At 46.0% G+C, this 72,089-nt stretch overlaps 1 protein-coding gene across 1 annotated transcript; it reads left to right on the top strand.

The window, feature by feature from the left end:
• The first annotated feature begins 16,101 nt into the window (after window positions 1-16,101).
• LOC144130121 (uncharacterized) lies at window positions 16,102-43,102 on the top strand. The gene is made up of 9 exons (XM_077664134.1): window positions 16,102-16,454; window positions 20,803-21,258; window positions 34,100-34,210; window positions 35,343-35,549; window positions 36,052-36,543; window positions 37,153-37,446; window positions 37,785-38,111; window positions 39,790-40,106; window positions 40,902-43,102. The coding sequence occupies exons 2-8, from the start codon at window positions 20,805-20,807 to the stop codon at window positions 39,846-39,848; spliced, it is 1,944 nt and encodes a 647-aa protein (XP_077520260.1). The 5' UTR covers window positions 16,102-16,454; window positions 20,803-20,804; the 3' UTR covers window positions 39,849-40,106; window positions 40,902-43,102.
• Window positions 43,103-72,089: the final 28,987 nt, after the last annotated feature.

The following is a 72,089-nucleotide window of genomic DNA, read 5'->3' as shown; positions in this document are numbered from 1 at the left end:
GGACTCGAAATATTCGTTGAAAAGGCATGCCATTTCACTACTATCACTAACTGTGCAAGTAGCATTTTTTAAGAACGGAATGGGGGATTTCTGTTTTGACAGGTACCGCCAGAATTTTTACGGAGATGTTTTAATGAACGTAGTCAATGATTCATTAATAAACCGCTGTTTTGCTCTCGCAATCTCTGCTTTAAATGCCTGGGAAAGGTTTTTAACCCTTTCATCTGTTGCATTTGAGGTTGTATTTGCGCATCTTGTTCTCATACGTTCTCATAAAAACAATAAAGCAAAAAAAATCGCCGTACCTTTGTTTACAACCAGCCGTCATGAAATGAATTGTAGCTGAAAGGAGACAGCTTGACATTCAGAGAGGACTGTCTAAAATAGAAACTTAGAAAAAAAATTGAAGTCGACCTGCCTCAATATACTAGTGTGTTGTAATGGGGCTCAGGATAATTTTGCTATAAACGGTGCTCGTATAAGCTGAAAACGTAAAAAATACAGATATCTCCATCACGGGTTATTGTCGCAAGAACATTGCAATAGCGTAAGAAATTTTATTCACGCGTATCTTCAAGGACTAGGCTGCACCAAAAATCATTCCCTACACTGCTCATCGGGTACTTTTCGGTCTGGTGTCACAAGTCTGAACAAGTGGTAGGGAAAAAAATGCTTCATTGTTAATTCCAATCCCTGAGCAATAAAAGATTCTATAGTTCCCAAACTAACATTAACATAGACATTAAGATCCATAGAATCGAATTTTAGCAAAAAGGAATTCGTATGGCATAGTTCTCAGTGACGCTTGAACGTTAAATAGAAGGTGATGCAGCAATAGAGACACCGAAACAAATGACATCAACATAAGGAACACGCTTCGCTTGTGTGAAAAGGAATATTATTAACCTTAGCAACTAAATACCTACAAAATATTTGCTTCATTTGCCCACTTTTGACAAAAAAAAAACGAAAGCCGTCTCCTTGTCTTTTTCAATCTAATAGATATGTTCAAAAACCCCAGCAGACAAATATTGCTGGATTCAACCAACCACAACCCTTCCGGCTTCTTTGAACAGCAGCTTGAGGATGAAGGAACCAAAAAGGTGTAAAGCAGGCAAAGGCGCCGTTGAAAGTGTGCCCATGAATTCATTAAGCCGTGTAGTATGACATGTTTACCTTAATAATTTGCGTTAAGCATAGCTACATTGATCAGTCGTTGAGAGAACAGGCAACTGGCAGGACGAATAGCCAGGAAAATATTCTCCTGCGCCCAATCAAGCTTCGATCTCAAAACTCTAAACAGCCCACAGACCCAAGCAATAGAAGCGCTTACAAGCTTATAAATTTCACGCGGTCTCAATTGCATTCTTCTCTTAAGCACGCCCACTGTGGTCCATAACGTTTTTGATGAAAAGCTTAAGAGCACGAGAAGCAGGGTCTAAGTTAGAAGCATTTTTTTCGAAAGCAATTTTGGTGCCATTATCCAGAATTTGAATTCGCTAGCTAATCCATGCAGATAGCTAAGCTGCACAATTTACAGAAAAAAAAACGCTTCCAGAACAGGAATGAGATGGAAATGCGTTATATTAACAGGACCCGCCTCGACTACGGAAGGTGGTGGGTTCGACTCCCGCTGCCGCCGGTTACCCACCGGTCATCCCAAAATGGGTACAAGCCATTCCCCGGCCTGGAGCTCGGCTTCTCGGGGTGCATGGCTAAGAGAAGGAGCCCGCGCCTTCAAATCCCGACACTGTGTGAGCCGGGAACAGGTACTTCTGCGGCCCTTACAAATATTTAGGTATTTTATTTGAATCAGAGATGCACTGGAAAACGCACATTAAGCACCTATGTTGGAAGCTCGCAGATGCTTGCTACGTTCTACTTAAAGCTCATGAATATTTCTCATATCCCATTATACGCATTCTTTACTTTTTCTTCTTTCATAGCCATCGCTCTTACTGCATTGAGACTTGGGGTGCCACTTTCACAACTTATCTCTAAACTGTAATCCGTCTGCAAAAACGTGCCTTACCAATTATTACATTTTCAAGTCGCAGTCAATCCAGTAGACCCTTGTAAAATTCTGTCAATGTGCTGCCGTTCAATGCATTTTAGGAATTAAAAATTGCACAAACTATACATAGAATCTCGAGAGAGTAATGATCCTCTTCCCAAAGCTTTGTTTAAGCTCCCATTACGAAATACATGAGCTGCAGCGAATCATAATTTTAACCTGCTTCCATCTCATGATGTGTACGGTAAAAGGCCTATATAATTCAACGAAGCCTTTATCTAAAAATTGTTGCCAGTACGCGTCAAGCAAACCTATAACTTTATTACTGCTCTAAATAAATACCTTCTTGAAAACTATTGTGATGTTTAAATAAAACTGTCACTCAATATTATTGCATTGCCTATGATGTGTGCGTCAAGATTCATTTTCGTATGTGTTAATTACTTTCCTCCTCTGCTGTGTCAGAATTTGTATCATATGCCATCACTGGACCCTTTACTAGACAATGGCTATGGGTTCAGAAAATGTTTTGCATTTTGAAACATAAAACAAAAACATTGAAAAGAAAAACCTTGACATCATGCCTGATGGTCTGAGTAAAATATTGGCATTGCTAAGTGCTCCCTCTGCTTGGTTAGCGATCGGTGACTCATATCGGTAGGTCATATCAGTATAAGGCTCCGTGATCGTCAACTTGAAGTGAAAGCCACTGTGCTTTAACCATAAAGTACTATGTAATAAAAGCTATAAATGGAGCGCTAAGCATAAACACCTATGGTTTACACACTCCGACATTACTTCGCTAAGAAATCACGAGCAGCGAACACAATCAGAATTTTGACGTTTCACTCATTGGAACAACTCAGAGGTGTCAGAATTTTATTGCTTATAATTTACTCTCCTGGGCAGCTTTTTTAAGGCAAGGAGGAAAGCTTTTAGGTAAGTAGTATATCCCTCTTCAGAAATATCTGTGTTTTTCGGTCATGAATATGCACGGCAACTCGCAACATCTCAAATCGCGTCTCACAATACATTGCTCGCATATTGTTAGTAAAACCGGCTTATGGCAGCCATGCATGCATTTTACTCATTTTGTTTTTATATGGTTCGAGTTACTCTTTGAATATAAAGCATCTTCTGCGTGATTAGAAAACCGTAATGAATTGGCATTGACGCTTCAATTAGCGCCCAGCCGTTGGTCATATACGTGAAAACGCACGCAGTAATAAATGCGGAGATCTGGGCGAGTGGGTATTCATTCATGCAAAAGAGCCCGCTTGTGTTGCTTGTTTTTTTTTTTCTCGTGTGTTCTTCCCGCATTACTTTAACCATGAATGTATGCAGAGTGCCAAGCGCTCACCGTGCTAGGTAGGCTTCAAATTGTGTGGTGCTCATGTAGATGCCCTCCTCCTCTTCCTCTTCGTCTTCCTCTTCCTCCTTTCCCTCACCTCCTTCTTCCTTCGCTTCCTCTGCCTCCTTCTTGCCTTTCTTCGGCTTCTCCTCCTCCTCGCTGCCTTCGTCCTCCGCACTGTCCTTCTTCTTGGTGGTCTCTGTCTCGGTTCCGGACACGGGGGAGCCCGATTCGGAGGACGACGCCGAAGGTGGCTACGGGGACGCCTTGGAGGCCGACGCCGGAGACGAATCCGACTTGGCCCCCACCGCCGGAGCAGCCTTCTTAGCCGGCGCATTCTGCGGTGCCTTTCAAGCCGGTTTTGGAGCTGGTTTCGGGGCCGTTTTAGACGCCGGTTTCGGTGGAACTTTCGAGACCGCCTTAGACAAGGTTTTCCCGTTCAATCCATCTTCAGGACCAGCTTTCTTCACGCCACCCTTTGCACCTGAAAGACCGGAATGAGAGCATACAATAAGTGTATGTAACTTCGTCTTGCCTAAGGCTTTAAAAAACACTGAATTTTTAATCTGGTCTTTTCCTTCATTAACCAGGTGTCCAGTTGGCCACTATTTTGATGAGAGACCTGGATGCGTTTTTTTTTTCTTCACTATGTCAAAGCAGCTTCAGCTTATGTTGTGTTTCGTGCAAAAATGATGTTGTCAGGATTTGCACGTTCCTTTTGATCAACTGACATTGCGTAAAACGCCCTCTTTTCAACCATCGTTTTGAATGGAAATTATTATCGGGCGGCTAGAAGATGGCGCTCTGTCTATGAATTCAAAATGTGTATGAACATGTCTTTCCCGTTTATTCTTAAACACTTCTGTCAGGAACTTATACCAAGAAACTGATTCAGATTATGAGATGTCTCGAACGCCGAAGCCCACAATACTAGACATACCATTGAGATCGTGCATGTCCTCAACATAGCGTGTTGCGTTATCACGCTTTGCTAGAATTCGTTCAAAAATACAATGTGCAACGAATGGCGAAGCGCTTTACAACCAGCTAATGAACCCACACTGCGCAGGTTCGATACCGTAATTACTCAGTTTTGCAGTTTTCTCTTTTCTTCAAGGAAACATTCATTACCATTTCCTGCCTTTGATTGTCCATTCCGAAGCCAAACACCCTCGGCAAATTCCAACGTGTTATGTACCTTTAGGTCCGCGCAACATAGCCGAGTAGGAGACAGATCTGATGGAGAAGACGTGTTGCCGAGGAAGGTGCCGGGGGCAAAACGAACTTATTAATGCGAAAGCATTATATGCCTCATGCGAAGGAAAACCCGTCATCGGAAGTTGTCCGGAGTAGTCCGCAAAGTGAGTCCGCGCGAAATGTACCTCTAACGTAACCTCCTTTCAAAAAAGAAAGTCTTCGGTATTCAGGTTCGAACCAGGCCATCTGCGTGCCAGGTGGCGCGCAGTGCATATGCTACGAAGGGTCGTTGGTTCAAGCATGCTAGAGGAGCACGAAGTGGACTCGTTGTAATGTCTATGATAATAAAGTGTGTTGGAATGTATACCCAAGTTAGAAAACGGCGACTTGCAAACAATGTTGCTGACGTCATCCAAGCGTCACGTGACAACGACGACTTGCAAAAAAAAGTTTCACGTTTCGCATTTCTCAAATGCAGCAGACTGCAGTGCTCTCAGAGTTTTTTTTCTTCCCGCTTACTTTTGGCATTGATTGTGCAGACAATTCCAGAGGAATTCAGCAGCCTCCTGCGTTGTGCGTTGAAAGCTATGCCATCGCCTCCAACCCGATGATGCAAGGCCGAACCTCAGAAAGCGAAAATTGCGAAGAACAGCATTGAAGAATCTGACTTGTCTGGAGCATTTCGCCTGGAGGATTGTCGAAGCCCGTTTCGAATGGCCAACACAAGGTCCATGCACTACAAACACGGAAGAAACATCGTAGGGGCAGGTGTTATTGTTTCGCAAGCAAGATATTCTAGCCCTAGCAGTGAAAGGCCGAAAATGTTAAAGCTGGAGAAGATGGTATGGTTACTATGATGCTATGACTCCTGGAGACGATTACCTAAAAAGATGATGCGAGTACTGGATACAAGTCGGATTCTTCAACGCTTGGCTTCGAAATTTCGTTTTCAACGGTTTTGTTTTGTGTCATTGGGATGGAGGCGATGGCGTGGCTTTCAGTGCACAATGCAGCATGCGTCTGAATTCCTCTGGAATTGCCTGCGCAATGCACTCCAAGAGAAAGGTAGAAGTTGGCGTTGTCCTGGTGGCCTTCCCTGGCAAGTTGTGAGCCCCATAGTGAATTTTACTTCTCTGTGTTGTCGCGTACCTTCGTTTTGTGTCTTTAGTGCTTTTTCTTCGTTTTACTGTGTTATCAACTGGCCTACGACTACACACCCCTAAAATAGGCGAGGGCGTGTTGAAATCATTAACAGTAAAAACCTCCCTCATCCAACGGTTTCCAAATTTGCTCCCTCAATATGGCTTTCCGCTGCTAAGCGCGATGTCACCCTATCGAATCTTAGTAGTGGCGGTTGCTTCATCATGAACTAATCACGCGCGCAACCTGTGCATAATTATTATTGTGTAACTAGTTTTTGTGCATATTACCTCTCCCCCTATCCTCTCTTCCTGTCCCCTAACCGCTTTCTTTTCATTTCTCCAATCTGGCTGTTATCCTTTATTTCCTTTATTTCCGCTGCCCCAGCTCAAGTGCTTCAGTTTCGATGGCATATGCCGGGGCTAGCATCTTTTCCTTCCTTTTTATTATTATTTTAATAAACCACGTACTACTACTACTACTACTAGTGGCGGCAGCATTTTTAAGCAAGCAAAATGCGTGACTCCACCCGCGCGCAGCGATAGCTGTGCCCGTCAAAGCCCTAGGCGTTCCATATTTAATGCGAAGCCATCCTCTTCTCCGCCCCCTTTCACTGGTTGCTCTATCTCTTCTCCAAGGGCGCTGTTATTGCGGCTATTTTATGACTGTCACTTATTAGAACAAGTTATAAGACATTTTTATCACTATCCCTACTTCGCAAGGCGCGATACCTACCGGCCGGCTTCGAAGACGCAGTCGACTTGGTCGAGGACGACTTGTTGGTGGCGGTTGGTTTGGCGGATTTCTTGGCACCTGATTTGCCGAAGCCTTCCTTACTGCCGGCTTTAGAGGCCGCCCTGGAAAGAGCCCTGGACGCAGCAGCCTTGGCGGCCCCGGCTGTTGCCTTGGGCCAGAGCATGCGGCCGGCTTCCCCTTTCTGTGTGGTCCTGCACGTATTGGCCGAATGCGCGCACAAGCGATTATGAGATTTTCCGTCGCACCGTTTGCAAAACCGTCCATTTGTCTATTGGTCATAATCGCTGTTAAACGCCGCAGTGGTTGAGTGGTTATGGCGCTGGGCTGCTCACCCGTAAGATGCCGGTGCGATCCAGTTCGATCCCGGCCATTGCGGCAGCATTTTGATGAAGACAAAATGCCAGAGGCTCGTGTACTGCATGAAGTCAGTGGACGTCAAAGATTCCCAAGTGGATTTTTGATCTATTGACAATTTTAATTTCACCAGAAAAGGCGTTCCTCCCTGCCTCGGCACGCAGACCTGGGAGACGGGGAGTTGGGCGTCTGCGGTCAGAGGAGGAGGAGGAGGAAAAACATTTATTCAGAGCACAAAAACTGGGTGGGTTCAGTACGAGAACCCATTGGTCGCCATCATAATCCGGCCCCTCTCAACCAGCAATTTCTGGTCGAGTGGGCTGTGGCTATGAAGGGTTGCCTCCCAGCGCTCATGAGTCGGATCGGGATTGCTGTCCAAGTCTGGGTTTTCTTGACATTCCCAAACCGCGTGAAAGAGTGTGCCAACTGCTCCACAGAAGGGGCAGGACGAATTGTAGGTTTCTGGGTACCATTTACTCATTAGGTAAGGATTGGGCAGAGTATTAGCTTGTAGTCGCCTGATTATGTGCTCTTCATATTTACTTAGGGTTTTGTGAGGAAGAGGATATTCCCTTCTTGTGATCTTATAGTACTCCGTAATTTCTGCGTAGCTTAGTAAGGGTGAGGGGTTGTCAACTATGTCAGAGAGAGGCTGCGTGCCAGATGCTCGGAGGAGGAGAGCTCGAGCAGCTGTGTTGGCCGCCTCATTGCCCGTCGTTGAGAGGTGCCCTGGCGTCCAGAAGATCTGGATGTTGGAAGGATTAGACCTTTCCAAAATTTCCCAACACGGAGCGCCAACGCGGCCTCTGAGGTAATTGCGTACCGCTGCTTGTGAGTCGGACATAACCGTTGCCTCGCTGTTCTTTGATATCGCTAGTGCGAAAGCTGCTTCTTCAGCCGATGTGGTATCCACCGCTTGGATAAGGCTGCTTGCAATGATATCTCCCCGGGGTGAAACTGCTGCAATTGCCGCGACTCCGTTAGCGGGTCCAGCCGCATCGACATAGATCGTGTCCTTGTTTCCATCCCAGCGCTTAGAGAAATGTCTAGCTCTGGCTAGTCTCCGTCCTCTGTTATATTCCTCATCCATGCGTTTTGGTATGGGGTGAGTCGTAATGTGTGATCTCATCTGCACGGGCATGTCGATCTTGTCAGCGACTTCCCGGGGTGGACTGATTCTCAGCTTCTGTAATATTTTCCTGCCAGGCTTAGATGTTGAGAGCCTGACAATTTGATTTACACGGTGGGCCTCTATTAGTTCGTCGATGGTGTTATGGATCCCCAGCTTGAGTAAGCGCTTAGTGGATGTGCATAAAGGGAGTCCCAGCGCCGTCTTAACTGCCTTTCGAATAATAACATCTAGTTGGTCTTTTTCCTTTTTGCTAAGCCGTAAGTACGGGGTGGCGTATGTTAGTTTACAGAGAATGAAAGCCTGAACTAATCCTAGGGCCTCCTTCTCTCTTAGCCCATTTCTTGTCTTGGTTACCCGGCGTAGCATTCTAGAGACTTGTTCGGAATAGGCTTGGAGCTGTCTGATTGTAGTGGTGTTAGTGTTGCCGCTGGGTATGATGGCTCCCAGGATCTTGATCTCTTTCTTGATCGGAATGCTCATACCTTGGACCGTAATGGCGACAGAGGGAGTGGACGGCAAAAGCCCCGTATTCTGCCTCTTGCCACGGTCGATCAGGAGTAACTCTGATTTCTCGGGAGAGCACGTTAACCCATACCTCGCCGCATGCTGGCACACGACATTCGCTGCTTCATGAAGCCGGCCTTGAATTTCCCCTTCATTACCGCTGCAACACCAGATCGTAAAGTCGTCGGCGTATATAGCGTGCTCAATGCCTTGGATGCGGTCTAGCTTCTCTGGTAGCCCACGCATGGCCAGGTTGAAGAGAAGCGGAGACAAGACCGCTCCCTGCGGAGTGCCCTTGGAACCTAGATTGAACGGAGAGGAGGTCCGATCACCAATACTTATTGACGCTTTTCTATTGGAGAGAAAGTCCCTCAGAGGCTGGCTGGCAGTCCTTGACTGATAGCGGCCTCTTCCGCAAGATGGATGGTGTTGCACGGGAGCTCAGGGGCAGAAATCGGTGGAGCCCATGAAAGGCACGTACGGTCCTTCCGACGCGTGATTTTATTCCCCCAGGTGGCTGAAATTACTCCGCAGCCCTCCACTGCGGCACCTTATTCTTTCTTCTTTCACTCCCACTTCTCCCTTCCCTTACGGCGCGGTTTGGGTGTCCATCGAGTTGTGTGACAATTACTGCGCCATTTCCTTTCCTCAAAGACCAATTTTAGTTTTTTTGAACGAAACCTATATTTACAGCTTGCACTTCAGATCCCACCTGAAATATTCTAGAGGACAGTAGGCGACCATTCATGAAGTCGTTTGTTAGGAATGAAGTGAATTGTAAAGCTAGTTGGATGCAGACATTACTCACCGCGTGCAATAATTTATCGTTAAAAATAGATTCGATAGTGCCGTTTCCGCTCTTCTGTACAAAAAATGCAAATATGATACGAAGGTAGTGTTGTCTTACCGCTGTGTCATTTTGCTGCGTGCTTTGATTGGCATCTTGCTGGGGGCCTTGCTGGGAGCCTTGCTGGGAGCCTTGCTGGCAGCCTTGCTCGAACTCCTCATCGGAGCACTGCTTGAAGCCTTGGTTGGAGCCTTACTCGAAGCTTTGCTAGGAGCCTTGCTCGGGGCCTTGCTCGCGATCTTACTTGGGGCTTTGCTCGGGGCTTTACCCTGAGCTTTGCTCGTACTCTTGATCGGAGCATTGCTCGAAGCCTTGACTATGGCCTTGCTCGAAGCTTTGCTGGCGGTCTTACTTGGATCCTTGGGAGAAGCCTTGCTCGAAGCTTTGCTCCCAGTCTTACTTGGGGTCTTGGGGGAAGCCTTGCTCGAAGCCTTGCCAGAGTCTTGGCTGCCACCCTTGCCCGCATTTTTCTTATCTTTTGCCATTTCAGATTGCACCGTTCGAACTGCTCAGGTGCCTCCGCAATCCTCTTCTTCTTTTTCTGTCTCGTGAGTATCGGGGACGAGATCCAGTGCAAAGCTGATGGCTTCGTCTTCTACAACGCAACACAAAACAAAATCCACGTGCACTGCCAGAAAAATTTGATTTATTGCGGCGGCAAGCATGCCTTGAAAACTCCCCCTCCACCCTACAGCGCCCCGAGGTAAGAGCAGTTTGCAACGAATATTTTTACCTATTCCTTATTACCTGTCGTACCTTTTCTCTAAAAGCAACTCAGTGGAGCCGTGAAAATACAATGCCTAGTGTCTATGGTACTGCATGCTGAAGCAGGTGTTAGAGTCAGCTAAAGAAGGAAGTCAGTCACTATTGACTTACACTATAAAACCAGATAAACAATGAATAAAAAAAAGACGTGAGAGGACACTTATGTCTGCTTTATTCGTTGACTTCACTTGTTTAAATTTTAATTCACCCTAAGTTTTGTTTTTTCCAGATTTAAAGTTTTCACCCGAGGAAGTTGAATAAATATCGAAGCAATAAATGAAGGAGAGATGAATAAAATGCCTTTTTACTGGTTTGCCAATGAACTGCCGCACAGCAGTAACAATAGGCTGCACACTACGCATGCTGCACCGGGAAGAGATAGGAAATTCCCTCATTGCAGCACAAAGCCCCTTTAAACCGGATCATCACCAAAACATATTTAATTATTTGAGCAGTTAAAGGATCCTTGTTATGAAATATTTTGAATTGATGTTCAAGTTTTCCTGTATTTATGGTAGTTTAGGCTACAATAACGACCATTTGTCGCTTTATGTGTCGGATTGAGCTTCAAGGGAGGCTCATGTGAGTTAACATTAAAAAAGCGCCATCGCGAGAGCCCACGTACCTGTCTAAGCCTCATCTCTAGCCCCTACCCTCTTTGTTAAACGACAAAGAAAAATTTGTTCCTCCTCCTCTAAGATTTTTTTGGCTTGTTTCTTAGAGAAAGGGATAACGACACTTGTACTGCACCACACAGCTCGAAACCATGAGTTAGCCCTTCTTCGGGTCCAAGGTCCAAATAAAGACACTACAGACGGGATGCACAAGAACGCATGTATACTTTACCCACATATCCTCCATGGCTGCGACTCGCTTTGGTAAAACTCTCTTCGATCACGGGATCAAGCTTCCTAGTCGCCGTCAGTCGTAAGCATCAACATGCACCAGCACCGTGGCCATGCCCTTTTCTTGCCAATATGGATGCTGTGAGCATTCCAAAGGCGTCCGAAGGGTAACGCTATACACCAGCTGTACCCGACTGCTGTACTGTCGGGACTTCGAGTAAACTGCATCCTTGACCCCTTCAGCGGCACCTGGCGTTATACAGCCTTTGGGGGTACCGCTTTCTTCTGCAGTCATGCCAGTCTTCTAGTGTCGATAAATCGTGGTCCTGCTTATTGAAAACGCAGAAACCTTGATGCTGGGATGCAGTGAATTCAAAGCCACCGACAATACAGCGTTTATGGCGGAAGGCAGAAGGTGCACGAAGAGAATTTGCTCGACCCGCAACTGCCATATCGGGCCAGGTGTCTCTGTGGGCCTAGTGCACCAGTAGAAAATGCTGGAATGAGCACATCTGCAATGAAGAAAAAAAAAGGTGACAGACACGCAAGCATATCACAGTTGCACATACTCACCGTGGGAACAAAGTGTGCGCGGTGAAGCCTATACCGCGGGGCTAAAAAAAGTAGGAACAGCGAACTACCGACATTGGCTGCAGCGGGAACACGATGTGCCGCAGACCGTATGCAGCGTCTGTTGTTGGGGTTGCCGGACGAGGCTGGCTCTCGAGAACTCCGAGCGCCGTTACAACACAAATCACATGTCGCTCAAGAGCATATCCGCCCCTGTGCGTTCGGCGGGACGGCATGGCGGCTTGGTCGCAGCGTCGTTCGGTACGGGTTTTTGTTCTGCGACGCAGGCGGCAGCGGGCTCGCATATCTTAACCCCCTTGAGGCAGCGAGCAAAGCAGGGCATGTATGCTGTTTCCTCGCTGGCTCAATAGCTACAGCAAAACTGCGTATAGTAAACTAAGCCTGAAGCTCTGTACATCGCGAATCCCGTCTCACCGCATTTCCATCACGGAGCAGAAACCCGATGATGATGGCCCGTGAAATATCTCGTCTACACGCTGCGTGCTGCTTTCTAATAATTACTGAATTCTCATGGAAGCAGCGCGAGTGAACTTGAAATACGCTTGAACATCGCAAAGCAGGATTCATTGACATGTCACCATCCCCGCGAGGCTCAGCCTCGCACTCACCTTCGATGCTGACGGCCTGGCTCGGAGGTGTATTCCTCAACAGTCGTCGGTCGGTCGTGAGTGCAACGACTCCTACTAGTCTTCCCTGGACGGTGAAGACGACAGCAACCCAGTGGCAACGGGCACAAAGTCATGTCTTCAAGCTCTGCGAAAATAAGTTCTATGGTTAGCAGCCACAAAGAAAGAACGGCGCACTGACGGTCGCATTACGGTCGCATTTTAACACCTGCGAGTCAGCTGCTTGCACATGGGCGTTACTGTTGGCTACAGGACTTCTTAGTGATGGTCTGCGCTGCGACACTTATCAGAGATAGAAAATACCCCCACCTGTGTGCAGACGCCGGAAACGGTGACATTGCACTTCGTCACGCGGCTGCTTTCATGGGCATACGGCGCGTCGTAGCTTTTTCTGCGGCCAGACTTTTTTCCTTTTGTTGTTGTTGTCTGCTTCGGGTTCGTCTAAATAAAGCGAACTCAGTACTGCTATAGAAGCGCAAGTTTCGCCATTCATGTGCATGCCACAGCTAGGGCGATGTATTTAATGTTCCGCTTATCTCCTGCACTTTTATCAAGCGGACTGAAGGGAAAAGAATATTTTTTGCATTCCTTCGTTTTAACTCAAACACCTATTGGGCTATAACTTCCGCAGAGTAAACGAAGCACTTTCATTGACGAAAGGAGACAGTTGTGCAGAACACTTCTATACGGCGAGGCAATGTATATGCTCAATTTTTGTGATTTCTTCTTCACCGGCTCTATAGACTGGCTCTGCTGTTAGATCTTCGTGCGATTCTCTCATTTTCTCGCTTGATTGCTTCTGCTAGCATCAATGTGACGGGTTCCCCATTTTCAATGAGAGTGGGTCATCATAAACGACGACCTACCAGAACACTGCTTGCTGTAGAGTGCGTTATATATATATATATATTAGAAGGCTTTCTATATGAGAGGATGATCTTTAGAAAATGAGTATTTTCGACCCTTTCGACGAATACAGTTAATCAAAGTGTTACGTCGGAGCATGGCACCTGTTATTTCGTTCTGGATACAGAATGGCTCGAGAACATCGACCCACCTCCGGCACTGACGAGGTCGCAGAAATAGCTCAGGTAAAAAGCGCCCTAATTAGGCAGCATACGGAGGCCAGAGTGCGGCCTAATAAGACGCAACGAGCCACCGTTCGTACCTTTTTCACGAAGGGATTGGAACACTAGCTAGCTTTGAGTGGAGAGTTCGGCTTGCTTGGCCAAGGATGAATACCGGAATGCAATATTCAGGTGGCTTGGGGTTGCCTCGGGTCGCTTTGCACTGCCTCTATTTATCGGCGTTGCTTAGAGCGCGTATTCAAGAAGTTTATGCATGAATTCGTCTTTCAGTACGTCTCAAAACATTTCTCTCTAACATCCACAGTAGCGCGACGGACGTCTGGTATCAGCGTGGAATGTCGAAGCATGGTGCAAGGTAGGCAGGGGCGCCTATTCCGGAGCACCGCAATGCATTTGGCACAAACCAATCACACAATGTGGACAGGACACATTCAGCGATACCTTATAACTCCGTCTACGCCACCCCTCGCTCGCCCACGAACCTTTTTGGATGGTTTTCCTCTTTCATCACTCTTTTCGCACAAACCGTTTGTTTGGTGTGCTACCTTCCAACATGGTTACAAAACGAAAGGCAGAAGCGAGCGTTTGTGTGGAGCTAATTACCAAACGCAATATTGTCGCGCTGAATTTTGCGGAATATTTGCTCAATTTCAGGGCATAAAAACCTAAAAAGCCAATGCGAGGGAATAGGTTCTAAAGATTGCTGCACGATGTTTGGTTTCTACAATTATGAACGGAGCTGTTCTCTACATCAGAATTTGCTAGTTTCTGCAACCAGTCAATTCGGTGACCATTGGCCCGGTTTAAGGACATAAAAGAAGAACTGACTAAACAATCCTGTTCAAAATGACATAATTTCTTGCCTGCTCAATAACAAATTTCGGTTGATAGAACACTATAGGCAGACCACTGGGCTCGCATACTGACAGCTGTCCAAAAATCTTTGCGCATCGCAAAAAGAAGCAATAAATGAACGTGGAAGAGCCTTTATTTATGTTACATTTTGTGTCTTAGAAGGTTTAAGCTTGCTCAATTGCTCGGTAACTGAGGAACGCACTGCCCAAACAGTTTTGACTTACACTACAAATTGCTTCTTTATTAAACTGAAGCTAAACCTCATACGGGGAATTTATGGCTCGAGTCTATTAAGACAACCGCCACCACAGTGTGCACAGCTGTGTGTATATTTGATTTAAGGGTGTTTATTTTTTATAATAAGAAAGTATCACTCATGGGTATCATCCCAAGTGCCACCATACGGTGCTGCAAAGAAAAGCTATAAAGATTTCTTAGAACTTTCATAGTTACAGAAAACTTCGTCCTGGTCTGAGGTTCACACCTCTGACCACCGCTTCTCCGGAGCAGTCGCTCTACCAACTGAGCTAACCTAGACTGCAAGCATTATGGCAGCGCGAGAGCGAATTGATTCACAACTGGAAGTGGGAACAGTGTTAGTAAAATGTTTTAGGAGAATCCCCAAGGTGGAGCAGATTGGTAATAAGGGAGTATTACTCATTTCCAACAACACAAGCGCAGCCATACGCGAACACTATCATCACTAAGTCCATTTGTTTATAAAAAATGGTGCGTGAGATTAGAAGCGCAATTTTCTAATCGAACATCCAGATAAATGGCCATGTCGAGCTACATAATATTGCAGCGTTTCTAACTTTCAGAATGCGCATCTCCAGAAATCCTATTCCACCCTTTAAGAGGATTAATTTTCCGTTTTTTCTTTCAAGCCATGCCGCCGACAGTCCTTTACTTCTGTGACATCGCTGTCACGCTCCTTAAGGCACGCTACATCAAGAGTGCCTTTCCCTGCAACAAACTGCAGTGCCCATAAGCAGCAATAGAAAGTCTAAAGCAAAATTGAGAAATAATCAGGTTTGTGGTTGGACTTCAAGAATCTCGTCTTCCCATTCTGCTATTCATCACTGTCCTCTTCCTCCTTTTTATTGCGTGGTTGTTAAAAAGCATCATGTAACTGAAAAAAGAATTTCAGCGCGTTGATAAACGACTTGCTTGCGCGTGGTTGTGCTTGTTCTCGAAAGAAAAATTGTTTTTGAGCAAACGAAAGGGCGCTGCAACAGTTTCACTTCCCGATGGGCACCTCAACCGAACAGCTAGGGAAGCAATGAAGGATCAAGTGAAAGAAAACAGAGAAGAGTGTGCCATAGCGGAGAGTGCCGGAATAATTTCAACCACCGTGCTCTGACATTGCAAGGGCGCCTTTTCAATTTTTCCGGTATTGAAATGCGACAGGGATCAGACCCGGGTTCTACGATGAAGTCTGAATTCTGGAACGTTGATAAAATCCCGCCCACTCCTTTCCTTTGTTTCGGTGTTGAGAGTTCTCTATCAGGTGTCCGACGTTTTCGGCCGTAATGTTTTTCGTTCCGCACCTTTCCATATCTTACAGGTATTGGAACTGCTTCAAAAGCCAAAACCACGACCTATGCTATTTCTCAATAGACGCTGTAACTGCAAATAAATAAGTGCGCTGGGATGCGTGTAGTATAGCTGGAACGAGTGGAGTGTCGCAGTCTTACTCTCCTTTTTTTTATGTTACACCACTAGTCTCTCACATATATAATGCATGGAGGTTTAACAACTGCCCTATATAATATCCGTTTTCTATCTCTAACTACTAGTTATTCCTGCCCAACTTAACATCTTCAGCACCCGCGCCTGGGAGACGCCAGACTATCGATTGGCCACAGTTCTGTGCATTGGTGTCACGGTGCGGCGGGGCGCGAACGGTTAGCCGTCTCTGGGTGCTGTTCCGCGCATTCGCTAGAGAGGGCGCTGACATGGCGTATTTGCTTCTCCCCTTCACCCGTTCGGTCGCTCCCCATTTCCCTTCGCTTTGCGCAGTGGATCCCTACGGCGTTCTCGGTTCCTCACTCGCGTTTCGGACGCACGTACTGCACGGGTACTTCACGGCGGGGCGCGTGCGAGCGAACTCAGCGCGAGCCTCCGCTCTTTCATTTTCCTTTGGAGCTCATGAAAACGCTTGCGAGTTTGTTTTTACGCAAGCGGTTGCTAGAGGTTTTGGCCGGGGGAGACTGCTGTGCGTGACTTTTCAATTTGCCTCAGCGCCGAATGCCATTAGGATTACAAAGTGATGAAGTCGAAAGCTCGTCTGCTGGAGCTACCTTTAATGCGATGTTTGGTGGTTGTCAGGGTGTTTCTGCTGGGCAAGACAAGCGGGAGTACTGGCGACGAGGTGGACCAACATGAAGTTACTGGACTGAAATTGTTGTTTATTCGTTGGATGTTTAATGAGCACTAGTTTAATTCTCTTTTTAAATCCCAGAATTTACAAATATTTCTGGAAAGCGGTGATAGCAACAGCTGTCGCGTTTTGGTCTTGTTCGTTGTCAGGAAAAAGAGGTACAATAGAGTATGCGAGAGATGGAAGACAAAAGTGCGCACAAGCAAACCGCATTAATTTCACAAAACATAGTTCCTTAGTGTTTACGGTTAGAATTAGGCGATTGTGCTGGATACCCAGGACTTCATTTGTAAAATTTTACGAGATAGACGCATGAGAAATGGACAAGTGTGTGCGTAAAAAAACCTGTTCAGAAAAACAAATGTTTACTACTCAAGATCTGTTGGAAAAGTTAACGTCAGCGTAATTTGCTGCCTTGGAGAGAAGAATGTCGAAACAAGGACAGATTAAAAATTTTTTTCTGATCAGAAATGCGTCTTCTGTAAAGTCCCTCTCTATTAGCGGTGCATATATTCTCTGAAATATATATATATATATATATATATATATATATATATATATATATATATCAGTGCTGTAGTCATCTGAAAAAGTTTTTTCTATGCTCTAGAAATAATATAGCGGCTGTTTCAGTAGCGGATTCTCGTCTGACCTGAACTTAACGTAGTCTATTTTTTCATTAAAGAAAGTAGCCCCACTTCCAATAAATGAATTCTCTAATTGAAAGACCGCTTAGAGTGATGATGTTGGCTTCGCGGTAAGCTCCGAGTTCCTTCAGTGGGTGAAACAGACACAATGCACTGGCGGTTTAATTTTAGCTAAATTGGCAAAGCAGCGTATTATCTTTAAACTCTCACTGGTATTTCTCTTTCTGCAGTGTTCTTCAAAAAGCATTTTCAATCACAGTAGAAAAGATCACTTGAAGTAGGTGAAGTAGTGTCTCCTGCTACCGCAGGTAGCGAAAATACTTTATCCATAACAAAATATCAAAGTAACTTGCACAAAATTGACATGATAATAGCGACAGCGCTGATCTACTAGAGCAGACGTCTGGTGAAAGTATTGCAAAGATCGGTAAATTTCGCAGACAGAAATTTTTCATTCCTTTCAATAACACTTGCAGTACTGAAATACTAGTCTCTATTGAAGTGTTGATGTACAACTCTTTCCGCGGCGCTGTTACCTCTCCTTTTTTTCGATAGCATCTCACGAAAGCCCAATCGACTTTTCTTCGCTTCTTGATCATACTGTTTAGGACATCTACAACGAAGAGACATATTATGCTGACTGCATCTTTATAATCCCAGTTCCCCTGAATATACTCAGGTGACTGTCATTTAAGAATTGATTTCCCATCGAAAACTCTCTCAAGTTCTACGCTGGCTTCATCCCTGTGTTGGCAACAGCGCCAACGCAGAGTACGAGTAGCAAATGTTACGGCAGCCACAGCGGTGGCTGAGTGGTTATGGCGCTCGGCTGCTGGGCCGAAAGACGCAGGCTCGATCCTGGCCGCGGCAGTCTAATTTCGATGGAGGCGAAATTCTAGAAGCCCGTGTGCTGTGCGATGTCATGTACGTTAAAGAACTCCAGGTGGTCGAAATTTCTGGACTCCTTTACTACGGCGTCTCTCACAGCCGTAGTTGCTTTGGGGCGTTGAGCCCCATAGCCCAAACTAAACCAAACAAAATGTTACTGCACGTCAAACTGCTTACCGTCACTAAAATCTATTGAATTGTGGGTGCCGGTTAAGTAGCGAGGCGGCGAAGCGCTGCAAAAGTATAGCAGTAGCGATTAATGAACAGGAGTATAAAAGATGACTCTCAAAGGTGCTAGGAACTCAGGCGCTTGAATTTGCTCTGTTTTTAAAGTGCTTTGGGGTGATAGCTTCTCTCTTGCGACCCGGTAAAGCGATAACGCCGGTGTTGTGCGGCAGTTTACAACACATACACAACATCCCAAGCCTGAATATCTTTACTGTGCGCACAGGCAGGGTCTGGCACGTGTAGGCACTTCTGAGCAGGGATGTTTTCACCTTGTTGATACTGTGAAAAATATAGTAGCAAAAAAAGATATTGGAGTGAATACAATACTTTCATTAGTAGAGATAAACCGCGTTTGCATGAATGCGACAGCAGCGCATCGTATTCATGTAAACAGTGATAATGCGCTAGCAAAGCGCGCCGCATCAATGCGGCAGACGGCGGTACATCGAGAATGGCAAATCGACTTCAGCTGTGAATTGAAACAGGTTTGTAAGTGTCCCTCCTCCTCCCTGTCGTGGCTATACAACTCCCCGCCCCCTATCCTATTCGGACAACAAAGCGGCTTCGCTCAAGATGGGGATGACTGGACCCCTCTGCCATGAGCATTGGTCGGAGGGTCAGTGTCTCGCCAGACTTGATGCGGCACGTTTAAACAGTAGCGCTCTACGGAATGCGATGCGCTACTGCCGCATTCACGTAAACGTGGCTATAGGCATGCAGTTCCAGGTCGAAGGGTACTAAAAAGATACCGTAAAGAAAAAAAATTAAAGCGAAAGAAAACATCACACTCAATCGTTTAGCGGCATTTAAACTGAAACCGACGCAGACAATGCTACATGGTCTTCCGATGCCAGTGAGATATGATATCGCAGAATGAAATACATCGGTCTTGGGCACTCGAAATTTTGTTTTATTCTATGAGCGTCCGAACTACGATGTTTTTAATGAAAAATGCAGCACTCAACAACAACGCTTTGTGAACGCTATGCTTAGTTTAAATCCTAAAAGTTGTAATTACTTCCTCCGCAGGAAATTACGTAAGCTCTGCACCATGTTTAATAAATGATAACGGCTTGCCTGGGAATGTCTCACTGAATGGGGTTTCGCCGAGGAACAGGAACGCAGGGCTTCCTATTTTCGCTTGAACGGTGCAGCTTAAGTGTCTGACGGTGCAATTTGCAATGAACGCTGTGGGGATAAATACGCGGAAGTGGCACGGTGCAGCGCATCCGCCTCATTAAAACAATCCGAGAATCTATTACTGCGATTTCTTGATACAGAATGGCTAAACGCTACGCCCCTATAATGCCGTCAAGTTGCCGCTACGATGAACTAGGTGTTTCAGCATCCGCCTCATATGTCGGAGGAGGTGGGCTTGATCTGCGTTGTCTCTGGGCACCGCCAAGTTCACAGCGGGAAGAAGGTTCCCGCTGTCCTGTTTCCCGCTTTGTGCGGTTATAAATGCATGGGGAAAAGTGTCCCTAAGCTATCCTTGTGTAGACAAAACAAATTCGTCAAGGCAATCTCAGGCCAGACCGTTCTTGAGTCGTTCAAAATAAAAGAATCTCTACCTTCATCGCTAATTATTCTCAGTACTAGCTCTAGTTTAAGTCTAAAAACTTTAACAACTTCATCAAAGAAAAAAAAAACCTTCATGACGGTATGATACGGGGCAGACCGAAACAGTGAAGGTGACGTCTCACTGCGTGCCCCACTAGAGCAATCGCATTGCGACACTTGGGTCACACAGCCTGTGTCAAAAAACTGTAAATTTCAAGACTGTAACATCTGAACCAAGCTCCCTTAATTCTCCCCAAGAACAGTAAAGATCAATTGTGCCCACAGGTCTACAGGTAATCGTTACAATCCAGCGGGTGGGCAGGAATGTTTTTTTCCTACGACATATTAAAAGGTGTATCTTGATTATCACGTTTTAGATGCTAATATAATTCACTATTACTAGTTCATGTCATCATGTGTTTGGTGCATTATGGCGCGAGTTTCTCCTACTTTGTTCACCCAAAGATACGATCCCACGAAATAAAGGACTAAGTTAGCCTTCCTTAAGAACATACCCAGCAATTCTGGATAAAAGCATTTTTTAGCGGGAAACCATTTATGAACGCAATTTTTTCGTATAATATAAGATTTTACAGTAACAAGTGACATATCCACAGGTCACCCGACGGCAGTCTTTTTTTTTCATGCACGTTTTTGCAATCGTCAAAAGCGTTCCCTATTGGTTTTCTAAGGCAGTCTTAACTATTCGTCGCGTTCGATGGAAACACTTTAAAAGAACGATTTGGTATATATTAGAGTAATGGGACATTTTTTTCAATATTTCCACAACAGTGTGTTACAATTTTCTAATTTTCAAATATTTTGCTCGAGAAAGCTGGACATGGCCCGGAATATCAAAACTGCGTCCGGTTGCGACATTGCAGCTCTGCAGCCAGCGTCATGACACTTCTGCTGAGGAAGCGGTAATAATTTTACCTTCGCTTTGATTGCCGTGCAATATGCGTTATTATCCAGCTCGCCCTAGACACGATGTTTAGTGAGATTTAATTGTTTGGTGTTTCATTTTGCAGGCATGTCTTCCTCTGGGCGGCTGCGACTCGATGTCCTGGAGGGCGAACAGACGTCTCTGCCCTGCCGCGTCGACGTTGCCTCACGACGAGCTGTCTCAGCTGTTTGGTATCAGTTTGCAGCCACGGATGAGAATAACCGCAGCGATTACTCGTCTGTCAACTCAAATATTCACCGGCAAGCGAAGCAAGTCTACTCACTCGAGGCACCAGCTATGCCCGCCACCCCGGTGCTAGCCGGAAGTGCAGGACTAGTAGACGGCACCCACTGGAAGCAGCCGCAGTGGTCAGGCCGGGCGTTCTTTTCGCTGCTCAGCGACCCACCAGCGCTGCTTCTGAACCGGCTGGATCGCAGTGACACCGGAAGTTACGTCTGCAACGTCACCTACCGCGATGACGACAACAATGCAACTTCTGGAGTAACCCTCACCAAAGTTTGCGTGGAGCTTTTCGTCACAGGTGAGTGGCCTTTGCTCAATCATAGGAACCAACGCAGCCAGCTATAAGTAGATCTACTAAACGTGGTTTAATGATTTTAAGGAAATACTTTACGTTCTAGTTGACTTCTCCTTGTTTTAAAAGCGCCGGCCTAACCAGTCAATACAAAACTTAATACGATGACATCCGTCGTCCTGCTTAGCCGGAAGAAGGGTTGCGCTCTTCTAGAGGTCGTGTACCAAAAAATATACAGGTGACCACCAATTAAAAATAATCCTGGGTACAGATATCTGCCTTGAATATCATGGTACTGGCGCTATATAGCTTAAGCTTTGTCTTTATAAGCTTTTAGGCTCTGTGGCTTAGAAGATATGGTGTTCACCTGCGGAGCCTAAGTGCGCGGGATTGAATCCTGAGCGTGGTGACTCTTCATTTTGATATACGTGAAGTAGAACTAGTAGTGCTTTATTAAAATAATAATAAAAAGGAAGGAAAAGGTCTTTGATAGCCCCGGCATTTGGAATTGATACTGAATCACCTGAGCTCGGGCAGCGGAATTGAAGGATAGCAGGCAGGATGGAGAAATGAAATGAAAGAGGTGAGGGGACAGGAAAAGATAAGGGGAAGAGGTAATGTACTCAAAAATATTTACTCAATAAGAAAAATGTACAGGTTGCGCGGGTTATTAGTTTATGATGAAGCAGGAGATGAACTGCAAAAATGCCCGTTTGCTGTGCGCTGTCAGTGATGACGTACCGCAGGCGGTCTAAATTAATGCAAATGCCTACACTACGGCGTCTCTCATATCAGATATATTGTTATGCAGCTTTCGGATGTTTTTAATCCCTAGATACGTACCATACCGAGTTATCATCAGAAATCTAAACACGAATGTCGTGTAAGGCAGCAAGTTACGTGGTTGCCATAGGGCTGGTAGCGTCATGTGACAATGGTAAACTCGCAACTTCTGGGCTACGATTCCGTTGCTCAAAAGAGGTCCCTGCCATTCTAAGCAGCTCGAAGAACTCACAACCGTCTGGATCGGGTCAATCTACCCACCCGCGCATGATCTATAAATCAAATGACAGAGTTGCCTTCTGGTAGTTCAACAATAACAGATACAACGGCGCCCTTAATTCCTCTTTCCCGTCTAGTAGTTTTGTGGAAAAAAAAAGTTGATTTCATTACATAAGAACAACAGAATCGATTAGCAGATAGCCTTGAAACCTCCCCTTGACTTCACTGTGAATTTCTTGTTTGGTGCGGAAGAAACATACAAGGCTCTTTACCTCTACAAAAAGCGCGTACTTTTTCTTAAGAAAATGTGTGTACACTGGCACACCGGCTCAGAAGAATACAAAAGCTCTTGTTCAACAGGAGGTTTCACAAATAGACGACATTTTCCTGGCAAAAGTCTCCCTTCTTTTCTGAGACCTTCTTTTCGATGTCAGTTTTTGAAAGCTCGCATAGTTAAAAGAAAAAAAAACAAACATGTTCCGAACAAGAAGATTGTCGTCTCCTCTCATCGGAGCAATAAAGGTGGACTTAGCGTGTTGGGAACCTGTCAGCGAGATTAGTTCTTTCCGGCTAAGTCTATCATCGCTTTTCTTTATTCATGGCGCCTTTCTTTTTCTTGGACTTTCTTCTGAGCGCGACTTGTACAGGTTGCTACGCTGTGCACGATTTTTAATATAACTATGCTGCACTAGCCGACGCTGGACTCAAGCCGAAGTGTTAATGAGCAAAAATTCTCACAGTTGCTCGCGAATAAAGTGCTTCCTCGCTGAATGAGTTCCTGGGATTGGCTTGAATTTCGAACAGCGCTAAAATTAGTTATTCTCTGACTTACAATCATTCTGTCACCCGCTGCTTCACTTTAGCACGCGCCTATTTTTACAACAGAAATAAATGGACGGCAAGAAAACAAGCCTGTTATGTCAATTTTATATCCATAAATACAATAATTTTTTTAATCAGCACAGCGTTTTGATTAGAGCATTTCTACAGATTCAATAAATTTAAAATAAGCAAGTATTTCACTTTTTTCACTTTGTTTTTAGTCTGTTCGTATTGTGACAGAGTTGCATTGCTGTTTAGCTTGATGATATATTGGCCAATAGAAATTTTCTCGGTGTTATATTCCCTTCAAATTTATTCTCTTTGGGAAGTGGTAAAATTTTCTTAGTGGCTTTAGGTCCGGCTTCGACACGCAGAGAGATTGTATAACTCACATCTCATGTTAAGTGCCAAGTTCGCTGCGCGGAACTTCAGTTGCCAAGGCCGCTTAGGGCCAATCCACAGGGTCGACACATTTGCGAAAATGAACCTTCACCCGGAATTATTTCAGGAACGCTTTTCCGTCGCAGGTGTGGTGAGCTTAGCGTTCCAAAAAAGACAGCGCGCCTAGGTGGCGTCACATGAAGGTCTCACGGGCAGAGACTTTCCTGGGATTAAAGGAGCACGATGAGTCCGTGCCGTTTCTGTCGCGAGCCCTGTCTCATACAATCCACTTAACCTTGTTTTTCCATTGATGATGTACAGCTGGCCTCGGTTTTGTGAGCTTACCTTGCCGCGAATTACATGTCATTCACTGGCGGTGTACAGTGAAGTTGTCTTATAAATTAACGAATAAGAAACACGCTTTTGTCACTAAATCTGCTTATATTTATTCTTTGATGTTACGCTGTATTGCCTGTCACGTACCTTTACTTTATATGCAGGGAAAAAAAGGTGTGCAGCCTCTTCCACCTAGCTTCCGCTCCCTACCCTGAAAAGTAATTTAGAATATGGAGGCGAAACGCAAAGGCGCCCATGTGCGGTGCGATGTCACTGCACGCTAAGGATCCTCAGGTGGTCGAAATTATTCCGGAGTCCTGCACTACGGCATCTCTTTCTTCCCGTCCTCTTTCATTCCCTCCTTTATCCCGTACCTTACGGCGTGGTTCAGGTGTCCACCGATATGTGAGGTAGGTACTGCGCCATTTCTTTTCCCCCAAAACAAAAAAGACTTCTGCCTGCCAAACCCTTTATTTGCTCAAGTTAAAACAAATAACTGATACATCGAAAAAAAACGTAACAGACGATCTGAATATCCGTCTCCATATCCACCTAGCGTCACAGCTCGGGTAAAATCCCCGCAGCAATTATATATCTTTGACGCCGGGTCGCATTAGCGACCTTATTCTTGAAGTGAACTTATGCGCGACGCATCCCGACTTCTTTCAGCACCGCAGCTTAAAAGCCGGTCTAATTGACATTTTGACAAGGCCCCAGTACAGGCATGGTAGCTGGCTTTGGGGACAGCCGACGTCTACCTAAATTTCAAAGCGTAACGAAAAAAGCTGTTCGCGAAATTTCGCGGTCATCGTGACTCGAGCCGAGTTTAGATCTTTCTGGTAACTGCTTGAGGGATCAGCGGCAGCACTTAGCTTGTTTCACTGCAAGAGAATTGTGCCCCCTCTATCTTGATATACCCTGCTGTATGATGGAATTATCGTTTTACTTTGTTTATTCTTTAGATGTACATTTAGGTGGTACTCTTTTCTTGTACTGAACAATACAGTGTTCGCAAAGCTGTTTTACACTTTACTTTCGTCCTCTTTCTATTGTTTTTTTAGATTTAAACACTTCTTACCTGTTCATAATTTTTCTATATATGTCCTGGTTATAATTTTGACATCAATGACCTTTGATTTCAGCAACATCGATCTTTGAAAACAGGAACACTGGAGTTGTAGGTTTTAATTTTTCGCGGTTTCCACTGGCAGCTGTGGTTTAAGAACAGTTTACTCATACAAAAACTACCGTCTTCAGAAAAGGTGTATGCAAGAGTTACAATTGCTAACTGAAATTTTGGCCGCATCTGGCTGAAATGAAAGAAGTTGAACCGGTGAATACGGCATATTTGAATATTTCGGCGAATCATAAATGTTCAAAGCTATTCTGGTTATTTTTAAGTAAAGTAAGCGATCCTGGCTTGATCTCAAATTTGTGAGCTCAGCCATCATAACCACCCAGCTCAAGCCCACAATGAGACAGTGATCTTCCTGACTGCAGTTATCGCACTAACTCGTACCTGCTCCAGACGCATCAATCCTGTAGAGCTATTTTTTCATTCGGACCGGTCAATCCGCGATTCGCTGCCTTGCGTGGTTTTTGTTGCTTTGGAATCCTCTTTTTTAACTTAAACAGCGGATCCGATCTCTTGTGCGGATATTACGTTCCACCCATGGTCGTTCTTGCCATTTGATTTCTGTGAGCACAGTAGTAACTCTAGCTTCGCCTCTGCTCTATGCTTATTTTAAGACAAAAAGCTTTTATAAGTAACTCACCCGCGATGGACATCACGCCATCCGTCACAGCACAGCTACAACGCAGTACTAGCATTGATCACGGCTCGTGGCTGCTTCTATTTTGTGGCTTAGGGATGAGATGGCGGAGGTTTGGGATGTTAATGGATCATAACCGGTTAAGCGTCGGTTCGGGGGGGGGGGGGGGGGGGCGCTGCAGCAACACCACGTGACAAGGTCTCGCATTTTTTAGGCGTCCGTGGCCACTTCGTTGTTTTGCTGCTCAGAGCGTTGGTCGCGTGCGGCATGCAGCTCTTTTTGCCAAGGCAGTGCGCATCGACTGGACCAGCCGCAGTAAGCAGCCGAGATGCGGTGTGCTTATGAGCGAGGGAAGACACATCGACAGCGGCAAAACCCATGCTTACGTGAGGTGGAACTCAAAGCCTCTAAGCTACGCGGTTCAAACCGAACATAATCGCCAGACGAATAAACAATACGTTGGAGAGTATCCCAGGAGGGAATCATCTGGCTTTGCCGTCCTTTTGACCATGCTAGGACTAACTACGGAGCCGCAGCCTGGAGAACCTTTGCTAACGATTGAAGGCAAAGCTTTTCTCTTTGGTAGTGGTCAGCAGCACCTTAACGACATAATTGTTTTCTATCCCTTGATTATTTTTGGCACACCTTCCACAGTCTCATATTAACCGTTTGCTTTGATCTCCAAATGTGGGCTGCACAAGTTAATATGCACGAGACAAGTTGGCTCAGTATTTGCACTTCGAGCTCCTCTAACTGAGGTTTATTGCGTGAGTTTAAACAAAAAATATAGCGGAGCTGAATCCTGCACTCTCTGAGTGTCTTCCCTGAAATCAACGACTGGCGCTTGAAACCTTTGATAAAATCAGGCTCATTATTATCACGCCTGCAGTAAACTAAGATTGGTCCGTACGAAACTTCTACAAAATAAAACGCTTTGCGTTCGAATTTGTTGCAGGGGAATTAATTTTAAACTGTGTGTTTGGCAGCGCATGACTCAAAGGGAGAGGCACTGTCAAGGGCCCTGTAAGCAGACAGCAAAAGCCTTAAGCTGCATGACGGTAGCGTTAAACGTACGTTAATGCGCATCGAAGGCAGGCGGCTGAGCATGTCAACTTGTTTATGTCGGCGCACAGAGTGAAATGATAACATACCGAAACACTCTCGAAATATGTAAGAGGACCAAGTTATTAAGAAACAGGCTCCGTAGTATAGTAAACATTGTTGTTTCGTCCGCCGTCTTATGGCGTGACTCAAAGGAAATGAAGAAAAAAATAGCAACCACGATTATTTTCGCTGGTTGAAAGGCAAGAGCCTATAATTTCCTTCATAAAATTACAGCCTTTCAAGCAGACTAAAGTTCAGAATTCTCTCGATTTTTCTTAAGTTCGTGCGCACCTGTACCTGGAACTACGTGTTGCGCCGTGTAGTTTGAATCATCCTATTTATGTTACGGTCTCAAGAACTCAAGCAATGCTCAGGAGCATAATAATTTAGCGCCAGTTGACGCTAGATAGAAAAAAAACGTTAAGTAAAGAAAGTACTCCTTATAAACCTTTAACGGTCTGGTAACCACTGGGAAATGCTAATGCTGTGAATTCTCCGCCTGTGCGTCTCCGTCGAAATAATGAGTGATATCCTAAAGTTTGGACAGGCGCGGCGGCACGGCACATAACTGCATGCACCATTTTGCCCTTCTTCCACGCAGCTTCCACACTTCGGCAGTTTTTTCTTCTTTATCTTCTTCATGTTCATCTTCTTCATCTTCTTCATCTTCTTCACCTTCACCTTCTTCTTCTTCTTCTTCTCCTCAAGTAATATGGCACATACCCACGTGGGGGGGATTGGCCAAGGTATAGGGTAGAATGCCAATGAAGCATTTGCGCGGGGAAGGAAACGTCAGAAGACTGAATCAAGATAAAAAAAATTGGGAAAAATAAAATGAATTCAAGAGGTATGAGTCATCCGGAATAGAATCAATCTAGCCTTTTTTGGACATGCCAAAGAATTTTGTGTATAGCTAACAAGATAATCGATTAGTTGCACTTATGTAATCGTGAAGGTAGCCGCATACACTGCTTAACGGGAATCCCTTGGCACTCGCACCGAACGATAGAAGAACTGTAAGAGACAGAGGCAGTCCTAGTCTCGAAAGAGGAACCTCCAGATATTGCTTTCTCTGAACCGCGAACCGCCGGCAAGAGAGGAGAAAATGATCGATTGATTCAACTTGCCCACATGATACACAAAGGTTTGTCGCAGCGAACCCGCACCTGCATAAGTACAAGTTTAAGTCAGGGATTCTACATCGCAGGAGCGTCATGGACACTTCACAAAGCCTTGACTTACACCACCGGATATTCCATGTGTACTTTAGGTGTTGAAAGTCCACGGTACTCAGCAACGGATCACTCAAAGTGGCTGAAATATGTTGGAACCGCTGGAAACGTGAAGCTGCTAACAGAATGAGGTAAGGGACGGGATATATTACAGGTGCGCTGAGAGCTGACCTTGCCAATAAATCAGCCACCTCGTTAAAATAGACGCCTGAATGCCCAGGTACCCAGACCAAACGGATCTCGCGCACTGTGCTCGGAACAAAAAAACCTAAGTGAACGAGCCAAGAAAGATTTTTCCGAATTTTGGAGAGAGACAATAACTGAAAGGCAGTCTGTGAGAATAAGAACCCGTGCGACATGTCTGGGAATTTTGAGAAGAGCCAAACCAATGGCCAAAAACTCTGCGAAGAATATAGGAGTATAATCAGGGATACGAACGGAGTAGCTCCAATCTAGATCCTGCGAATATATGCCAATCGCCGCCTTCTCACAGCTGCCGGAGGCATCAGTGGAGAGAACAGTATGATGTGGAAAATTCTGTAGGTGTTCAGAAAGAAGAGCATTTAGGGTATGTGCGGGCATATGCTTCTCATGGGACGGGAAAATAAAGTCGTAATAGAAGACGGGATCAGCCTGCGTGTCAGCAACTCGTTGCAAGGAGATCAGATCAACCTGAAGCGGAGCTAACAGATTCTGCGTGAACCTAACTTGCGGAAACTGATAACGTGGCCAGTGATTAGTCAAAAAAAGGTGTGGTTGGGACACAAAAATTGGAATACTAACACCTTGTTCTCATTCTTCTTCTTCATCTTCACCTTCACCATCTTCTTCTTCATCTTCACCTTCATTTTCTTCTTCATCTTCTTCACCTTAGTAATCGTGGCATGCTTGTTCTTCCATACATACAAGAGGGAAGGGCTTCTGCAGGGGCATAGCTAGAGTGATGGTTATCATCAGCGGAAATTTTGTTTCACTACGGCGCCATTGTTCGTGTTCATTTTCCGTTTCCTTCCTCTTCATACTGCTGCAACCACTGCTGTTACGTGCTTGACCCCTGCGCAAGAAAAACTCTGCGGGTGATCTTTTTTTATTACATGTTCAGTGCTAAAACCAAAGCAAAAAATACTGTTCTCATATAAACTACTGAGCAGCAAGCAACAGGAATTTCAGCTGGGGCAGAGCATTGTACTGTCGGCAGTGTATCAAGAGGATTCGACTGGTGTGTCGTCCCGAATGCTGCCTCCAGTCCGGCATTTGTGGCCTTGTTCGCCGCTTGTTGTCACGTCGTATTTGTACGCCTCACAACTTTATCTATGGGCCCGAAGCCTTCCCAGCTTATTTGTATCCAATGTGCGCCGCTCACTGTTAGGCACTACTGGATTTTCTCACTCTGTTTTGTTGCCCCCGTTTCATACTGGTTTCAGGCTGAGGCTGGCGTTCTCAAACGTGAGAAGAGTAGGGCTTGACCCGTGTAATTTTTTATCTGTGTATTGTAAGAATCAGCCTTAAATGTAGGAGTGTAAAAAATAACTGCAGCAAATGGCGGCGCTATCAGCGTGTAAGAAGGTAATGGCATGAATTAACACCAGATATTTAATAAGCAATGATATTCCGTGAAGCTCTCTAGCATCAATATATTTCTTGGGAAGAAAAAAACTAAGTTTCATACTTTAGAGTTTCGTTAAGAAATTGGGCCACAAGCTAATTGTGATAACAGATAAGAAAAACGCTGGCTTTCCCCAACCTCTCGTAATAGCCTACATTACCATTTCTAAATTTTGCCTCTCAGGTCCACGATATTGACCAATATAGCAATAAAAATAAACAATTTGACAAAAGAAAGCAAAAAATAAAGATTTTGTGTCAAGTGACCATACAGTTAGACACCAAGCGAAGATAATATCAAAGATTAGCTCGTCTTTTAGCGGTCTTCTGGCTCTGCAGTTCCTGCCTGAGCACGGAAGGGACGCCGTACAGTCGAGAGCAAAAGCTTTTAGCTCGAACGCAAAAGGCGTTGCGCCACCCGTGCGGCTGACAGCAATTTACCGGCGACCTACGTCCACTGAATTTCTTGCCGCACTGTAGAATAGCGTCGCTTTTGAAAACGTTATCTTTTACAAACTTGGGAAGAAAAGAATGAAAGCAGAAATTACACACTGTGCTGCGCAGCCGCGCCGACGAGCGAAACGGAGGCAAGGTTATATATCTTTCGCGTCTTTTGCCTCTGGAACTCTTTTTCTTCCCAGTGTAAAATCGCCTAAGGATCTACGTGCTTCTTCGTCGAGCGAAGAACACGAACTAAACGCTTCGATCACTTGGCAGCTTCCAAGAAAGCGATCCGTGTTTGATACAACATCAAATATTACAGCGAGTACTTATACTAGTTGAGTTGCGAAGCAATACAGGTGAGTAATATATGACTGGAGTGGCGTCGCGGTGTTGCAGGAGAAGTGCACGTAGTGCATATTAGAACACATCTTCGTATTCTGAAAGGCGTTCGGATTAATACAGAAAAAGTACGCAGACTTCACCAATATCGTCGTACTCTCCATACCAGAGCGTTACTGCAGTAAAACAATTTCTAAATCTTCTGGACCTCAACATACGACGCAAATTCTTTCACTTATCATGGTTCCACTCCCTCTACTACAACCAGTCATATTTTGCACGCAAGCGCATTGCAGCAGCACATCATATATCATCTCGTACCGACCATGCGCATAAAATTCAAACAGTTTTCGCTTGCACAAAGAAATATCAGCATTCCCCGTTAGTCTTGGCCATGAGGGAGTGGAATGCTTTACCTGCTAGCATTGTGGCTATTAACAAATCATCGTCTTTCCGTTCATTGTTACTAACATTTCTTGAATCAGGCTCAGCATTGTCGTCTGTTGGAACTTGACGCCTTGTACCTTTGCTTTACCTTGCACGTATACATGATATTTTTGTTTATTGTACGCTGCACTATGCCCACGATGAATAAGACCGACCCAATTTCATATTTACACTTTCTTCTTTCATTCATTTTTTCTCTGTATTATGTATGAAGTGAACATTTGAATATTCTTGTTATTTGCTGTTCCCCCCAAGCCCCTTTGTAATGCCCAGACGGGCTCTTAGGGTACTTAAAATAAATAAAATTTATATAACTAAGAAGGAAGATCTGCCACAACGTCCGCGAAAAAATATGCGGCTATGGCAGATTTGGCTGTTGAACGTTTCCCTGGAAGATTATTCTCGCTCTATAATGTTTATAATGGCTGGATCGCAAAACCTTTACAATCAAGATATAGAAGATTATTATTGAGTGCCCGACCAAGAAAATTTCATTAAAACTTGTCTTGTCTAAGAGAAGACTTAAACACTTCAAACAGTACCGATATGGAGTTGTGATAAATTGGCTACCGTCTCTCTCTCTCTGCTCTCAGGATATTACAAGCACTGCAACGTAAAATTAATTTGACCGCATTTTCTTGGTATTGCACTTTACAGTGGCTGGGGACAGCGAGAAATAAAAAGCAGTCACACCAGTATCTCGCGGCACTAACCAGTCCACCCTGATGATGGTGTGCAAGATCATAAATATTTTAGGTTACAGAAATTGCGGCATGTATTCGGAGCACACAAGCCAGATAGCATTCGTGTGAATATATCAGTGACTGCAATAACTTAATTGTTCGTAAATGTCAGTGTACACATACCTGATCTGCACAGCCAAGGCAAGCTATTTGTATGTCGTTCTTGTTGCGAGCACTAGTCCCCAGTGTCGCTTCCAATCGCTGCGGCCGCACGAATGTGGTAGTGGACCGCCAAAGTGGCTATGTACTGCACTTCCGGGGCTCATTAAGGAATCTAGTTGATATAAGATTCATCCAGAGCCCTCCATTACCATGTTACGTATGTCCGCCTGCAAGGAAAGACTATCGCGAGTACAAAAAAGCCTGTTAACTAGTTGCTCTTGAGTAATTGCTCCTGGGTAAGTGAGGTTCGGGGTACTGTTACGCTGTTCTAGCTAGTCACTGTGGCATGTCTACCACTGCGTTGAAATTAGCATGCATTTGCCTTAAACGAGACGCGTTCTCTGTTAAGTTGACTCAGATGTTTTCCCAGGAAAGGCAACAGGTGAACAAAAGCGGACGGAATTTAAGTACATGGCAAATATACATCGCCAGGCTTTTCTGAGCACTTAAATTGAAATTCGAAAGCAAGATGTGCAGGGGTACACTTTGTAGCTATTCCTCTCCAGAATTGTTCTTTATCATGCACGGCCACGAGCTCCACCTCATGCGCACTAGATATCGGTGTCACCAGTGTAGAACGTGCCGCTGTCGGGGTAATGGTATTACTCTCGTCCATTCTTGTACAGAAGAGGGTACAAAGGTTCGCGCTCAACAAAGACGTCCGTTCATTTCTCTCCTGCTTCATCCGCGCTGCTTCGTGGACGTTTTTTACACCCTAGCGGCTGTTTTTGGCATCGAGGCTGAGATGAGCAAGTAGCACCTTTTGCTGGCTTAGTACCACGCGCAGGGTTAACCAGTACGAAGAACTCACAACAATCTAGAATGCTGCATAAAAAGTGCAATGTCCGAGTCTTCTCGGAATAGAATAAATTCCGTACCTTTGCTGGCGGTCGTGGGCAGCATGCAAACTCTACTGTGGTGCAGGCTGAGAGCTTGTGGTCATTTCACATAATCATACGCTACCAGCACAGTCATCCTTGATTGATCGTGCGCAATAAACTGCTTTGGTAACAGAAGCTGACACACTACGTCATTTTCCTTCCGGCGCTGATATTTTCTCATGACCGCTTCTCTAATGGAATCCAAACACCCGCCGCGTGATGGAGGCTTATTAAATGGTTCAACCCAGCAACCCCGCATTGATGAATTGTGCGCTGTTCTTTCTATTCGCATATAATAACACGCCCATGATTGATTGGTAACAGACCAAACAATCGCGTGATTGATCTCTAATGTTTATAAAAGCCATAATGCTTCAATAGCAGTAGCCCGCTTTTTTTGCAGATTTCACACCAGGGAGATTTCAGAATCGCGCTGATCTTTGTTTTTAAAAAGCAACAATTTTTGTTATCGTGGCTAGGAGAAAATGTGCGCCGTGGTTCTCTTACTGCATGACCACCACGAAGGAGAAGACGGATGCAGTGCAGGTAGGCATAAATGGTAAAGACTTCGCTAAACTTTACGACACTGTGCACATGGAAGACTTTCACTAGATAAGGACGCTGTCGACGACGTTCTAAGTCATACCACTATCCCACCCCCTCCCCTCCTGCTTTTTCTGTTTTTTTTCCTCAGCGGCTTCAATGAGATGTGGGCGCAGGGCTGCATCCTTCATACTCATGGGTTTGTGGCGTGTTACAGATACCGCAAGATAACATTGGCTTCGAGTTAGAAGAATATTGGAGCCGAATTTACGAGCTTAATCTAAATGCTATTTATGAGCGATAGGACGTTTGGTATTCTTCATCTTTGTTAACCTATCTTCATCTTTTCATAAGCTTGTAACTTTGTGTTGCACTGAAATGTTCCTCGAGTCATACCTTGCTTTTCCTCTCGAGAAAAAGTCCCTAAGCGGCTTGTAGCGATTCGAGTCGCTGTTCTCTCTTTTCGACGATCTCTGAAGCCACTTGTACGTTACTCTCGCCTTCACGTTTCGCCAATGATTTCATAATTCACCTCTTCTTTCTCGGTCTTCTTCGCGCTGCTCGCTATTTATCTGCTTCTCCACCCTGTTTAGTTAGGTTATACTGTCTTCGTCACTGTACTTTGGCTTGCCTTCTTGCTATATCCGCTGACTTGGATGACTCACGTTGGCTCTCTCTTTTTTTGGGTTGCTGTGCAGCTCAGCGTTCACGTCGTTCGGTTCGGTTTATGTCGAACGACCGGATTCTTCCGTGATTTAGAGTTACCTACAGTGTGCATACCTCCGGCTAATTCATCCTTCGCGTCTTCACTCTTGAATCTGCATGTGCACGCAACCGCGCTTCTCGTTCTTCATCTTCACACCCTCTCTCCATTCGGCTACAGCTGACGCAACGCTGCTGTGAACTTAGCTGAGCTCACCCGAGGAACTGCGAGGCTTCATCCGCACGTCCCGTCTTTTTTCTCCTGTGACCCATCTAGTGCTGACGCCCTTAAATGATATTTGGCGTTTAAGTTTGATTTTTCTCAATTGCAGTTCCATTGCCTCCTCCAGTCATCATGGACCAAGAAGGTGTTGTATTAAATCAAACGGCAGGGTCTTGCGCTGAAGGCGACGCCTTGAAACTGAAATGTGCTGCACGTTCAGGTGAGAGGGACATTTATGAGTGCTTTTGTCAATTATGAACACCTCCTCGCTTCACAGTGCGTTATGAAACTATATTCAGAATACAATAGCTCTAATTTACTTCAGATCGATTGTGCAAGCTTGATAAACCTTGTTCATCAAATAATAACCGATATATTCGATGTAGTTAGATATTGAGTTGTCTTATGACTTATTCAAAGGAAAGTCCGCAGCTTGTGCCCGCGAAGAACATGTAATGAGTAAAGCCTGTACAGTAGTCGATATACTTAAGGACAAAGCATTTGGCACCCCGAACACGCCTTAGCATTGTAGGTCTATAACAATAATTGCATTTTGCGTATACTTACCGACATTTTACATACCTGACCTTGGTGTGACTCAGTCGAGTGGGCCGAAAAATGGGGCTAGGTTTATGTTATAAGCAGTACAGGTAATTAGACCAGTATTGGAAAAGGACGGTTTCACACTGGTCCGTTGTAGGATCAGCCTTTGGCAATACATTTTCATTATTGGGCCGATATCCTGTGCTGCTTGGAGTACTTTTGCATGCGTTGAGCTTTAACAGTACCTTCGCTGTTTCAAAAGGAAAAGCATAGAACATAACGAAACAAGAAACATCTTGTAGACATCTTTAAAACCCATCAGTTGATAGAGAAAATTTGACAATCTCTTTGGACAATGCCCTTATTGCTATTAACGCTGATTTCGGTTAGAGCATAATACCTTCCGAATTATATTTCCTAAGCTCCCACACACACACAGAGCGGCTAAGGGAAGGAGTCTACTCTCACATCGCAGTGTTCTTAGCCGGTCGCATGTTTGGGCAGCCGCGCTATGCCACTGTTATCAGACTACATAACGCCACTGATCTCGAGCTACATAAACTATATTTATTCTAGGCAATGCAGTCAGCTATTTAGGAATTGCGACCATTCCAAAATTGTTTTTATCACCAGTTTTCGAGGTCCCCCACTCAGTGTAAGACCTAGTATGTAGCGAAGATTTAGTCGACGGTATCCACAGAAACACAAAGTCACAAATTCAGTTCATTAGGGAAAAGTATTTCATGTTAGCCGCACCTCATATTTGTAAAAGAAAACCTGTGCGACCTGCTCTACGTTTGCCCCTACAGCCCATCACAAGGTGGCATTACAATGGCGGCTCAATGGCAAGACACTGAACCGGCCACCAGCTACCGTCGCGTCGTTTGGTGGCAGCCTCGAAATCTTCCTCGAGATTGGCCCGCTACAGAGGGAGCACTTGTTCGTTAACATCAGCTGCGTCGCTACCAGCGAAGCCTCCCGGCCCGTCGAGAGTTCGGTACTGCTCGACATGTTCCGTAAGTACGTGCAACTGGCGTCCCCATTTCAACATCCTCGACCAATGAAGACTGCACACGACTCTATAGGAATGACGCAGGCGTCGGATGTATTGAACAGTATCGGAATATTATGCTTGAAGATAGCCCGAGTTCAAGTATGTTAAAGTCTGTCATTTCAGTGCGCTTCTCTCTCAGAACCTAGGTAAGCCTAGCGCTGAAATCATTTGCTCATAAATTTGTGCATGCTCATGAAATACCGCAGCTTCGTGTCTCTTCAGCTTGCCAAGCAGTTGCATTGCGTGAGCTTTACTACCCCTGTGCATTCATTTACTGATACCATTTAGCTTGGTCTATCATATACAAAAGATACCCTTGTTGGAGCGCTAGCTTATCTAATGACGCATCATTTTCGCGCGCTTAGGTTATTACCATAAACTAAAAGGCAACAAAAGGCTCGATGGTTCAGATCAAGCGATTCAGCGTCAACATCTTCTCATTCTTTTTGACACGCCCTTCCCAGTAGCGCCCAAGGACGTTGTGGTCTGGAGCTGGCTACCCGTCAGAAACGACGCTCCCGGTTGGGTGATGTTGGCTGCTTCTGCAACGGCCGGTTTCCCGAATGGGGTTGCGGCTCCGACAAGGTCTTCGATGCTAGTACCCGAACAGACAGCGGATGCTTCAGGAACAGCCTCATCGCACGACCTTTCTGCGGCTTCCCGACCATCTAACAAAGATTCTAAAGACGACTGGGATGCGGGTTTTCCCGCTCCCAGCCGCTTCAAATGCCAGGCCATTGGAAGTCGGCCGCAAGCCAACGTCACGTGGTTCTTAAATGGACGGTTATTGGACGAAAGCCTGAGTCATACTCGCACCGAGGGAAACGTTACCACTAGCGTGCTTCTCCTGCTGTCTTTAGAACACTCGGGAAAACTGCTCGAGTGTCGTGCAACCAATGAATACCTGCCTGAAAATAGGGGTGTGATCCGTCGCTACCTCACTGTGAATATCTCAAGTAAGTTTTCAGCCTCTGGTCTCGACGTTTATAAACGTTGGTGTTGACTGTGAGGAACAATGAGGCCCGTGGAGTAATATAAGGTTATGGTGAAAGGAAAGTTGTGGTAACCACCTCACTTTTGGTCGCTGAACTTCGCTATGAGGGATGGATGAAGCGGTGAAAAGAGGGAAGAGGAAAAGAGCTTCATGTGATTGTAGAAATCGCACACCGACTCCCTCACCACGAAACCAAGAAACCTTTTTCCTCACTGCCGCCACGAAAGAAACTGAGTTATAAATCAGGTTAGAAATACCATATTTAGTAGCTCTTCGAAGTAGACTGCACGCAATAAATTCGCTTTTCCTGCAGAAGAGCTTGCTTTGGGGCTAGTTGGTTCATGATTGAAGTTCTGAAATGCGCAAAAGACACACACAGGAAAAAAGGGGGATGACACAAAGAGCGCCTTTGTGGCGCTCTTTGTGTCATCCACCTTTTTTCTGTGTGTGTGTCTTTTGCGCCTTTCAGAACTTCAGTCGCTTTTCCTCCTAGGCTCGTGTGATCGAGAGCGATATTTAATATATTGGTCCTGTTAACGCTTTGCTTTCCACATATTTCTTCATTACGCAGATAAGCCTGAAGTGAATATCAAACTAGGTACCGGTCTGAACGCCAATCACATCACCGAGGGAGCCGATGTGTACATGGAGTGCTCAGTCGTCACGGCTTCGGGAGTCAGCGATGTCACTTGGAGTCAAGACGGCCGCGAGCTCGGTACAGCACCAGCCGAAGACACGGTGGTGACGTCACGCTACCTCGTGATCCGCCGAGTGGATCCGAGGCACAGCGGAAATTACACGTGCACCGTAACCAGAAATGGCGGAGAGAAGGTCGATAGCAAGCTACTCCACATCCGCGTGCGATGTATGTATTGTGAGAAGAGCTGTATGCATAAAGAATGCGTAGTGTCTTTAAATGTTTCTATTTAGGTCTGCTTTGCCTTTGTCCAGCATTGTGACCATTTTGAAATTTATGCGTGTAATCTACTAATGTATTTATTGCCCTCATGTTTATGTTTATTTCCTTGTAGTTTATTATCCTCACGTCATTCTGACGCGCAGTCGAGACCTTCTGTAAGACTGAACTCAAGACGTGAAAACGTTTTGTAAAATGGTTTGCTTTACATTTCGAGAACTTGTCTAGCTGTGAGAAGACAACCTGCCATGCCATTCAACACTCAACGTTTATTACAAAACGCGCAGATTCACCTCGATGTGAAGGGGCAGAGGAGGCCACGATAACTGTGGAGGAAGGCAAGCCCGTCAACATGGCCTGCAACGTCCGAGCCGACCCCAGCGATGGCCTGCGCTACTACTGGCTGCCAGATAACGACTCCGAGACTTCCACGGCGTCGAGCAACAAAGGCCAGCTGTTGCGGGGAAACCAGTTTCGCAGGCCACTTGTAACAGATACTGACCGCTTGGAGATCACCTTCAATGCCTCTTTCTTCAACACCACCCTCGCATGCTGGGCTGAGAACGCTGTGGGAATGCAGACGAAGCGCTGCCGTTTCAAGTTCGCTCACAAGAGTAAGTTTCCTTTCCTTGTGCATCGCCCTTCACCGCATGCTTCACGTCTTATCAAGGAAAGCGTTCAATGGTACAACAGATAATAGTTTCACAAAAAACAAATAAAAAAATAGGACGCAGGTATTATTGGTTACATATTCAAATGCTTTTTTCGCCTTTGTTGGACGGGGTTGTATGAATGAATCTCACAGGAAGCGTTGAAATCACATCAGCAGCCGTTGTGCACGCCAACACATTCTTTTCTCAAACAAACGCCATTGATCCTAGAGTACATGGGTGCCGAAAAACCGTACATTGGTAACTACAAGTGAAATATTATCAGGATTTGCTTGCGAGGAAAGACGGCAGGGAGGCCGTATTTAGCAACGAGTCGTTTCCCGATTCATTCTTTTGCCAGGCACAGATGTGAATTAAGGCGGCCAACTCTAAAGTCTCACTTCCAGCCAATGACGATCGGCGGCTCTTGTGTCAAACGTGCTCCGCCAGTGAAAGGAGCCTAGATATAATGTAGAAAAAATATTTGGAAATTATATATCACAGGCATTTTACCGAGCATATTATTACAAAGTATGTAAAAAAGAAGCAGCATATTGTATTAGCCGCAAACTGCTTTCATTCATCCGGAGCTTCCCCGGACCAGTGCTGGCGTGTTATTAGTGCAGACAGGAGCCCAAGGCAATTGAGTGAAATCGTCAACAACGGGTGCCGCTTACCCTTTTTGGTGCATAGTTGGCCATAGCGATGCGGGTGGCAATGTTGGTCGGTCATAAAATGTCGGTATAGGTGCACTTTATAAGTTTATATTCCAAAGAAGACAACGCCATTTTGAGACAGAGATAAAACCGTTTGCTTAGCTTTTCGCACAGACTCCATGTCGCCATCACCGATAACTCGTAAACGAGCTGTTATTGGCCCCCTTCTATCTCATATTATCCTGCTCTTGCTCACTGATTTCCCCCTTGGTTCCCAACAAACAAATTGCAACTGAGTGCCATGGCGCTCTTTGGGCATAGATGCCCTTGCGCCATAAAAGTCCACAATAATAATAATAATAATAATAATAATAATAATAATAATATTAATAATAATAATAATAATAATAATAATAATAATAATAATAATAATAATAATAATAATCAACATCATCATCATCAAACAAATCCAGCTACATCATATCTATGAGCTTAGAGAAGAAAATTCAAATTTAAGTACTTGGATTATCCTCCTTTATTGGAAGGCGACTGCGAGGCAGGAAATGAAGCTGTATTGAGGGCAATACTCATGAAACTGAATCCCAAAAATAAAAGGCTAGTGCAGCGCTATGCGAAGATTGTAATGGTTTGGTTTACGGGGCTTAACGTCCCAAAGCTACTCAGGCTATGAGAGACACCGTAATGAAAGTTTCCGAAAATTTCAACCACCTGGACTTTTTTAACGTGCACTAACATCGCACAGTACACGGCCCATAAAATTTCGCCTCCAAGTAGCTATTAATTCAAGCTTTTGCTTCAACAAGAGAGCTATGCCACAAGAAAGACGATGTGTTTGCATTCGGTGCAAAGGAAGATTTCAGACGAATATTTCGATTGCACGCTTTAGTGAAGCTGTGACCGTTACGTCATCGATTACTCGCTAGTAGCACAGAAGAAAAGGGTGACGCATGGTGGCTCTCTTGCAGGCGATGGCTTCTCAAGCCTGACATGCAACGTAACTACACGGACACGTCCTTCTCCCTGACCTGCTGGACACCTGTTGTAAACGACACGAAGACGGCCACTTTCCGGGATCAACTGCGGCTACGAGTCGAAGTGTTCGACGCAGGGACAGGCAACCGCTCTGTGCGAAGCTTCTGGAGCCGAGGCATGGGTCCCCTGTTTGTCACTAGGCTTCGCCCTTCAGCCGAATACCTGGTTGTGGTTCGGATGCCTCCAGATGCGAGCTACCGCACATACGTCAGAACACTGAGTTCGGCACAGACCCTCACGGAAAGAGGAGGTGAGCCTTTGGCTAAGCGTTCGTTTTAATTTGTTTTGTTTTGCATAACGCTTGACTAATACTAAAAGCCCAGACGCTGGCTATTGTGACTCAGTTAATGCCACATAGGCTGCAGCAATAAATGCTACAGCTACCTGGCTATTGACAGGTCTCCTACGCGGTCTACCTTCTATCGTAAGGGCACAACAGGGTCTTGAACGATAGCACACATTTCAGCAACAAAAAAAAAACAGGAAATTGCTTAAGAATGTATCTTGCCTACAAAATCGTAGTTCAGCTGCTTCTACATGCTTAAACAATGGCTCTTTAAATTCAGTGAGCCCTCAGCACTCCTGAAACAGGCATTATCGTGAGGTTGGAACACTGCATCAAATAAACTAAAAGATAGGCACCATTACACCACGCTACCCGCTCAGCTTTTATGTAACAACCTCTTATTCGCCAGAAATTACATTGTCTTCGTAGTTTCTTTGGATTTATCTGACACTGCCTCTTCTTGCCTAAAGGCCGCCATTCATGTTGACTGTATGTCTAATAGAAAGGCATTGCATCGATCTGATGTTGCACGAAGGACATAATGCGTTAAATATGCTTGCAAAATGCTTAATAGCGACTTTATTTTATTAACGTTCTCGAACCTCTGTGAGATGTTTCTTTGCACTAGGCATGACCATTCTCTTTTTTCCACGTTCTGTAGATGCAAAGTTCCACAAAATATGAGACGCGAGTTTTGAAGAAACCTTCAGAACCATCTGGGGTTGTATTTCTTATGCGCGTGGCTCCATTTGTTCGCAGATCTCAAGAAAACCACACAGCGCGGACGCTGGACACTGACCATGACTGTGCTCGTCTTGGGTTGCTGCCTCGGGGCCACGCTGGTGACTCTCGTGAGCGTGTACTGCGCATGCGCCCACAGGAGACGGCGCAGAAAACCGCGGCGGCCGCCTGACAATATCGATGGCACTGTTACCGCGTGCAAAGACGAGAAGACGGAGCCAGTGCGAGACCATAAGCTTTGCCTCTCTTCGGTTGGAAAGAGCTGAATGCGGAGAGGATGCGTAGACTCTACCAGGACCGATAAATATGCGGCTGATATAAAAAGGGTTTATCCACCATCCTCCTCTGGACTCTTACCGTTGTCAGGGACCACCAAGTGGCCGAGGCTGCTCTCCGTACTGTCTTCTTCCTCTCTGTCGTGTTTTGTGTTCACTCTCTGAAGAACAGACCAAGCGTAGTGGATTCTCGAAGATGCCGACCATCTCGCCTCCACAGACCACTGCGGCATCGGCATTAAACAATCTTAGTGACGGCATCTTGGCCGATGCTAAAGTCGGCTCAGTCGAGGAAGCAATAAACAAACGACAGTAAGTGTGTGTAGACCTATTGTTAAAACATGTATTTATTGAAGCGAGCAAGGCCCCTCTTCGCCTGGGCGAACTGTAATATGGGGCCAAAGACTGGCGATGTGTGCCAACTCCTATATGTACAATACAAATCCCATCTCTCGAACTATGAAACAAAGTCTCAGAGACAATTCCGTGGCATTTCTGCCGACAGCCTTCGTTTAGCTTGAGCCCTTGGGGCCCAAAGTGGAATGAAAAGCCTCGGTATAGTAAGGTGGTGGTGGCGAAAATGTGGTATTGACACGTTAGGAGGGGGTATTGACGCCTCCCGACACCCTAGTTCGGGAGTCCTTTGATTGATGCGGTTGACCTTGGTCGGCCGAGGAGCGGCACTTGATTCGCTAGCTGCGAGCTTGTCATAACCACTTCCCACCACTCTGATTCACAAATGCCCATTTATTTAGGATTGACCTGACAGGCCCTGAGAATATGATATAGATTGGATATCTCGCCACACAAGCGGTATTCTTGTTAAAAGAAGTCCCTTAGTCTGTGGCATGTAATTTGAATAAATGTGAGAATTTCTGTGTTTGAAGGTGTCGGAAGTATACCTCCTTAGTTTTGTCTTGGGTCCTTAGCGGGAAAAGAATAGTTAAGACGTGCTAGGCACTGAACATGTTTGAGTGGGAGTGTTTATCAGGGGCCATGGAGGGTCCCGGAGGAAAACGCTTAGGCCACTGTGTTTGCCCACTCGATTGCGACCACCCTGCGATGGCCACGTACCCACACCAGGTTTTGGATTCTATGTGCTGGATGTATGTTCCTGAGGATGCGGGCTGCAAGTGTGCTGCAAGTGTGTAATTTCTATAATCTGCCTCCTAGTCTATAAGAATAAGGGTTGAAAAAAATATGAAGGTACGGGAGACACCTTCATTGAACTAGGGTTCTGCATTGCACTGGCAGTCCGGACGAAGTTGTTGACGCAGTGTTCACTCGAAGATGAGTGAAAGAAAGCTGATCATGAGTCCTACGGTGAGTGTCTGATGAATTGGATTTAGTTAAGGGCATTGAAACAAAATTTGCACACATACGCATCCATCATCGCACGTGCAAACCAGCATGGTGTACCTCTGGTGTTTTCTGTGTCGAGCAAGCTTCAAACGCTGTGATCCCGCATGTGCGGTGATGGGAGGCATGGCTGTCAAATCAGGCACAGGTCGCCTTTCCTCCAACGCACCATCGGAGTAGTGCATGCCTTCCCTCTTTCATGTGAAAAGACTTACATCGGGCAGACAGGGCGATGTATTAGTGAGCAACTAGAGGAGCATGCGCTAAATGTAAAGAGTAAAGTAGACAGAGGTGCACATCTTGTGTCGCGCATCAATGATTGCAGCAATTGTACACTGCGATTCCAAGAGACGTTGATTCTTGGCAGAAGCAGGAAATGAACACGCGCGGTTGTCCCTAGCAGCTTATCACATTAAGAAAAAAGCAGAAGACTTCATTATCGATACTTCCCTGTCCCTGTACACGCCGATGTTAATTTCTCTCATATGACTTGCTATTTTTTTATTTTATCGTGGAAGGGTGGCGAAAGGTATACATATGCGTGGTTTCAAGAAGAATAAGGCGGTAGTTAGTGTTGCACCTGTCCTTGTGTTTCTGTGTTCGTGGATTGTCTAGTGTTTGTACTCATCGTTTACCTTAAGAATATCATCCACCAACTAGCCCCGGTGGAAGTTTTATTGTAGTAGGATTTACCCTCGATGATTACTTTGATCATTTGCTCTGAGCAGTGGCTTCACACAGGTGATAGAATATTTCTGGGTGGTGAAGGATGGCAGGAGGTCAGTGGCGCTTCTGGGGGATGGAGATGGTTCAAGGGTGGCTTTGAATAGGTGGGCAGCCACCTTATCTAGGCGGTAGGGTTAGGAGGTGGCTGGTGGGTGATGCTTTTGGAGGGCAGCTGTCATTTCCACAGAGTCCTCGAATTAGATTTCTTGGTCGCTTCTTTTTTGTTCCTCTGCTTCAGGGGCTTTTCAAGAGTGAAGTCAGGATGGCTGTTAGTGGTAACGCATCTTGAGTAGGGTGAGTGGTAGATGGCGCTTCTCGAAAGTAAAGGGAGCGCAGGAGTGGTAGGTAGGCGGATAGAAGGTGGTAATTGGTGGGTGAACAGCCCAGTAGCTTGGAGTGTACGCTGTGCGATGGACTGCTCTTTCTGGAGGACCGAGGAGCGATTCCCCAAGACTACAGACAGACGCCGTCATTTAGAATTATGACACTAATGCAGAGTACGCAGTAAAAACTTGTGCAATATCGAGGCCTTTATGTCGCGCCTGCAGCGTACGATAACTAAGCTTCGAAAGCACAGCTTCCTGCGAGTCTTCCATATGACAAACGGTAGCCACCGATAACCGGCATCAGGGTCGTGTACAGATGGGCGGGCACGTGAAGCTTGGTGCCATTCCTTCCAGCGCTACGTGTCGCTTTTCAAGTCATATGTTTTCGACGCCCGCATCAAGTAAATATTTGGTCGCATTCCTTACTATCAGCAAAAACGAAACGCGAGCAAGTAAACTGAAATGCTAACATAAAAACAAGAGCATATTAGAACCAGGAAGAAAAAAATTTGCGGGGACACTTAAGCCCTACCTTAAGCGATAGACGCAATAGCGAAAGAATTAATGCGCCATATATGCAGAATTGTTAATTCTTCAATGAACATTCATGGATCTCTAGGAGTTTCGTACCACTCCTGACGCAGTGGTGCCGCCGTTAAGCGACGCACCGCTGCCCTGTGATGGCAGGTGCTGCCATCGGTTGGCACTTGTACGATCCATGTTGCTGTTCCAGAGCAACCTGTCGTGACCATGTGTTAATTTAACTGCCACCTGCCGCGGCGCGCAGTTCGCTCACAATCCGATGGGCAGGTTGTGATGACGCCCAAAGGTCACGTGATCTGACTGGCCCACCTACGTCCTGGGTTGCTTCTATGGGGATTTTCCACTCGCGGTCAGGTACGCTGATGCCGATGTCTTGTTTTTCTCGATACGGCCATCCTAATGCTGTCGCGTTAAAATACAAGCAGACAAGCAAAATTCATTAACATTGCAGGAGAGTCTTCGCTCCTTTGAAGTGCAATTTACCAGCGCTCATACTTTGCTTCCGACGGTTAATATTTGGTAATTTTGCTGTTCGCGCTTAATTTGCTACTAATTGTACTTCGCAATTTTATTTTGGTTTTTTGGAATACCCCTTTCTTTCCGTAGGATGGGTGGTTGGGGGCAAGGTCGTTAGTAAGGCTTAGAGACCGATCATGCATGAAGCGGGGTTTTCGATTGCAGGAACGAGTTGGCAGGGCCTGCTCATTCGCTCGAACCGAGTTGTGGGGCCATAGTTTTTCGTTGTACCTGAGACTCAATTAAATTGCCCTAGTGCATACTTTGACTGTAGCACGAGCGTGATTCGTAATCAGCGACCGTTCGTTATAACCGCGGCCGCAATAAGCGGGCTGAACTGCTGCTTGGGCTTCAAGAACGATCGCAACAAGCTCATGGTCACATGTCGAGCGGTAGTATCGTAAGGCGGAGGAGAGGAGGGGCAGTCATGTGATCATCCATGATCTCATCAAGGTCACGATATAGCCATTGACCTCATCACGGTCACGCCACCTGCAGTTCGTGACAATCAACAACCGGCAAAGTGCCGGCACACTGTCTACGGTGAAGCACTGTTTACATAAGTTTCTTTTAAACAGTGTTCGAGGTAAATATCGCAATTTACGAAAAAACTTCCAACATTAAATTTTGCTTTATTTCTTTTCTCGCCTTTAGTTTGATGTGCTTGAGCAACTCGTTTGTAAATCCCCTTCTATTTGGCTTTGTTCTTGCATTCTCCTATGTACGTCGCCCCTCTCCCCCCTTATGTAATACCCTGTGAACGGTCCTTAGGGGATCGGTAAATGATGATAATGGTGATCATGATGATGATGATGAACTTCACGAAGCAAGGTACAAGACTTTTTGACACCGTGTGGGAGGACGCAGTGCGATCGATGAGATAAATAATTGCTTCTGCACCTCGACAAGTGCAGCGTGTTTTCCTTCAGGGGAACGCGACAATGTCTGTAGCTCAGGAATGAAATACGTTTCCTTACCAACGTCACCTTCGAAGCGTTGGGCCGCTCTTTCATCTTCTGCCCGCGGAAATGTTGCCGTAGCACGCCACTGGTTTTTACGTCTTTGTGGTGCAGGCAGGAATCGATCAGTGCCGGAAAGCGTCGATTACTCCAAGCCCCAAAATGGGTTCCGACGGGAAGCTTCCTGGGTGATGGCGTATATACTGGCTCTTCTGTTTACGTTTGTGCTTGCATGTGTGCGTGTTTTCGCGTCCGAATATGTCAGGAAGGTCGCAACATAAAAACTAACTCTGTTCACGCATGAAAAACTAATGTCTTTGCTTGCAGTTCAAGTTTCCACCCAGACTATTTCAAAAAGATGTTCCTTTTTATCTTATCTCCAGATACTTCGTCACGCCTACTGTGGAAATTTTCTTTGTTTTTCGCCAAAACAACCAGCGATTGTTGAGCAACTTGTGATTTTTTCTTATTTTTGCACATTTTACTTATCGCACCAGATATATGCACCCCACCTTCTCACGTATCCTAGATACTGCAACCACTCCTTTTCTTTCAGTGCACGGGAAAAGGTTGAGCGTAAGAAAGCTTCCCAACTGATTTTTTAAAATAATTATTCACCTTAGCACTCTGATATAAAAAGTAACATGGCTGGCCACATGAACGCATGCATTTGACTAGGTTTAAAAAATTGCATTTACAGTAACTAAGAAAAGTATAGTTCTAGGCCAGTTGGTGAGGCTTAACGACTAAGCTTGTGTGCAGAGGGTGGCTAACAAGGCACCGACTGCAGAGAGCATCCTGCCCTCTGGAAAGTGTGGACAGTCTGCGAAGGAATTTCACTTAGAATTCCGGTAACTCCAAAGTTTCGCGTACCGCCCTGTGTTGTCGCCTGCCTCCGTATTGTGTCTGTTGCAGTTTTAGTCGTTACGTCCTATTTATAGTAATGTTTGCACCTTTAGTGCAGTCTTTTTGTAGTTCCAGTGATTATTTCTTGTGTAAAGAATAACTGTTACTTCCGCAGCTTAAGTAAATAACCTCTAATGAATGGCTGAACGGCATTCTTGAATGTCATTGCAAGAAGAAAACGCAGTGCAATATTCTCCTGTTAAAACAAAGTAAGCACTTAAAGACCCGCAGTAGAGTGCACTGCTGATGAAAGATGAATTCTCAAGTATGGCTAAACTGTTGTGAAACGCGATTAGCGAGCATCATTACGCGATGCTAGGCAACAAAGTGGCACTTCTCATGATTGAGACTTTTATTCTTCAGCTTAGTTTTATGTTCAAACAAGCGAACGAGCTGAAAATCTATCGCATTCACATATTCGCACATCTTTGCAAAAATAGCTCGACTAGGTGCGCGGTTCGATCACCAGTGCCGCCGGGTACCAACCAGTGATATAAAAAGTACAAGTTTTTTCCTGGTCTGGCGCTCGCTTCTTTATGTTTAAATGCTTGAGAAATGGGTCATTGACGCCACCTTGAGTATAAGAAAAAAGGACCACAGATGGCCTTCCACCGCACCAGGCGGATTTAGGGTTGCTTGACGGCGGAACTTATCTTCTATCCGTCAAGGCAATGGTCGTGCTCAGGGTTTTTCATAAAGTTTAGTATATCAACTCCAGGCGAGGTAGCCTGGCTACTTGGAGCGCCGAATGTCGCAACATTAGATTCCGGCGTAGCTTTCTTAGCTAACCTAAAATATAAATTCCCGCCAATGGAGAGAGTTCTACTCTCAGTATTGTTATCTGGCGAAAATATTTATAAGAATATGAGAATATCTTGATACTTGTCTACAACTAATTAGTCGACAAAAACAAAGAATTCTGATTGTGAGTCAGTACTACAGAAATGTTCAAATTGAAAAGGCAATTCAAAACGATGTTATGAAGGCAGGTTTATTAAACTTCACACATTGCATTAGTATATTGTCCGCCCCAAGTGATAAAAATATTGCTGCTGTGAACCTGGATACAGAGCAGATATTCCTGCCCAAAATAGCCACATTTTGCTATCTTTAAAAGGCCGTCGGTCAAATACAATTCAACGAAAGAACATTCTGAAACCATTTGGTACTAGACAAACACTCAATATATACGTAGATCAGACGAAACTGACATTAGTGAAGAAATTTCTTCCTAAACGTTCTCTGAGTAGGCCATATCAACTAAACTACAGAATTCGTCATTTACAATGCCACCTCTTGTGCAGTTGATAATGGAGCTACCCTATAACAGTGTGCATCAATTCACAGAGTGTGCATTAAGCTTTCGAATGTTGCGTACATTGTGCTGTTCGAACAAGAGAAACGCGCAGTCGGACCATAGGCACAGCAGCCGCCTAGTAGGACGAATCACACTTCCAGAAACATACCGGAGAGACCGGTTTTGGGGCAACAGATTTTCACTCAAACTCAAGAGCGACCACATTGTGTACAGATTTTTTCGGAAGGTAAGAAAATCTCCTTAAAATTTATTTGAAAAAGTTGGCAGAACATTAACCTCTTCGCATGGCCTCCACGGAAAGTGTGCACGAGTACACTTAGCGGCAATCGAGGCAATAGACTGATAAGCTATCCTATACACATGAAGAGAATTCAAGCAGTGAATTACAGAATTCGGTTTCGAAGTACTGCACACTGATTTCTAAGATGAAGTTTTCATGTGGAGGCGAATAGTGTTATTGGCGACGCATTTTATTGAAAGCGCTTCTATCTTCCTGCCGTGTTGCTTGCGTGAATTTTGCTCATCTCGATTGCTTCCATTCAGTCTGCTTGAACAACTAGCTGGAGTTTGAAACGTCGATAGACTGGTGGGTGTCTTACTGTGTGATAAGTTGTAAACAGATTAGAAGTTACTAGTGACATCTTGTTTTCCGCATTTTCTTCAAACATTGCCGATTATATTGTCAGCCTTCTCGTGCATCAAGGCACATTTTCTCACAACGTCAGTAACCACTTATACATAAAGTTTCCAGTTCAGTATTGTTTTGTACGAAGAGCTGGAGTCGTTTTCAGTGCTGATAGCAAACTAACTCCTGCCTATAAAACAGTGCTTGCTCGTGATGTCTCTTTTTGCCTGAGAAAGGAGGAAATTCGCTCCCCCCCAATCACCAAGGAAAAAAAAAGAACTGCTGAGTAAAAGACAAATTTAAACGTTAAGTTTAATAGAAATGTACTAAGCGACATCCTCAGAGTTGAAATTTACAATCACATTGGACCATCACACTGAACCACCATGTTTTATGACCACATTAAACAGCAGAAAAAACAACCTGGAATTCCTCGGTCTCGAGGATTGGTCTATCATAACAGTGGTACTGAATTCAATCTCTGGCCAATCTTGACTGTACGCACGAAAAGCGAAAGAGTAAGTCCCAGTGAGCGGTAACAGCATGCCGCAGCTACAACTCTAACGTCACAAGCGAACTTTGCTTGCGAAACTTTCATTCCCACAGGAATCTGCACAGACGCAAGTATTCTGTGACAGGACTGAACCAAGAGATGCCTGCGTTGCTGGCGTCGTATTTCAGCGCTGCCTCGCCTGAGTAGACAGCCACACTTTCAGACAGGCCGACGGAAACAATTTCCCTCGTATTCCCGAGGGGTCTGGCTTTAGACGTTAACTTCGGTTTAGAGGCCACAGTGACTTCAGCCCAGAGGTGCAATTACTCACTTACTGCACGCGTGAGGAGAAGATTGCGGCGTTAGCTTGACCAGGTGTGCACCTTAACGGTTGAAAAAATCGCTTCCTTGAAACAGTCACTCCTCCTGAAGATGCTTTTTCCCTTCTTAGAATCTCGTCCTAGAATCTCAAGGGAGGAATGAAAAGGAAAAAAATATCTAATGGAAAACAGGAAATGAAGTAAAGAGCAAGAAATAAAATAAAGGAAGAAAAGAAGGAAACAAGGAAAATATTTTATTTATTTACGGATACTTTTATCCACAAAAAGAATTTCAGCACGGTGGAACTGCAATATATCAGAAGAAATGGAAAGAAGTAACGAAATATAGAAAATCAAGGAAGGAAAAAGGCTTCAAGTAGGTTGTTAATGAAAAGAAATGCTGTAATTGCAGGTTTTATTAGCGCTATGTCTATAAGAACTACTCTACGAAAGATAAACAACATGGCAGGTTCAGTGATACCAAACTACGACCCACAGTTCACATAACTGAGAAAGTATAATAGTGCAAGCAGAAGAGAACGGCCCGGTATACGAGCCCAGTTTTGAAACCTTTCTGCTTGTCGAGTTCTTCGCCACCACTTGCAAAACTAAGACACAAAACCGTTACTTGTGCAAGTCGTAAAGCAGCTAAATGGTCACGTACCACCCTTAGATTCACGTTGTTGACCAACTGGACGAATTGTCCTGCAATAGCTAGCTAGCGAAGCCTGTTCTTTTTCTTCATTATTTACGTGTTTTGCACACTACATGTGGCGTGTAAATGAACTCCTAAAACCAATAAAAACATAGATGTAGTGAAGAAATAAATATTGCAGTGCAGCGTAGGCTGCATTTGCTAAGTTCGCGAGTAGAGGGCAATTATCCAAACACTGAAAAGATGCTCGCAGATTCTGGAAGGCAGAATCAGTTCACAATAACTCCAATGATTAAAACCTCTGGAGGAGATTGCGCCTTGACCTCATGGGCAGTGAATAGCTCATGAATGAATGCATGGTATTAGCACCCTTCAGGAACGGTGTAACAGTGAGCATTTATGTGCATTCTTTTCGAACCCTTTCGTATTTAGCGTCCAGTGTGCTGTGCAAATATGCATCGAATCGTTTCTCTAATAACAAGCTAATGCACGCGTCTCTTCCGAATATGCGTTTTCTCTACATCTAAGCCAAGAGCCATTTAATTTTGATGAACACAGCGAGGCAACTTTAACACTTGAGGCCCACTTGGGCGGAAACACATCTTGCGGGGTTTCTTATTTTTGGTGCATAAAAGTGCAGCAGTAGCATTTCAGCAATCGACGTCCCGACCTTTTCACCGTCATTTATTTCATAAATTTATACCTGTATAGAACACCTAAAGGTGGCTTCCGTTCTGATAAACTATCCATAGCCAAGCTAAAACAAGTTTTACAGCATCCGTGTTAGGTCCCACTTGAATGACATTATCGACCGCAGTAAGTGAACGAGGGAGGTTTTCTTCATAGAATGCTAACCCGAAGCCGTTTATTCTTAAAGAAGTCATCTAGCTGCTGAGCTATTGCGGTCCACATTTCCCAGAGCACACGCTTAATTTTATCTGCACAGCAGATTCGGCCGCGCCGTGCCTCCCATGACAAACGCGTTTGTGCTAGGAAGGTAATAATGCCTTACCGCTGCGTCATCTTAAATATCTTGCTCGGTGCCCGGCTTGACATCTTGCTAGTAGCCTTGCTGGCAGCCTTGCTCGGACTCTTCACGGAACACTGTGTGAAGCCTTGCTCGGTGCATTTCTGAAAGCCTTGCACGAAGCATTGCTCGGGGACTTTCACGAAACCTTCATTGGGGTATTGCACGCAGCCTTGCTCAGGATCTTGATCGAAGCAATGCTTGAAGCCTTGCTCATGGCCTTGCTTGGAGCCTTAGACGGAGACTTAGGGGAAGCCTTCTTTGAACCGTGGCTGGAGGTATGGCTTGAAACCTTGACCGTAATTTTCTACTTGTCTTTACCCACTTCAGGAAGGACGGATAAAACAGTTGTTGTTGTCCTCAAAGAGATAATGACGCGTACCCACTGCGGGGGATTGGCCAAGCTGCTAGGACACTTCCGATCTTTTCTCCTTGTGTCTAGCGAGTACCTGGCACGAGAACCGGTGAGAACTTGATGCTAACATTCACAGCGCAAGACGAACACGGACACGAGGGGAGACACCACAAAGCGCCGACTTCAACAAAAGTTTATTGCTGTGCGAGCGACTATATATGGTGTACAGCGGACATGCGCAGCAACGAAAAGGTACAATCATTCATGAGCATCTGGTAGCGGCGCCACATCGCTAGCGAACACATCATTTTCTGCACACGACAAAAAAAAGAAAAAACAAAAAGCTAAAAAACCTAAAAAGCAGTACGTGCACAAGAACGTCGAAGCCATAATACTCATTCCGGAATTCGCAAGATATGCCGCTCCTTATCACTTAACAGCAATGATGGAGTGCTGACACAGTGATCCCTTTTTTTTTGCAATCTCTGCAGCCTCAGCAATCTCCCTGGCTGTTTTGCTTATGCACTTGTGAAGGATGGTGGTTCCTCCCAAAGAAGGACCACGTTCCTTGCACTGTTGGCAATCACGGCAGTGTATGCCGAGATGACGAGATGCCCCGATGAAGCTGTTGTTATGTTCCATGAGCCTCTCGTTGAGGCACCTGCCTGTTTGGCCAATGTAGGCTCGTCCGCAGGGCAATGGAATCGAGTACACCACGTTTCTCGCGCACTTCACAAATGGCTGCCTGTGCCTAACAGCGCAGGAGTTGCTGACAGAGACGGCGGAATTCACCTTTTTGCATAGTTTAGAGAGTTTCTCAGGTGCGGAAAAGACCACATGAACTCCTGCTCTTTTTCCTATTTTTTTGAGCTGGTGGGCGATGGTGTGCATGTGCGGCAATACCGTCATATTCTTTCTCCAATCTCTGTCAGCTCCGTCCTTGTTACGAACCACTTCCCTGCTCTCTTTGAGCAAGCTCTCTGCAACCGCTAACAAGAGTGTGCTTGGATAGCCAGAGCTGTTCAACCTGGTCACCTGGTTAAGGAACGCAGACTCCAGTCTATGCTCGCACGATTTCTCGAGAGCACTGCAAAAGCATGACTTAACAATCGCACGTTTCACTAGTTTTGAGTGGGCTGAACCAAAAGGAAGAACAGGTTTCTTTCCTCGCGGTTCATAAGCCCAGCACACATGGTTAGCAGAAAAATAAATACCCAAGTCAAGAAATCTGATGAATCTGTTCACAGCCAGTTCATGCGTCAAGATTAGTGGTTGAAGGCATTCAGAAAACAAAGACAGAACACTAGACAAGTTTGCCTGATTGGACATATCTTCTGTGCCGGTGAAAACGAGAAAATCATCCACATATCTGAAGATGCCAACAACACTGGACCCTTCACTTCTACGCTTCAATTCTCGGTCCCGCTCCGCTAGAAAAATGTCGCTCAAAACCGGAGCAACGCAGGAGCCAATGCATATTCCGTTTTTTTGAGTGACGATGGTGCCTTCCCAAACTGCGAATGTTGACTTAAGGTAAGTTGAAAGCAATTCAAGGAAATTATCGACAGATAAACCACTACTGTTTTGAAACGGAATCACCCCATGTCTGTCTATGCAGTTCCTTACACTGGTCAGTAGGCTGTCCTGCGGGATCGAATAATAAAGGTCTTTAATGTCGACTGAGAAAGCCGACAGGTTCGCCTTGGGCATGTCCTTAAGAAATCGGATCACCTCGTCAGAGTTCTTCACCTTGAAAGGGTCGTCAACGGTAAGAGAATTTAAATTTTGCTGCAGAAACCTTGCAAGCGACTTCTGCCAAGTTCCATTTTCAGAGATAATTACCCGCAGAGGGCAGTCCACTTTATGAGTTTTTGCAGCAAAGAAAAGGTCCAAGCTTACCTTTTCCGCCTTGTCTATGGATTTAACAAGCTTATTCAAATTCATGGAGCTGCATAATCTTTTTGCCGCACTCTTTACACGCTCTAGACGTACGTCATTTCTTGTATCGAACACCGAGTACACAGCTTCCTCTGCTTTCGCTTTATACATGACCTCCGAAAGCACCACAAAGCCCCCTTCCTTGTCGGCGGTAAGGAGTGCCAAGGAATTATCCCGCAAATAAGAAACAGTTCTCTGGATGGGCAATCTATGAGGCTGGATTTTACACCGAGATATAACATCTACACCCTCCGAGAGGCATCTCCCATTCTCCGACCCAGAGGCAAGACTTGACACCTGCCTCACCATGGCCAAACGTTCCGCGGTTGTCTTCCTTGGCTCCACAGCGAACTTGGGTCCGCAGCTGAGCACTTGTCGCACATAAGACGGTAGCTGGATATCACCGACGATGTGGACAGTATTCCCGTGAACCGGCACCCTTGGTGGAAGCATCCTGCGAAGCGAAGGAAGCGCTTGTTGCCATAGAAATTCCGTTGTCCTGTCAACTTCGAGGGAGAGTCTCCGCCAACGGAAAGCAGCGCTCGCAGGGCTCACGCCTGAGGCAGACCACAACCGAAGATGGTCTTTGAGGAGACGGGCTTGTCGTTGCCATTCTGAGCGCAAGAGTTTGCACATCCTTGTGCTGTGGTTACTTGGCGGTGCCAAGACGCCGAACTGTGCCACAAGATCGGGAGGGGTTACCTTGTGGCGGATGCAGAAACCGAGTGACCTGGCCTTGCATGAGGCCACCGCTACCAAAGATACAATGCGACATTGGTCGCTGAGAGTGACAGAGCCCTGAGAAAAAATGAACTTGCTTAAAATCAGTTGCTGGGCGAGTTGGTACTTCATGCTAACATTCACAGCGCAAGACGAACACGGACACGAGGGGAGACACCACAAAGCGCCGACTTCAACAAAAGTTTATTGCTGTGCGAGCGACTATATATGGTGTACAGCGGACATGCGCAGCAACGAAAAGGTACAATCATTCATGAGCATCTGGTAGCGGCGCCACATCGCAAGCGAACACATCATTTTCTGCACACGACAAAAAAAAAAGCTAAAAAACCTAAAAAGCAGTACGCGCACAAGAACGTCGAAGCCATAATACTTATTCCGGAATTCGCAAGATATGCCGCTCCTTATCACTTAACAGCAATGATGGAGTGCTGACACAGTGATCCCTTTTTTTTTTGCAATCTCTGCAGCCTCAGCAATCTCCCTGGCTGTTTTGCTTATGCACTTGTGAAGGATGGTGGTTCCTCCCAAAGAAGGACCACGTTCCTTGCACTGTTGGCAATCACGGCAGTGAATGCCCAGATGACGAGATGCCCCGATGAAGCTGTTGTTATGTTCCATGAGCCTCTCGTTGAGGCACCTGCCTGTTTGGCCAATGTAGGCTCGTCCGCAGGGCAATGGAATCGAGTACACCACGTTTCTCGCGCACTTCACAAATGGCTGCCTGTGCCTAACAGCGCAGGAGTTGCTGACAGAGACGGCGGAATTCACCTTTTTGCATAGTTTAGAGAGTTTCTCAGGTGCGGAAAAGACCACATGAACTCCTGCCCTTTTTCCTATTTTTTTGAGCTGGTGGGCGATGGTGTGCATGTACGGCAATACCGTCATATTCTTTCTCCAATCTCTGTCAGCTCCGTCCTGGTTACGAACCACTTCCCTGCACTCTTTGAGCAAGCTCTCTGCAACCGCTAACAAGAGTGTGCTTGGATAGCCAGAGCTGTTCAACCTGGTCACCTGGTTAAGGAACGCAGACTCCAGTCTATGCTCGCACGATTTCTCGAGAGCACTGCAAAAGCATGACTTAACAATCGCACGTTTCACTAGTTTTGAGTGGGCTGAACCAAAAGGAAGAACAGGTTTGTTTCCTCGCGGTTCATAAGCCCAGCACACATGGTTAGCAGAAAAATAAATACCCAAGTCAAGAAATCTGATGAATCTGTTCACAGCCAGTTCATGCGTCAAGATTAGTGGTTGAAGGCATTCAGAAAACAAAGACAGAACACTAGACAAGTTTGCCTGATTGGACATATCTTCTGTGCCGGTGAAAACGAGAAAATCATCCACATATCTGAAGATGCCAACAACACTGGACCCTTCACTTCTACGCTTCAATTCTCGGTCCCGCTCCGCTAGAAAAATGTCGCTCAAAACCGGAGCAACGCAGGAGCCAATGCATATTCCGTTTTTTTGAGTGACGATGGTGCCTTCCCAAACTGCGAATGTTGACTTAAGGTAAGTTGAAAGCAATTCAAGGAAATTATCGACAGATAAACCACTACTGTTTTGAAACGGAATCACCCCATGTCTGTCTATGCAGTTCCTTACACTGGTCAGTAGGCTGTCCTGCGGGATCGAATAATAAAGGTCTTTAATGTCGACTGAGAAAGCCGACAGGTTCGCCTTGGGCATGTCCTTAAGAAATCGGATCACCTCGTCAGAGTTCTTCACCTTGAAAGGGTCGTCAACGGTAAGAGAATTTAAATTTTGCTGCAGAAACCTTGCAAGCGACTTCTGCCAAGTTCCATTTTCAGAGATAATTACCCGCAGAGGGCAGTCCACTTTATGAGTTTTTGCAGCAAAGAAAAGGTCCAAGCTTACCTTTTCCGCCTTGTCTATGGATTTAACAAGCTTATCCAAATTCATGGAGCTGCATAATCTTTTTGCCGCACTCTTTAAACGCTCTAGACGTACGTCATTTCTTGTATCGAACACCGAGTACACAGCTTCCTCTGCTTTCGCTTTATACATGACCTCCGAAAGCACCACAAAGCCCCCTTCCTCATGGAACATAACAACAGCTTCATCGGGGCATCTCGTCATCTCGGCATACACTGCCGTGATTGCCAACAGTGCAAGGAACGTGGTCCTTCTTTGGGAGGAACCACCATCCTTCACAAGTGCATAAGCAAAACAGCCAGGGAGATTGCTGAGGCTGCAGAGATTGCAAAAAAAGGGATCACTGTGTCAGCACTCCATCATTGCTGTTAAGTGATAAGGAGCGGCATATCTTGCGAATTCCGGAATGAGTATTATGGCTTCGACGTTCTTGTGCGCGTACTGCTTTTTAGGTTTTTTAGCTTTTTGTTTTTTCTTTTTTTTTGTCGTGTGCAGAAAATGATGTGTTCGCTTGCGATGTGGCGCCGCTACCAGATGCTCATGAATGATTGTACCTTTTCGTTGCTGCGCATGTCCGCTGTACACCATATATAGTCGCTCGCACAGCAATAAACTTTTGTTGAAGTCGGCGCTTTGTGGTGTCTCCCCTCGTGTCCGTGTTCGTCTTGCGCTGTGAATGTTAGCATGAAGTACCAACTCGCCCAGCAACTGATTTTAAGCAAGTTCATTTTTTCTCAGGGCTCTGTCACTCTCAGCGACCAATGTCGCATTGTATCTTTGGTAGCGGTGGCCTCATGCAAGGCCAGGTCACTCGGTTTCTGCATCCGCCACAAGGTAACCCCTCCCGATCTTGTGGCACAGTTCGGCGTCTTGGCACCGCCAAGTAACCACAGCACAAGGATGTGCAAACTCTTGCGCTCAGAATGGCAACGACAAGCCCGTCTCCTCAAAGACCATCTTCGGTTGTGGTCTGCCTCAGGCGTGAGCCCTGCGAGCGCTGCTTTCCGTTGGCGGAGACTCTCCCTCGAAGTTGACAGGACAACGGAATTTCTATGGCAACAAGCGCTTCCTTCGCTTCGCAGGATGCTTCCACCAAGGGTGCCGGTTCACGGGAATACTGTCCACATCGTCGGTGATATCCAGCTACCGTCTTATGTGCGACAAGTGCTCAGCTGCGGACCCAAGTTCGCTGTGGAGCCAAGGAAGACAACCGCGGAACGTTTGGCCATGGTGAGGCAGGTGTCAAGTCTTGCCTCTGGGTCGGAGAATGGGAGATGCCTCTCGGAGGGTGTAGATGTTATATCTCGGTGTAAAATCCAGCCTCATAGATTGCCCATCCAGAGAACTGTTTCTTATTTGCGGGATAATTCCTTGGCACTCCTTACCGCCGACAAGGAAGGGGGCTTTGTGGTGCTTTCGGAGGTCATGTATAAAGCGAAAGCAGAGGAAGCTGTGTACTCGGTGTTCGATACAAGAAATGACGTACGTCTAGAGCGTGTAAAGAGTGCGGCAAAAAGATTATGCAGCTCCATGAATTTGAATAAGCTTGTTAAATCCATAGACAAGGCGGAAAAGGTAAGCTTGGACCTTTTCTTTGCTGCAAAAACTCATAAAGTGGACTGCCCTCTGCGGGTAATTATCTCTGAAAATGGAACTTGGCAGAAGTCGCTTGCAAGGTTTCTGCAGCAAAATTTAAATTCTCTTACCGTTGACGACCCTTTCAAGGTGAAGAACTCTGACGAGGTGATCCGATTTCTTAAGGACATGCCCAAGGCGAACCTGTCGGCTTTCTCAGTCGACATTAAAGACCTTTATTATTCGATCCCGCAGGACAGCCTACTGACCAGTGTAAGGAACTGCATAGACAGACATGGGGTGATTCCGTTTCAAAACAGTAGTGGTTTATCTGTCGATAATTTCCTTGAATTGCTTTCAACTTACCTTAAGTCAACATTCGCAGTTTGGGAAGGCACCATCGTCACTCAAAAAAACGGAATATGCATTGGCTCCTGCGTTGCTCCGGTTTCGAGCGACATTTTTCTAGCGGAGCGGGACCGAGAATTGAAGCGTAGAAGTGAAGGGTCCAGTGTTGTTGGCATCTTCAGATATGTGGATGATTTTCTCGTTTTCACCGGCACAGAAGATATGTCCAATCAGGCAAACTTGTCTAGTGTTCTGTCTTTGTTTTCTGAATGCCTTCAACCACTAATCTTGACGCATGAACTGGCTGTGAACAGATTCATCAGATTTCTTGACTTGGGTATTTATTTTTCTGCTAACCATGTGTGCTGGGCTTATGAACCGCGAGGAAACAAACCTGTTCTTCCTTTTGGTTCAGCTCACTCAAAACTAGTGAAACGTGCGATTGTTAAGTCATGCTTTTGCAGTGCTCTCGAGAAATCGTGCGAGCATAGACTGGAGTCTGCGTTCCTTAACCAGGTGACCAGGTTGAACAGCTCTAGCTATCCAAGCACACTCTTGTTAGCGGTTGCAGAGAGCTTGCTCAAAGAGAGCAGGGAAGTGGTTCGTAACCAGGACGGAGCTGACAGAGATTGGAGAAAGAATATGACGGTATTGCCGTACATGCACACCATCGCCCACCAGCTCAAAAAAATAGGAAAAAGAGCAGGAGTTCATGAGGTCTTTTCCGCACCTGAGAAACTCTCTAAACTATGCAAAAAGGTGAATTCCGCCGTCTCTGTCAGCAACTCCTGCGCTGTTAGGCACAGGCAGCCATTTGTGAAGTGCGCGAGAAACGTGGTGTACTCGATTCCATTGCCCTGCGGACGAGCCTACATTGGCCAAACAGGCAGGTGCCTCAACGAGAGGCTCATGGAACATAACAGCTTCATCGGGGCATCTCGTCATCTCGGCATACACTGCCGTGATTGCCAACAGTGCAAGGAACGTGGTCCTTCTTTGGGAGGAACCACCATCCTTCACAAGTGCATAAGCAAAACAGCCAGGGAGATTGCTGAGGCTGCAGAGATTGCAAAAAAAAGGGATCACTGTGTCAGCACTCCATCATTGCTGTTAAGTGATAAGGAGCGGCATATCTTGCGAATTCCGGAATGAGTATTATGGCTTCGACGTTCTTGTGCGCGTACTGCTTTTTAGGTTTTTTAGCTTTTTGTTTTTTCTTTTTTTTGTCGTGTGCAGAAAATGATGTGTTCGCTTGCGATGTGGCGCCGCTACCAGATGCTCATGAATGATTGTACCTTTTCGTTGCTGCGCATGTCCGCTGTACACCATATATAGTCGCTCGCACAGCAATAAACTTTTGTTGAAGTGGCGCTTTGTGGTGTCTCCCCTCGTGTCCGTGTTCGTCTTGCGCTGTGAATGTTAGCATGAAGTACCAACTCGCCCAGCAACTGATTTTAAGCGTGAACTTGATGGATTCCTTTTTAACAGCAAAGCCTAGAACAAGATTCATGTACACCCAACAGTTTACCAGTTTACGACGAAGGGCTGTAGCAAGCTGCGATATCATGCTGTAACATTTCACATAAAGCCGCGCTTTTGAACTAAGAAATACGATTTATTGTGTGCAGATATTAGCATGCTCAAATACAACTTCACGTCGACTGAGTCAAAAAAAAAAAACCATGCTGCCTTGGCGCACATGCAAGAAGCAACAAAGTAAACCAGAAAAAGGACGACGACGTTGAGAGGGCACTTCTATCCCCTATCCTTCGAAAATTTCTTTCTTTCAGAAGTGAACTTACATTGTCTTCACAGTTACTCTCTGGAGCATACGGAGCTCCACAAATGGTGTATTTACACTGTATATTATAAGTTATAGTGCTTGGCGAATATAACGCGAATTCCAACGACAAGGTCCAAACTTACAGTATATATAAAAGTAGCACATGCGCAGTAATGTAAGCAGCCTCTCTTTTTCAACTTCATCCCTGCCTTGCGGTGAGATTTCTCGCTTAAATTCAATCATTGGCTATGCCCGCTATATTTACACGACTACGGAGAACGATATGGGTGTCAAACATTGATTTTAAATGGCAATAAAAAAGTATATACGATTCTGTTTTGAGCCCTTATTTTCTGCTGCTGTATGGAGCAGTATGGTGCGTCTCATGAGTATTATTGGTGTGTGTGTGTGTGGGGGGGGGGGGGAATGTCGTCACTATAGGATATTGCAAATTACCGCCCACGAGAAGCGGACAAGGAAGAAAAGCAGCGTGTGATGATTGTTTTCTTTAAGTGGTCGTGAAAAACGTCGCTGATGACCTAGAAATTATTTCACATTAAGGAGGCACTTTTATGGCGTTTAATGGGGATGCAAGTGCCACATAAAGGGAACGAGCGTGGACACAACGGATGATGAAACCAGCTCCGCAAGCCACCTCACTGCGTCCAAGCAAGATGTCATTGTTTCTGTGGAAGCAATTGTTCATCGCAATCTTCTGATTCCTACCGACGAGATGGCACAGGAAGTGCTGATTAACTAGGCACAAGTTCTGGCGGCTTATACTACAGAAAAGTAACAGCTAGGTGGGTGCCAAGTACACTTCATCAGAAATTGGCATGGTTTCTTGACGGCACGTGTGAGGTGGTGCTATGCTGAATTTCAGCGCATAAACATGACATTATGCAAGTTTTAATTTGAACAAATTAACACCGCATGCAAACAAGCACCAGAGGGCAAACGAGCATGCAAAGAACGGCGGCAGTCATCGCCGCCGTACACGCAGTTAAGAAAAATTCCGGTCGGAGGGAAACTTATTCTGCAACTACTGTGGGGCAGTAGAGGCTCAAATGAGTGTGTAAAATTTACATTAGACTCAATATAAATGGTAATTTGCTCTGTCACTCAAGCGCAAACTACATGGAACTTAGAATATATTCTAAATCCTTCGGCTAGCTGCCCACTGGTGCGCTGGTGAAAGAAGACAATCCGTGAGATCAGAAAGGTAATGCAAACGCAAGAGAAGTTGAGAAATATTCCTTTGTGTGATCCTCTCTCAAAAAGCGTATGCAGCCGCCCGGAACCGACATAACGTTCCTTTTTACTACAGCTTGTTGCCCAAGATTTGGGCAGACACCACAGAAATTATTACGTCGCAAGAATCGAACTAGGCCATTCCAATTCCTCAAGAGCTCAATCGATGCATCGCTCGCTCTGAACAAATAAGCCGCACGGGTCCCAAAACATGGCTCTTTACTTTTTTTCTTCATATCTTAGCGAGTGTGGATTTAATATTTCCACCAGCGGAAAGAGCACATTGCCGAGAGAGACCAATTTCATTCCGACATAACTAACAATATTTGCCGTCACCAGGGTATAATGCACCGAACAGCTACTGCTTTTAAGAAACTCATCCCAATCAACTCTTGCTCTCAGCAAGTGCTCACCTTCTGGTAAGAATAGTACATGTTTTTCCTTGGCTCCCTTAAAAACTATTTGATTACAGTTTTTATTCCACTCATGTTAGACACTATATATTGCCTACGTATGTTTAGCCAAGCTTATTCCCTTTTCCGCTTTGCTAGCCTAACACCAAGCCGCGACTGATGCCGCCATGGCGTACATTCTGACGCGTTCGGGATGAGCGATGAGAACGAGAATATAAACGTGTAAATGAGTCGTCTGACCTCCATAATTGCCCGGCGCGCACGTGGCATTATGTATCCTTGGCATGCTCATTCTTCCAGCTGCTTCATTAATAAACCCAAGCGAAGGCAAAAGCTATAAAAACTTTTTTTTTCAGATGTCTTCGCATTGTGAATACTGTTGACAAAGAGTAGGTTTAACTGTAGTACTGAATTTGCTGAGGCCACCTGTTGATCACTGAAGTAGGCGCTTCCCATCTCTTCACGGGCAGCGAGTCGGGAGAGAAATCTCCGTTAGGCCTATTTATTAGAGTTCTTTGATAAAGCCTAAATGCGGGCAAAAGCACGAAGTAAGACAATCGGACTATGCACATATTTCCTTCAACTATCGTAGTACTTCGTCCCGTGCTGGAGCTTTCAACAAAGATGAAACTATGACTGTTTAGTTTTGTGTGCACCAGGATATCTCGCACTATAACCATTTTCTTAATATTTGTCCTACTAAGCTATTAAGGAAAAGTTATGTGCAGTGACTGTCACACGTCTGTCTAACAATTAAGAAATGTTTTCAATCGCCTTCACATATTTTCCCAAAATAAGACCTCTTTCAAGCTTGCTTTCGCATCCTGGCCTCTCTATCTTTAAAGTGGCATTCCTTCGCTGAGAAAATAAATAAAAGAACTCTTTCTTAGTGGACAGTTTGTTCAATTTTAAGAACCTCATATGCTTCTTAGTGTTTCGCTATTGCCAATCATGATCAAACTCTTGCTGATTAGGGTAGTATCCACCTCCATTGTTACGATGAGGAGCAAAGATAAATTTCAAAACGCCCTACGGACAAAAAAAAAGAGAAATAACAGGGCTTCAAAACTTGCTTTTTACAAGTCCTTGTACATAAAGTTTCTTCGTACCCCTTAATGTAAAAGTTTTACTTCTGCAATAAGCGCTTTTTCCAGCAGAGTTCAGCGCCCAGGGCGGCAGGTGCCGTAGGGTACTCTAGTGCAGAGAAAGTAGCTAGCACAAACGCCGCCAGACATGTGCCTGAACCAGCACTAATCGGATTAGCTGAATAAGTAAATAAAGTGAACACGAAGCGAGCTCGATTGCCGGAGTATTGCGAACGTTTCCGACTGCCCGCTACTAACCTTGTCCTGCTTGCCTGCAGCGCATCAGCATGAGTAGCAGGAGAGTGAAGAAAATTTTAAATTTGTAATAAGTTCACCAAAACCAAGAAATGACTTCATAAGACAGTTTCTGTGCGCGATGTCACGAGAAGTGGGTGTTAATATGCAATGAATGATGCAATTTTGGTAAAATATTATTCCAAGCTTTTTTAGCAAAACACCAACGTTGGTCCACTTGGCTTAGTGTGTGCATGTCACATCGCTTTGATTTTCATTGCCGTTTCCCAACTGAGCCAGTACTTGGGAGTGCGGCTGCACAAATACCCGAGGCTTGAACGCCTCTCGTGCTGCGGACTGGAGTGCGCGCTTGTCTATGGCGTTCGAGCGGTGTCCTGCAGAACGAATGACTTGAAATCTTAAAGCAGGTGCTCTTGTAGAGCAAGGCGCTTCTGATTGTTGGGCTGCACACTTTTTCAGCGTGTCTGTTAATCTGCGGTCGAGACCAAGTGTATAATCAGTGAAAGTCACCACCTGCTTTAAAATACCTTATTTTTTCCGCACAGCATCACTCGGATGACCTAGCCAAGTCAGCCCACCTGAGTACATTGACGTTCTAACATTTCTGTGCGCCCACGCGTATGTTAAAAGTTCACATGCCTATGCAAATGCCTTTCAGCAGTATGTGCGACAATTTGCGCACACAGTGTTAATGCGATAGCGTTATGGGCCTCTTGTAAAACAACAGCCGGCTTCGGCATCGTTGGCCGCGAATGAAACAGTTACTGCCACAACTACTGCCAATACTACTACTGAAACTACTACTAGTGCTGCACGTACTTCTGCCACTACTCGGCCTAGTGCGACTGCTACCGTGACAGTTGCTCTATTACAACTGCTGACACTTACTTCTCGTAGTTTCTAGGAGGTTCGCTCAAGAAACATTCTGCGAACCGCTTTGTAAAGCGTGCTCCGCCGTATCCTAAGTCGGCTTGCCAAGAAGCGCACTTGAGCGAGCGCTAAAAGGAAGGCAGCGGCGCAGGCTAATGGGCAGCACAGCAGCCCGGTGTAAACCGAGACACTTAGTAGAATGATAAATAAATGCGAAAAAAAAATTCATAAGACGGTGCCTGTGGTATGAAGAAAAAGACGAAAGAAACGAGACACTAAAAGACGCGGGAGCCGCCGCGCTGGCTGAGTGGTTATGGCGGTCGTCTGCCGGCCCGAAAGATGCGGGTTCGATCCCGGCCGCAGCGGTTGAATTTCGATGGAGGTGATATTCTAGAGCCCCGTACACTGTGTGATGCCAGTGCACGTTAAGGAACCGCAGATGGTCGAAATTTCCGGAGCCCTTCACTACTGCGTCCCTCATAGTCCGAGTCGTTTTGGGACGTTAAACACCATAAACCCATAAACTAAAAGGCGCATTCGCTGATTACTCACCACACGCTGAACACTCGCTTGAATAGTCGATCACCCGCAAGACGAGCGAACTAACGGAATCTGTGGATAAAGAGAATACCGGCGCTCTCACAAGGTAGAAAAATGGTCAAGTCTAGTTCCACTAACAGATGTTTAGCACGGTGAGGCGACTTTCGCCAACCATTACAGTCGCCTTAAATATTCGCTACTAGCGTAAGAGTGCGGGATAGTTGGTCATTGATGACAAAATAAAAACGATGACTGATTTTTGGTTTCTGTCCACCATATTTAACAAGCTTTTATAATGTGTATGTGCATAGAAAAATAGTGGTATCGTCTCGTTCTGGAAAGGTTATTAAAATTACATTACGACCTCAATAATATTGCCTTTTCTCTACCTGAAAATCGTTATTGTCCAGTTTAAAAATGCTGCCGTTCGTATTATGCTTGCCTCAGCAAGAATTTGAGTGAAGTTAGGAAATCGAAATGATTTCACAGGCGAGAATAGAAGTAAAATCTAAACAAAAAAATTGCACCAAGAGTGTACTAAGCAAAAACGATTTTCAATGGCAAAAATAAATGAGCACGTAACTGCACCATAAGACGGCAAATGTGAATGTACAAAAACCACGCTTAGGCGAAACTCATCAGTTTTCATTACCTGGCTTTTGGGTTCCAATATGCTCTAGCAAAAACTAGGGGTGGGTGTAAAGTTTATTGCCGTTATTTCAAATTGTAATAAGATAAATTAAAACTTTTCATGCCTATCGACACCTATCGTGAATCTGCACCGAGGAAAAAAATTTTTTTACCTTAATGCCCAACCTGCATAGCCTGAAACCAGGCTATAAAACATTGCAGTCTGGCCTATACTTAAGTATTCTGGAATTTTTAAATACGGGTTTTTGAGTTATAACAGCATTTTTTTCCTCATAGCATTTTAAGCTTTGTAGCGTATTAGAATACAGCTAAGACACCTAACCAGCAAAATGGTTGACTAATGCTGAGCAGTTACTTTTTCACTATTACTGTTATTTTCCTTAATTATTGAGAGTCGTGCAGCCCACCGTACGTAGCATTCATATAAGGTTCTGGAATTTCGAAAACGCAGTAACCCTCGGCACTATAGCCCAACAACTTCTGTCTACATCGCGCCCAAATGCAAGCACTTTCGATAAGCTTGCAATCAAGCAACCCCTGCAGTTCCCGTAACTCGTTGACATAGCCAAAATTTGTTGCGCCACAGCGCGGAGGGTAACTGCGTTTTCGAAAATTCAAGAACTGACATTCATAGCAATTACAGCGGGCGACACGTCTCTCAATAAATAAGAATATTAACATTATATAGTTACAAAATAACTACACAATATTAATTAACCAGATTTCTTGTTAGCACATCCTAGCTCTATTCTTATGGGCAAAACCACTGGCGCGCTACACCTGTGGCTATGCCGGAAAAAGCACCGTGCTAGTTGCAAAAGCCTTGCTGCAAAAATTGCAGAGCATCTTATGTGAAACAGCCGGTATATATTGTCACGTAGTGGTGACGGCAGTCGAAGCAGCGATGAAGAAGGACGAAAGGGTCTTCTAAAAAAACTGTTTATTGGGCTGACTTACACCCAAAATGGACTGAATCACTCGGCGGCGGGGAAGCGACAAGCGTGCTCGGCGGTCGTCGAACAGAATGCCCGCCGCTGGCGGCCGTGCTCAATTTAAAGCTGATAGCGAACATTCGAGATAAAGGGCGCAAAGTTACTAGAACATTCCGGAACAACGTAGAATCAGCTTTGCCTGGCTGCGATCAATCGAGATAAGTCTAGTCGCGTCTTGCGTCGCAAACAAAGCGATAAGGTGGTGTCGCGGCAGATTTGAAAAACGAACAAACACTGCAAATATTCGCGGCATTACTCCCCTCTCAAAGAAGCATTGATCCGATGCATTAAAACAAATAATGCGACTAGTAAGGGAAAAAAACGGATCTTGCGAACATATAGCATGGAAATGCAGCGGCCTTTAGCGCGCATAATACGGCTTCAGACGGGCTACATGGACAACTTCTGGTCGTACGCGGCGTCGCTGGGATGCAGTCATTGCGTCAGGGATGACTTCATAATCCAGTTCACCCAGCCGACGAAGAACCTTGTACGGGCCGAAATAGCGGCGCAAAAGCTTTTCACTCAATCTACGGCGGCGAATGGGCGTCCACACCCAGACTCGGTCTCCTGGCTTGTATTCCGCGTTGCGTCTTCGTAGGTTGTAGCGTCTGGCGTCGGACCGCTGCTGATCTTTGATCCGTAATCGGGCAAGCCTTCGAGCTTCTTCTGCGCGTTGAAGGTAGGCGGCAACGTCGACGTTCTCTTCTTCTGTAACGTTGGGCAGCATGGCGTCTAGCGTGGTCGTGGCATCCCTGCCATGGACGAGCCTAAAAGGCGTCATCTGGGTGGTCTCCTGCACTGCGGTGTTGTAGGCGAAGACGACGTAAGGCAGGATGACATCCCAGGTTTTATGTTCGGCATCGACATACATAGCGAGCATATCGGCGATGGTTTTGTTCAGGCGCTCGGTCAGTCCGTTAGTCTGCGGATGGTATGCAGTTGTCCTCCGGTGGCTGGTTTGGCTGTAGCGCAGGATGGCTTGCGTAAGTTCCGCCGTAAATGCTGTTCCTCTGTCCGTGATGAGCACATCGGGGGCGCCGTGTCGAAGAAGAATGCACTCCACGAAAAATTTGGCCACTCTGCTGCTGTTCCGTTCGGTAGGGCTTTCGCCTCGGCGTAGCGGGTCAGGTAGTCGGTCGCTATGATGATTCACTTATTTCCAGATGTTGACGTTGGAAAAGGGCCAAGCATGTCCATGCCAATCTGCTGAAAGGGTCTTGAGGGAGGTTCAATGGGGTTCAGAAATCCTGCTGGTCGTGTGGGAGGAGTCTTTCGTCGCTGACAATCTCGACATGTTTTCACATAGTGTGCGACATCGGCAGACAGTCGGGGCCAGTAATACTTGTCTTGAATGCGGCGGAGGGTGCGAGTAAACCCGAGATGTCCAGCTGTCGGCTCGTCGTGTGAAGCCTGTAGAACTTCTTCGCGGAGACAAGTAGGTACAACAAGGAGGTAGGCTGTTTTGTTCGCTGTAAAGTTCTTCTTCACAAGGACCTCATTCTGCACACAGAAAGAAGACAGTACTCGCTTGAATGAAGCGGGGGGTGAAGAAACCTTGCCTTCCAGGTACTCGATGAGGCCTTTTAGGTTGGGGTCCGAGCGTTGCTGCTGAGCAAAAGAGCTTGCGCTGATGGGTCCCAGGAAGGCGTCCTCATCGTCGTCCAGCGGCGGTGCATCTACAGGGGCTCGTGAGAGGCAATCGGCGTCAGTGTGCTTGCGTCCGGACTTGTAAACGACGGTGACGTCAAACTCCTGGAGACGCAGACTCCATCGAGCGAGTCGGCCAGAGGGATCCGTCAAATTGGCAAGCCAGCAGAGCGCGTGGTGGTCGCTGACCACCTTGAACGGCCGTCCGTAGAGGTAGGGGCGGAATTTCAACGTAGCCTAGATGATGGCAAGGCACTCCTTCTCAGTGGTCGAATAGTTAGCCTCGGCCTTTGAAAGGGAACGGCTAGCGTACGCGATGACCTTCTCCAGCCCGTCACTTTTTTGAACGAGAACGGTGCCTAGTCCCACGCTGCTTGCGTCGGTATGAACTTCAGTATCGGCGTTTTCATCAAAATGCGCAAGGATCGGTGGAGACTGTAAACGACGCTGAAGTTCCTTGAAGGCTTCTGCTTGCGGCGCTTCCCATTTAAACGGCACGTCTGCCTTCGTCAGTTGGGTCAGGGGCTCGGCGATGCGCGAAAGGTTTTTCACAAATCGTCGGTAATATGCGCATAGTCCGAGAAATCTGCGCACTGCTTTTTTATCGGCGGGCGGTTGAAGCTGTTCAATAGCAGCTGTTTTCTGCGGGTCTGGGCGTACTCCTTTCTTGCTAACGATGTGGCCTAGAAACAGCAGCTCTTCGTAGGCAAAGTGGCATTTCTCTGCTTTCAAGGTTAGGCCAGACGACTTGATTGCGTCTAGTACTGTTCGAAGTCTTTTGAGGTGCTCTTGAAAGTTCGAGGCGAAGACAACGACGTCATCTAAATATACCAGACAAATTTTCCACTTCAGGCCTGCCAGCACTGTATCCATTACTCGCTGAAACGTCGCTGGTGCGGAACAGAGACCAAATGGCATCACATTGAACTCAAACAGCCCATCCGGAGTGATGAATGCTGTCTTCTCGCGAGCTCTTTCGTCGACCTCAATTTGCCAGTAGCCGCTCTTGAGGTCCATCGATGAGAAATATTTGGCGTTGCAGAGGCGGTCCAGTGTGTCGTCGATGCGGGGGAGGGGGTAGACGTCCTTCTTTGTTATGTTGTTCAAGCGGCGGTAATCCACGCAGAATCGAAGTGCGCCGTCTTTCTTTCTCACTAGAACAACCGGTGCCGCCCATGGGCTGTTTGAAGGCTGGATGACGTCGTCGCGAAGCATTTCTTCGACTTGGTCCCGGATGGCTTGTCGTTCTCGCGGAGACACACGGTAGGGGCTTTGACGGAGAGCTCGGACGTGTTGATCCGCTATAATGCGATGCTCGGCAATTGGCGTCTGTCGCACCTTCGGCGATGTCGAAAAACACTCACTGTAGTTTTGAAGCAGATTGCGGATCTGGTCTTGTCTGTTCTGGTGCAGGGCTGGGTTGATGTCGAAAGTGGGCGAGTTCTCTTGGTCAGGCGGATCTTCTGCGGAGGGGTCGGAGAGGGTGAAGGAATCTCGTACGTCAGATATTTCGTCGTAGAAATCAATCGTCGTTCCTCTGTTAATATGCCGGTATTCTTCGCTGAAGTTAGTCAGCAGTACTTCGGCCAGGCCATTGCGGAAATGTGCGATGCCTCTTGCGATGCTGATTCCTCGGTCTAGTAGCAACTGCATGTTCCCCTCGATGATGGCTTCAGTGTTTATGGCTTTCGTGGCGCCTACGGTCACGATAACGCTTGAACGGGGTGGGACGCTCACTTCTTCCTCCAGGACACTTAGGGCAACGTGATTTTCCCGAGTTTTCATCGAAGCGATGGTTTCGTCCGTCGAAAGCGTGATCAGCTTGGATCGCAGGTCGATGATTGCCTGATGCTCATTAAGGAAATCCATACCCAAGATTACTTCGCGGGAGCATTGCGGTAGCACAACAAAGATCGCAGGATAGGTATGTCCTTTGACAGTCACTCGCGCTGTGCATCGTCCTGATGGCGTAATGAGGTGGCCCCCAGCTGTGCGAATTTGTGGGCCGTCCCAAGCCGTTGTGACTTTTCTGAGCTGCGCAGCGAATGTTCCATTCATCACCGAGTAATCGGCTCCTGTGTCGACTACAGCGGTAACTTTCCGGCCGTCGATAGTCACTTCTAGGTCGGAGGTCCTGGCTCTTGCATTGCATGTCGCTCTCGGCGTCGGGTCACGGCTTCGTCGCGTATGCGAGTCACGGGTTGGGCGTGTGGTCGAAGCTCCTCTGTGTGGCGGCGTCGATTTCAAGGTAGCTTGCGTCGTGGTCGAGGTTCTCATTGTGTGCGGCGTCGGTGCAGCGAGTGTCGGTTCTTCATGCGGCGTCGCGGGTGCAGCGTCTTCATGGGGTGTGGTCGGTGGAGGATCTTCGGCGTTTAGCTCGTGAGCAACCTCACCTCCAGAGGTTGCGGCCTTTAGTTTCCCCTACGGGGGCTGGGCGACCTTCCTCGTACCGCGGCTGCGTAGCTGCGGCGTGGCGACGCAAAGCGCGAGGTTGACGGCGATGGTGAGCGCGAAAAGCGGTTCGGCGTGTACTCTTCTCGACGCAGGTACTCGTCGATTTCGTGCGGACGTTGTCCGAAGCGTGGTCGTGGGGCGTTAACGGCAAATCCTCGAAGACCGATACGTCGGTACGGGCAGTGACGAAGAATATGGCCGACCTCACCGCAATGGAAGCACAACGGCCGGTTGTCGGAAGTCCTCCAGGCGTCGCATTTCCTGGGGCTTGAGCGTCGGTAATAGGCTGGGCGGGCGGGCGCTGGGAGGCGGCGTTGTGGAACGATTGGCTCATCTCGGGGAGGACGTGGGGGTTGTCGCTGGGGCTGAGCAGTACTTACTGCAGCGGCGTAGGTCATGGCCTGTGGTTCTGTGGCCGTCGGGGTGCCAAGTGCCTGTTGCACTTCTTCCCGTACCACATCCATCAGAGTCGCTGCTTGTGGCTGTGGGGAAGATGGCAGTAATCGGCGTAGCTCCTCTCGGAAGATTTCGCGGATAACTTCCCGCAAGCTGTCGCTGGTGGTGGCCGGCGTGTCCGAACGGATTGCACAGGCAGAGGAAGGACGATTGTACTGCCGAGCTCGAACGTCGAGGGTATTCTCAATCGTGCGTGCTTCTTGCATAAACTCCTCGACTGTTTTTGGCGGCTGGCGGACGAGGCTTGCAAAGAGTTGTTCTTTTACGCCGCGCATTAAAAACTGAACTTTCTTTTCCTCGGTCATCCCGGGATCGGCGCGACGAAATAGGCGCTTCATCTCCTCGACGTAACTGCGGACGGGCTCATTCGGAAGCTGGATCCTGGACTCGAGGAGTCGTTCGGCTCTTTCTTTCCTCACGACACTGGTGAATACCTTCAATAGTTCTCTCTTGAATATCTCCCATGTCGTAAGGGACGACTCGTAGTTCTCGTACCACGTGCGTGCGGAGCCATCCAATGAGAAAAAAACGTGTCCAATCTTTGCCGCATCATCCCACTTGTTGAATGACGCCACGCGCTCAAATTGGTCCAACCATTCTTCAGGGTCTTCGCCTAGGGATCCATTGAAAGTTGGCGGCACCCGCGGCTGCTGCAGTATGATCGGTGTCGACATCTTTGGCGAGGTTGCAGTGCTGGTAGCAGCGTCTTTTCGCTGTCTGGTGCGGTCCGGCAGTTTCCCGAACTCAGGCTCCTCTCCCTGGAGACGTCGGCTGGCTCGCTGAGCTGCTGGTTCGTCCTCGGGTGTGAAGCGCTCAGGGCTGGGTTCACGACTTTAAGGGGGCGTCCGGAACATGGAAGTTACCCAGCACCTCCACCAGATGTCACGTAGTGGTGACGGCAGTCGAAGCAGCGATGAAGACGGACGAAAGGGTCTTCTAAAAGAACTGTTTATTGGGCTGACTTGCACCCAAAATGGATTGAATCACTCGGCGGCGGCGAAGCGACAAGCGTGCTCGGCGGTCGTCGAACAGAATGCCCGCCGCTGGCGGCCGTGCTCAATTTAAAGCTGATAGCGAACATTCGAGATAAAGGGCGCAAAGTTACTAGAACATTCCGGAACAACGTAGAATCAGCTTTGCCTGGCTGCGATCAATCGAGATAAATCTAGTCGCGTCTTGCGTCGCAAACAAAGCGATAAGGTGGTGTCGCGGCAGATTTGAAAAACGAACAAACACTGCAAATATTCGCGGCAATATCAACGTTGTTCTCACGGCATGAAAGTTTTCTTTTGTGTGCGTAGTAAGGAGCAGTCTTGCTCCAGGGGATTGCATCCGCTCTAAGCGCCGTGTCATACCGTAAAGTACTGCTTCTCTTCACTGAGAACTCTTTTTAGTCACCTTCATGAAAAAAAAATTTCTAGATTCGCAGTAATCCATTCACTCCTTCAAAGGACCATCATTTTAGTTTTGATAAATTTTGTCTTCCATGCGGGATATGAATTCTGCAGGTGCGGCTGCTTTACATTGAATTCCTGATCTTTAGTTACGCCGATAGCCCTGCAAGGTGTGCTTTGGATGAAAAATATTGTCTTGCGCTCTATTTTTTCATGAGTCTAGCAATATGGCTGGAGGCTTGTGAATGGCTGCTTATTTTACGGTAATACTTTCATTGATCAGGGTACGATACCGACTGAACGGCTGAAACACCGTATTAAGCGTAGGTTGGATGATTAATTTCTTATTGCTTGTAGAAACCGCTTATCACAGAGAAAATAAGGAACATTTAATGCGTGTCTTTAATACACAGCCCTAAATGTCAACCTTTTGATTATGCGCTTCTGAAGCTTCGAATAAAAAGGAGCTAATAGAACTCCTTTTAGTTTTGCGCTTGTTTTGAATACCACA

The sequence above is a fragment of the Amblyomma americanum genome, chromosome 4 (assembly GCF_052857255.1).
Source record: "Amblyomma americanum isolate KBUSLIRL-KWMA chromosome 4, ASM5285725v1, whole genome shotgun sequence".
Taxonomy (NCBI): domain Eukaryota; kingdom Metazoa; phylum Arthropoda; class Arachnida; order Ixodida; family Ixodidae; genus Amblyomma; species Amblyomma americanum.
The sequence above is the reverse complement of the archived record's forward strand: the minus strand, read 5'-3'. Positions and strand labels throughout refer to the sequence as shown.

Bases quoted from the DNA above. Each gene is read 5' to 3' on its own strand.
- LOC144130121 (XM_077664134.1), top strand. From the start codon at position 20,805: ATGTCTTCCTCTGGGCGGCTGCGACTCGATGTCCTGGAGGGCGAACAG. The intron at 35,550-36,051 runs GTAAGTACGTGC...CGCCCTTCCCAG, and splicing joins GGTACTGCTCGACATGTTCC to TAGCGCCCAAGGACGTTGTG. The intron at 37,447-37,784 runs GTATGTATTGTG...CAAAACGCGCAG, and splicing joins ACTCCACATCCGCGTGCGAT to ATTCACCTCGATGTGAAGGG.